The 69,696-nt window shown below is 44.2% G+C and overlaps 7 protein-coding genes and 1 non-coding gene across 10 annotated transcripts in view; 7 read left to right on the forward strand and 1 right to left on the reverse strand.

Annotated features, from left to right (window-relative positions):
• LOC123099323 (histidine-containing phosphotransfer protein 2-like) overlaps positions 1–2,285 on the forward strand; it is a 2,753-nt gene extending 468 nt beyond the window's left edge. Inside the window, exons 3-6 of one of the 2 annotated variants that reach the window (XM_044521499.1) lie at positions 6–74; positions 899–970; positions 1,353–1,425; positions 1,856–2,285. In XM_044521499.1, the coding sequence (XP_044377434.1) occupies positions 6–74; positions 899–970; positions 1,353–1,425; positions 1,856–1,894 (253 nt within the window). In that variant the 3' untranslated portion in view covers positions 1,895–2,285. The remainder of the gene's footprint in view (positions 1–5; positions 75–898; positions 971–1,352; positions 1,426–1,855) is intronic. The other variant, XM_044521500.1, reaches the window with a different exon arrangement.
• Positions 2,286–4,968: 2,683 nt separating this feature from the next.
• On the forward strand, positions 4,969–7,790 carry LOC123099326 (histidine-containing phosphotransfer protein 2-like). Its single transcript, XM_044521502.1, has 6 exons — positions 4,969–5,169; positions 5,269–5,384; positions 5,464–5,532; positions 6,555–6,626; positions 7,017–7,089; positions 7,528–7,790. Exons 1-6 carry the CDS (start codon positions 5,110–5,112, stop codon positions 7,561–7,563), a joined length of 426 nt encoding a protein of 141 aa, XP_044377437.1. The 5' UTR covers positions 4,969–5,109; the 3' UTR covers positions 7,564–7,790.
• Positions 7,791–12,142: 4,352 nt separating this feature from the next.
• On the forward strand, positions 12,143–19,382 carry LOC123099325 (histidine-containing phosphotransfer protein 2). The gene is made up of 8 exons (XM_044521501.1): positions 12,143–12,409; positions 12,542–12,678; positions 12,771–12,842; positions 16,923–16,991; positions 17,116–17,184; positions 18,062–18,133; positions 18,509–18,581; positions 19,010–19,382. The coding sequence occupies exons 1-8, from the start codon at positions 12,350–12,352 to the stop codon at positions 19,046–19,048; spliced, it is 591 nt and encodes a 196-aa protein (XP_044377436.1). The 5' UTR covers positions 12,143–12,349; the 3' UTR covers positions 19,049–19,382.
• A 5,242-nt stretch (positions 19,383–24,624) lies between these two features.
• Positions 24,625–27,834, reverse strand: LOC123099327 (uncharacterized). 2 transcript variants are annotated; one of them, XM_044521503.1, is made up of 5 exons: positions 27,291–27,834; positions 27,150–27,200; positions 26,772–26,864; positions 26,504–26,585; positions 24,625–24,846 (listed from the first exon to the last, which is right to left on the reverse strand). In XM_044521503.1, the coding sequence occupies exons 1-5, from the start codon at positions 27,372–27,374 to the stop codon at positions 24,827–24,829; spliced, it is 330 nt and encodes a 109-aa protein (XP_044377438.1). In that variant the 5' UTR covers positions 27,375–27,834; the 3' UTR covers positions 24,625–24,826. The 2 variants fall into 2 exon arrangements, with proteins under 2 accessions (XP_044377438.1, XP_044377439.1); XM_044521504.1 differs by having other exon boundaries at positions 24,633–24,846; positions 26,516–26,585.
• A 1,120-nt stretch (positions 27,835–28,954) lies between these two features.
• On the forward strand, positions 28,955–31,768 carry LOC123099329 (histidine-containing phosphotransfer protein 2-like). The gene is made up of 6 exons (XM_044521506.1): positions 28,955–29,162; positions 29,308–29,444; positions 29,547–29,615; positions 30,513–30,581; positions 30,974–31,046; positions 31,470–31,768. Exons 1-6 carry the CDS (start codon positions 29,106–29,108, stop codon positions 31,503–31,505), a joined length of 441 nt encoding a protein of 146 aa, XP_044377441.1. The 5' UTR covers positions 28,955–29,105; the 3' UTR covers positions 31,506–31,768.
• A 3,154-nt stretch (positions 31,769–34,922) lies between these two features.
• Positions 34,923–35,026, forward strand: LOC123100862 (small nucleolar RNA SNORA57). Its single transcript, XR_006448493.1, has one exon. It is a non-coding gene; the product is annotated as a small nucleolar RNA SNORA57 (small nucleolar RNA).
• Positions 35,027–57,029: 22,003 nt separating this feature from the next.
• LOC123099328 (histidine-containing phosphotransfer protein 2-like) lies at positions 57,030–60,004 on the forward strand. The gene is made up of 7 exons (XM_044521505.1): positions 57,030–57,092; positions 57,168–57,301; positions 57,399–57,473; positions 58,435–58,506; positions 58,893–58,965; positions 59,357–59,380; positions 59,882–60,004. The coding sequence occupies exons 1-7, from the start codon at positions 57,030–57,032 to the stop codon at positions 60,002–60,004; spliced, it is 564 nt and encodes a 187-aa protein (XP_044377440.1).
• Positions 60,005–63,778: 3,774 nt separating this feature from the next.
• LOC123099330 (histidine-containing phosphotransfer protein 2) lies at positions 63,779–66,828 on the forward strand. Its single transcript, XM_044521507.1, has 6 exons — positions 63,779–64,003; positions 64,101–64,207; positions 64,301–64,369; positions 65,584–65,655; positions 66,048–66,120; positions 66,524–66,828. The coding sequence occupies exons 1-6, from the start codon at positions 63,944–63,946 to the stop codon at positions 66,554–66,556; spliced, it is 414 nt and encodes a 137-aa protein (XP_044377442.1). The 5' UTR covers positions 63,779–63,943; the 3' UTR covers positions 66,557–66,828.
• Positions 66,829–69,696: the final 2,868 nt, after the last annotated feature.

The following is a 69,696-nucleotide window of genomic DNA, read 5'->3' on the forward strand; positions in this document are numbered from 1 at the left end:
TGCAGGGAGCAGCCCGAAGTGGACTTTGACGAGGTGGAAGCCCTGACACAGCAGCTCATGCGGTGCACCTCCAGGTGGTGACCATCATAAATCCTTTCTTTTATTTCCACCTGCTTAGTTTTAAATGTATGTTTATTTGCCCGCCGCATCGATGTCGTGTAATTTAGATCTGTTTAGTATACTGGGCAACAGATTCTATTTTTCAAAAGAAAAGATGTTGCTTGCATTGTCGTGTAGCCCTAATTAGAAGAATCGAGTTTAGTCGTGTTTCCTGTAATCGTTGTGTTGGCCGTACATAGAAGAGCTGAGTTTAGTCATATATCTCATGTAACGGAATTGTTGGCACTCTTGCCAATGGCAATGGTATATAGCTTGGTGAGGGCAACTTTTGTCGTTTTGTGAATGTTTCTTCTACTATTGAATCTTCTGTTTAGACAATGTCATTATTCTAAGTAGACAATGAACAAAGTATGGCTGGTATTAATGATCTGCTACTCTACATAACGCTAATGGCCATTTTTTCGTTTTCTCCACCTGAATGTTGTTGTTTCTATTCACATGTGTCAGACGGCGGGTGTGTGCGTCATGGGCGTTATTTGGCTGTCGTATAGCCAAAATTAGAAGCTGTGAATTTAGTTGTGTTTTCTATAGCAGAATTTTGGGTATTCTTGACAATGTTAGTCCGGCAAGAAATACTTTGTCATTTTGTAAATATTTCTGGTACTACTGATCTGCTATTTTACGTAACGCCAATGGTGTTTTTTCTGGTTCATCAAATAATTTGTTGAGTTGACAATCATGATATGAAATGGCTCCTTGAGAATATTATTGAGTTGACGTCTCAGTTTATAATAAGTTCCTAATTTCCTGATCCTCTTTTTTTTTTTGCATGTTTCAGTGTTGGTGCACAGCAAGTGAACCTCGCCTGCATGCACTTCAGCAATTTCTATGCCATAAAATATAAAGGAGGGTCAGAACTAAATATTTTATTACATATGTTACACAATAATTATTGCCAACATATTTTTCAATGTCTCTATGTAAACCTGCCAGCTCATCTTGACTTTTAGGTCGTTACTTACGGCTCATATCAATCTAACATTATTAAGAAGTAACCATGATTTGCTTTTCACTTCATCTGCGTTCACATTGTTGATATTACCCGGTTAATTATCTGAATATGCTAATCTTTGATGATTCTTTTGTAATTTATTGGCTCTAGACTTCTGTTTACAGCACAACTAAATTCTTATATGGCTAGAGATTTTTCTTTTTTGAAATATAGGGCATTTCATCTCAGTTTTGTTAACCTCTTCAGAATTTGACCGTGTGGTATTTTTGCATTATTTCAGGTGCCTCGTGTCATTGGCTCTTGTTAGGAATGAGTTCTTTATTGTGCGACATGAGTTGGAGGTCATGATCAAGGTAGCACCTTATGTGCCTAATGTTGGATTTGATACCAACTTCTCACTAATTTCATAACCCACAGATTTTTCATATTTATATAGAGAAAAGGGGATATCTTAAATGGTTAATCTTATTCTTTTGGCGTCTCGTTTTGGAGCACTTAGTTTGAGGTACCGGAAAGTCTCATTTTGCCGTGGAATGGTTATGCTATAATTTTGTCATCACATTTGGTAGATGTACATGGTAGCTCTAAAAAAGAGGTAGAACTTGTTTCCCAGCTTAAATTAAGCTTCATCAAATGTACAAATAAGAAACTGACCAACTTGTAGCATGGTTGATTAGTGAAACTATGTGACTTGAGCACCATTATGTGCCATAGACTTATCTTAATCTTTTTTAGGAAGGTACTTGTCTTAATAATTGACTTATTATTCATCTTTTGATGCAGCTCGAAGAGCAGATCGCGGCATGTGGTCCTAACTCTTAAGTAGCGGCAAGTGAAGGGGGAAGAGCGTGGCCCCATGCAATCCCTTGCATTGTGGTGTCCATGTGTTTCCAAGGATGGAGCGCTTTTCGAAGGGTGTCTGGAACTAGGGGGTGCGCGTAAAACTTAAATGAATATTCTCGCGTTGGAACTTTGGGCTCGTAATCCCGTGAACGAAAATTGTTGTCTTGTGTTGATGTCAGTTTGTCAAGTCCATATTCATTTTTCTGAGAGGAATCAAGTCCATATTCTAGTGTATCGTGGATGTGTTGCCGCCCCGCCTACAGGCTGTGTATAAAACCTATACCTGGTTTGTTGGTCCTCTAGTGACTATGTTTTTTTGTATGTTGTGTTCATTTTTCTCTATAAGAAAGTCTTGTTGTTGGTTGTTGTACTGAGAGTGTAGCCAATCGCCATATTTGGACATGTTAAGCATGTCTTTTCGTTCTGAAATCTTCAGCGTGGCCCTCTTGTAAGAGTACCACAGCACCACGATCAGTAGCCGGAGGAGGGCAAAACAGAGGGGATAGTCTGGGGGGTCATCTCGAGGGATCACAAAGCTATCGATTCGTGGGGCAGCGTGAAGAGCATCTCTGACTTCGGTATGTTTGCGTTGGCACGAAAAGTCTGGGCTAATTAAGTCGCCAATTTATAGCTCCAATGATGATTGATGGAACAACATACTACTCCTAGGCCACAAAGTTATTTAGACTACCCTGAATCACGAACTGGGCATTGCAATTGTTGTTACTGCTCCTGGCAATGGTGGTTCAGACTTGGTTGATCCTGGGGACTGGTTGTTTGATTGGATTTACATTGGATTATCTCTATCAAGTGCAATAGTAGCAATACCCAGGCATAGCTGCAGTACGTAAAATGCTTGTAGCATTTGGAATCAAAAGGTATCATCATCATTGAGTGGCCTGTGGACATAGTTCAGTTGTTTTTACCCTTTTCGCTATAGTGAAATACATGGTTTTCTGTAAGAACTCAATTTTTGAACTTCTAGATCATCTACCTTTTTTGGGACACTGCAGGACATCGTTGATAATCATGATATATAGTAAACTTTGATGGAGAAAGAGGCCTGGTTAAAACCAAGTGAGCTGTTGTAGCTGGTTCGTTTAAAATGGATGAAATAGGCCAGCTACTGTTATACATAATATTCTGGCCAGCTAGAGATCATTTTCATGATATATGAGTTTCACTCTGTCTTCCTACTCATTGGTGAAACGTGTCATGGGAGACCTATTTTTAGGGAAAGATAAAACAATTGCTCTTTTGTTGTGTACCATTGCATCTCATCTTAGCATTTATTCACCTGGAAAAAATTAAGATGTTATATTTGTTTACAGTGAGAGTAGAATATATTTTTTACAACCATCTTCTATCATCCATATTTCAAGTGTCATGCTTCTATAAAGTTGAATTTTTCATCTTAGTACGCCTAATCTGCAATGGTTATTTTACACTTACCACTGGAAAGATGTTTTCTTTTAATCATATTGTCTCTAGCTGATCCTCATCTCATATATATCACACCGCATGCAGTTGTCCCTCCTACAATAGTTCGTCACACATACTACAATAGTACAATGGTGGTGGGTACAGGCGCAGTGCGGCGATCCGTGGGCACACCAACTCGAGGATGAGCAGGGGCTTGAGAGTTGGGGCCGGCAGCCCAGTGGTGATTAGGGATGGCGGTGTATGGAAGTGGGCTGTGGTCGGTAGGGAACAACATGGCCCATCGTCGTCCTCTTCGTTTAGCTCAACATGAGGTCGGTCATCTGAAACAAAGGATGGGAAGACAAAATTATCTGAGGGCGATTTAGATTAGCATGGATGCACATTTACTTCTGCGGTTTGATTTTTGTACATGGAATAAATTTTGTATACCATTCTTCTATTTGTAGTTTGTAAATAACATGAATCCACTTCTTAGGCATAAACAAGTGCCACCTCAGTGGAGAAAGATAGTTCGTTCACTAATGTGGTGATGTCAGACATTTGAATTGCGTATGGAGGATCTTTCATCGCAAATGAGAAAGCTTGATAAGGACATACTTTAATCGGCATGAAAAAGATCTACAACTGTGATCTAGATTTGACATAACTAAATGTCCAAAACCAGATAAATGCATTGCTTGATTGGTTCAAGAGTTAATAACGAACACAATGGCGTATCAATTGCATATGGCCAATAATTGACATCATATTCTAGTTTCGTGGTAATGCATGACATTCAGCTGTATGTTACACACCGTGGCAATGATTCAGGAGACAACGGATCTGCCTTCTTGTCTGGGGGCCGATACACCTCGTTTCCATGATGGCAGTGGCAGATCGGCACAAACACGGCGGAGGGGATCATGGCAGAGAGCAGGCCGGGGGACTCCTCCTTGACGGTTCGTGGGGAAGTACAATGTGAAGGAGATAGGGCGCCATGGCGAAGGTGAGGTGGGTGTCATTCGGTAATAAAGGAGAGGGCTCTAGCGATAAATGTCCCACTACAGTGGGAAACAGAGCGAGAAGGGGAGGGCCCTGCAGGAAAAAACGAAGGGTGCATCGTGGGCTGGGTTTTTTGTGTTCGGACCGCGTGTCAAAGATAACATGGCTGATAGTCTGGACAATCATATTTCTCCTCCACATATGGGTTGGATTTGGGGAAGACCGAACTGTCACGGTTGAATTTTGGGAGTCCGCTGGGCGCCTGTTAGATATCTAAATACGCCCGAACGTATCAGGAAGAAATGAGAGCTTCGACCTTAGAGACGGCCTTAATTACTTATTTAATTTACTTATATGCATTCTATCCCGTAGCAACGCTTAGGCATTCTAAGTTTTACAGTGTAAAAGAAAGCTAGTAGACTGAGTTGTTCGTTGTGCAATGTACGGACTGGCCCATTTTGGGAGCGGCGTCGTTGTGCAGAGCCCATACCGCAATCTTGTTTGGACGGCCGTCTCGAGTCGACCAGAAACTGACGCTCCATGCATGAATGCATGCATCGCACGCACGCGCGCTGTCTCCAAGCTAACTAATGACGCAGTACAGCTAATACAGCATTCGCTGCCAGACGCCTACGTGAGAGACCCTCGTGAGCCCACCCAGCTATACAACCTCCGCTCCACCTCGCGTCCTCGTTCACTCCGCAGCCGAATTCCCCCTGTCTGCTCGCGTCCTCGCTCCCCCGGACCGCCGGACCTCTCCTCGCCTTGCCATGGCGGCCGCAGCACTGAGGGCCCGGCTCAACACGCACATCTCCAGAATGTACGCCGAGGTGAGCCCACTCCCCTCCAATCCAGTCGTACGTGTGGTTCTAGCTTTTGGCTTACCTGGCCGCTGGCTGACTTGGCGTGCGTGGTCGATGTCGATCCAGGGCGTGGTGGAGGAGGAGACCTTCGAGCAGCTGCGGGAGGACGGCACCGCCACCGAGGTCGCCCGCCTCTTCATCAACGAAGCCTACGAGATCCTCCACGACATCGACATCCGGATGTCCGCCCTCACGCCCTCCATCTCTCCCTCTACTCTCGGTCTCGCTACTGACTCACCTTGTCTGCTCTTGAATTCGCAGGGAGGAGCCGGAAGTGGACATCGACGAGGTGGAAGCCCTGACGCAGCAGCTCATGGAGTGCGCCTCCAGGTGATTATCATCATCAACGCATTCTCTTCCACCAGCTTATTTTTCATTGTATAATGCTTGTTGGCCCGCGATTCAGATCTGTTTGTACTGGGCAAAGGATTCTATTCGAAAAGAAAATTGTCGCTTGCACTGCGTGTGGCCGTAATTAGAAGAATCGATTTTAGTCAAGTATCCTGTTACGGAGTTATCGGTATCCCGATAAATCTTAATTTTAGGGTGATGATAAAGTGTTGTCGTTTTGCGAATATTTCTGGTATTAATGATCTTCTATCCTGTGCATCACCAATAGTGGTTTTTCTTGTTTGCCCACGACAACCGATGTTGTTTTTATTTGGGTGTGTCGGCACAGGGTGTGCACCTCATGGGGCACGACCGCACGAGGTTCGTGTCGTTTGTGGTGGCCGTCGTATAGCCATAGATAGAAGAGCTGAGTTTAATCGTATATCTCATGTCCCAGAATTGTTGGTACTCCTGCCGATCGCAATGTGGTATAGCTTGGCGAGGGGAGCTTTTGTCGCGCAGTGCCATTATTCTAGGTCGTCGATGTAAAAAATGTCGTTTTATAAGCATGGCTGTTATTAATGATCTGCTATTCTATGTATAGCCAATGCCCATTTTTTCTGTTTCGTCCTTGGAATGACGTTCTTTCTATTCAGGTGTGTCAGCAGCACGGTGTGTACGTCATGGGCGTCATTTGAATGTCGTATATCCAAAATTAGAAGACCTGAATTTAGTTGTGTTCATGTAACGGAATTGTCGGTATTCATGACAATGTCATGGTCAGGCAAGAAAAACTTTGTTGTTTTGTATACATGCTGGTAGTACTGCTACTACATATAATGACAATGATGTTTTTCTGGTTCATCAAACAGTTTATATATTGAGTTGACAATCGTGATAGGAAATGGTTCCTTGAGAATATCATTAATTATGATGTCTCAAATATGGTTATGTGTATCAACATGCCTTACTGTTTAATAAGTTTCTAATTTTCTGATCAGCGTGTGTTCTGCATGTTTCAGTGTTGGTGCACAGCAAGTGAAACTCGCCTGCATGCATTTCGGCGATTTCTATGCAATAAAATGCAAACAAGGGTCAGAACTCGATATATTTTTACATATGTTCCACAATCATTATTTCTTAACAATATTTTTCAATTTCTCAATGTAAACCTACCCGCTGTTGTTGTCTTTTATGTCACTGTATTCAGCTCATACCAATCTAACATCATATATAAGTAACCTGCTTTGCTTTCTCACTTCATCTGCAATCATGTTGATATTACTCGGTTCATTATCTGAATATGCTAATTTTTTATGATTCTCTTATAATTTGTTGGCCATTGTCTTCTGTTTATAACACAACTAAATTTCAATATGGCCAGTGTCTTTCCTAAATTGAGGGTTAGAATTTCAGAACCATTTCAAGTCAGTTCTGTTAACTTCTTTAGAATTTGACTGTGTGATCTTTTTGCATTATTTCAGGTGCCTTGTGTCATTGGATCTTGTTAGGAATTTGTACTGTATTGTGCGCAATGACGTGGAGATCATGATTCAGGTAGGACCTTATGTGCCTAATGTTGTATTTTGATACCAACTTCTCACTAGTTTCATAATCCATAGATTGGTCATATATAGTATAAGATTGAGAAAAAACAACAACCTTAAATACCTAATCTTATTCTGTCGATGTTTGGTTTTGGAGTACTTTGTTTGAGGTCTCTGAAAGTTTCATCTAGCCGTTGAATGTTTATGTCGTAATTTTGTCACCACATTTGGTAGATATATGTGGTAGCTCTTAAAAAGTAGTAGAACTTCTTTGTTTCCCCGCTTAAAAGCTTTGGCAAATACCAAATAAGAAACCGACCGATTTGTAACATTGCTGATTAGTGAAATGATGGGACTTGAGCACCATTATGTGCAATAGACTTGTCACAATCATTTTTGGGAAGGTACATATGTTAATCATTGGCCTATTATTCATCTTTTGACGCAGCTGGAGGATCAGATCGCGGCCTGTGGTCCTAAGTAATGACAAGTGAAGGGGAAAGATCGTGATCCCATGTGATCCCTTACATTATGGTGCGTATGTGTCTCTGAAGATGTGGCGGTGTTCAAAGGGTGTCTGGCATTAGAGGGCGTGCGTGAAACCAGACGAGGATTTTCGCGGCGGAACTTTGGTCTCATAACCCTGTAAACAAAACTTGTTGTCCTTTGTCGATGTTTCTTCGTGAAGTCTATATACTTGTGTGTCGTGGATGTGCTGCTGACCTGCCCACGGGTGTGTGTAAACCCCATTCTGGTTGGTTGGTTGCCAGTGACTTTCTTTTGTTGTATGTTGTGTTGGCTTCTCTCTCTAAGCAAGTCGTGTTGTTGGCTAGTGTACCAAGAGTGCTGCAAATCTCCATACTTGGATATTTTAAGCATCTCTTTTCGGTCTGTAATCTTCAGCGTGACGTGCTTATAAGAGTACGACGGTGTCGTGGGCGGCAACAGGAGGAGGGGCAAAGTAGAGGTGATAGTTTTGCCGGGCTACATGCAGGCATCACGAAGCCGGCGATCCGTGGGTTGGCACAAAACCAGATTCCAGTAGTGAAACTTATATCGATCAGAAGTGAAAAAACACAGAAGAACTGCAAACTGAATTTTCTTAAACTCTTGTAAAATGAAGTATATACCGGACTGTTCCAAATAGTCAGCTCTCCACTTCTGGAATTTTTGATTCTACATAAGTACAGTAAAGTATTGTTTAAGAAAAGAAATACTCAGCTGAAGGAAAACTATGACAGTAGAGACGGCTCTACAGACATCAGCTTCCAAATACCACTTGGCATTGGAAGGGAAATAAGGCACTTTTGAAGATCCCTGCAGAACTTTCATAAATGATAACCCTTAGTTACAATTACATTGCAAGCATCACAATAAGAAAACCATGAAGAAAGTACAAAGTGTGATTTCCAACACATCTTAGCAACTAACCACTGAGTATGTGCAAAATATATAGGTGTAGGCCAACATCATTTTTTTCTTCTCTTGGTTAATGGGTATTACCAAAACCAGGTCTAGCTCCGTGACCGGGCGTGAAGCGATCAAGGACGTATGTCGGCGGAGAAGATGGTTCATGTCGCCGGAACAAGAGGGAAAATGTCCTGGCGTTCGTCGCCAGGGGAGTCGACCGTCGCCGCGGGTGTTTGCTCGCCTGGTACAATCGTCTCCTCATATTCTTGTGATTGTTCAGAGTAAATTGCACAAAACCACCACTTTGAAGGCTAGCTTTGCGAAAAACACTAGAATACATTTTTTTTGCCACAAGTAGAAAACAGGCCTTTGGTCACAGCGCAATATTCACATTAGTCCCGGTTGCATTACGAACCGGGACTAATGTAAGCATTAGTCCCTGTTCAAATGGGCCTTTTAGTCTCGGTTTGAGACACGGACCGGGAAAAAAGGGCATCGCACCCTTTAGTCCCGGTTCGTGTCTCAAACCGGGAGTAAAGGGCCCATTTCTCAAACTCCCCCCCGGTGTATCGCCATTTCAGTTTTAAAAAAACAAAAGAAAATGATAAAAGCTTCAAAAAATAAAATCCTTCGAGATGTAGTTATATTACTACATCTACTAGTTAGGAAAATTAAAAAACTTAAATTTGGACATGTTTTGCAAAAAAGTGTCATGAAAAAGTAAAACGGCTATAACTTTTGCATACGATGTCGGAAAAAAGATAGGCTCAAATTTCAGTTTTTTTGAATGTTGTTTAAATCTGGTCAAACTACTTATTCAAGAAGTATTAGTGTTACTAAATAATTATTCAAGAATATTAGTGTTACTAAATATTTTTTTTTTGAATTTTGGTCAAAATCTGGTCAAACTGTGGTAAAACTATGGTCAAACTACTTACTCAAGAAATATTAGTGTTACTAAATAATTATTCAAGAATATTAGTGTTATTAAATAATTATTTCATTTTTTTTGAATTTTGGTCAAATCTGGTCAAACTGTGGTCAAACTACTTACTCAAGAAATATAGTGTTACTAAATAATTATTGTTTTTTAGAATAATAGTTTCAAACTCAAACAGTATAACGTGTGACTTCATGCTCAAGCTAAACTGCTGAGGGTTAATAGGATTGACATCTTAGTATTGTTAGGAAAACAACAAGTGCAGACTTGGAAACGAGGGGGAATAGAACCCGGAAGTTAAGCATGCTCAGGCTGGAGTAGTGAGAGGATGGGTGACCGTCCGGGAAGTTAGATGATTTGAAATGATGAGGGGTGATTAGAGATTAAAATAATTCAAAAATTTGAAAATCGGCAAAAAAATTCATAAAATTTCCTTTAGTCCTGCTTGGTGTTACCAACCGGGACTAAAAGTGGACCTCCAGGCAGCGGCCACGTGGAGGGCCTTTAGTCCCGGTTCGTATAAGAACCGGGACTAGGGGGGGGGGGGGGGAGGGGGCTTTAGTACCGACCCTTTAGTCCCGGTTCCAGAACCGGGACTAAAGGCCCTCTAGAAGCGGGACAAATGACCCTTTTTCTACTAGTGTGTAGAAAACACCATGTCTACGGTAATCTTTTTGCAAAAAACATTGATCGGCGGATCGGGCTTAGTTAAGTGAGTTTCTGACAAATGGGGCCGCCACTCAGGCTGACATGGCACCAATTTCTCACACCGTTACATGAAGACGTTTGCTGGATGTGGGGCCTGCTTGTCAGACTAACTAGCCTCTCTTTGGCATTCCATCGAACAGTTTGAGTGCAGTGCGCAGGCCGGCAAACAAAGGCCGGCGTCGCGAGCCTCGGCCAGGCATCGAAGGTCAAGGACGGCAACGACGGTGGCGTCGAGATGCGGCGGCCGTGCTCAAGGATGATATCCGCGGGGGAGCACTGGCGGCGGGGAGGCCTCTGCCTCAACGGAGGGCGGATGAAGGGCGGCCTCTGCCTCGGTGCAGCAACGACGATGGCGGACTCTGCCTCGACGGAGGCCTCGCGTGGCTCGCGAGGGCACAGGGATCCCATTGCCCCCTCGCAGTCCTCAACTCCTTCCCCAAGCTCGGAGCTCCTCACCCCCTCCAATTGCCGAGGTGCCGCCGCCCGTCCGCTCGGCCAAATTCCTTGCCAGCAGCCCTCCCATCCCTTTCCTTCGGCGTAACCGACTCCTCTGGATGCCCTCGAACTGTCGCCGCCCCCGAGTTTCTCCGGGGAAGCCCTGCAGGTGCCGCCCCCGCAGCTCTTAGGCCGCCGCAGCCTGGCCCATGGCGGCGACGCTGCAGGCCGTCCCATACGACCCAGTGGCCACCCCCGGACGCGGCGCGGAGCGCCTGTTCTAGAGCCGTCGCCGGTGAGCTCCCTCGGGCCCCAGTCAACACCAGTGCCGGCGGCCACAACGCTCCTCTGTCCAGCAGCGGGAGGTTGACGAGCAGCAGATTTTTTTCTTTTTTCTTTCTATGACAGGTGGACCCCACAGGGCCACACATGATGATAACGTTAGTCAAGGTCGCCGTTACCTAGGCGGTGCCACGTCAGCCTGACTAGCTGGACCAATCTGTCATAAACATGCTCAATCGAGTCAAATCTGCCGATCAGTGTTTTTTGCAAAAAAAAAATTATGCAAGACGTGATGTTTTCTAAAAAAAAATGTATTGTAGTGTTTTTCGCAAACCTAGCCTTCAAAGTAGTTGTTTTGTGCAATTTACTCTATCGTTAGTCAATACTCGGGTCCAACAATTGGTAACAGATAAGAAAAGTGGTGTGCGTCACCGGAGACAAGGAAGACGGCATTGTGTCGCCGGAGACGAAGAAGAAAGATGGCCTTGTTCGCGCGGAGATGAGGCATGCTGCGGTGTTGGCTTCAAGGACGCCGTGGCGGCGGCCATGGTGACGAAAACGACGGGAGCTGCAACAACTCTGATGACGAAAACGACGGGAGCTGCTACAATTCCAACGATGGCAAGCCGAGATTATGGGGATATTGTTGGGAATAATTTTGTCCTGGATGCGTTCCGGGTGTGTTCGTGCGTCTCGTGAGTCTGTTAGCAGGTTAGTTCGTGCATGTAGTTGTGTCAGTTGAGTAGTGGATGCTGGCCGAGTCATCCGTAGGAGCTATTATTCCAGGAGGTGGCCGTGCGTGTGTGTGTGCATGGTTCAGGTTAGTGGCCTCCGGCAGTGCGTGCGTCTGCTACTTAAGCGGCTGTAATCAGTTTGTGAGATGTGGTGTGTTACCGAGCAGTTTGAGCTGGGAATAGAAAAGGCCGTACATGCGGCATGGAGTTCGTCGCCTGAAAAAAATCCGGTGTCCTCCTCTCCATCTTCTACCTCTGTCCCTGAGCGAGCGAGCAAGAGGGAGGGAGGGCGAGCTGGTCCGGGGTTAGTCCCAACAGTCGTTACCACGGCACGGATTAAGATGGCTGACGAGTTCCAGACGCCTCTCCAAACGCCTGCAGCGCGCATTTGACAAAGTTTAGATGAATATTTGGCAAGGCGCATGGGCTGCATCCGAACACATCTTTTTTTTCGTGGAATGGACAGCTGGGCCCATAGACAGACCATCGTCGGGATTGACGCTCCCTTGCGTGCACACGTTGGGAGGTGGGACCACACAGGCTGAGAACCCGGACGAGCTTTCACCCGACGCCATCGCTTAGCCAGCGGCAGTTTCCCGTTTCCAAGCTCATCAATGGCAAACGCCTCCGCAAGAGCCTGAGCAATACAAGGGGCTCCATCACCCCTCCACTCCTCGTCCATTCCGCCGACGCCACAGCAGCGAATTCACCAGCGCGCCTTCCGACCCCGGTCCGCCTGCCTCCTCCCGGACCTCCTAGCCATGTCGGCCGCCCAGATCAGGGCCGAGATCAACGGCCTTATCGCCTCCAAGTTCGCCGAGGTGAGCACCCCCTCCCATCAACGTCCCATCTACACCCCGTGTGTTTGTGTGCTGGAATCGCTGAGCATCACCGTTTTCGATCGGTTTTGGCCGGCTGGCTAACTGACGTTTGCTCTGCCGTGGTGGATCTAGGGTACGGTGGATCAGTATTTCTTGCAGCTGTACGTGATGCGGAGGTACAAGAAGATACGCAAGGGCATGGTCGTTGAGGTCATGGAACGCTTCCTCCAAGACGCTGACAAGATCCTCACCGAAATCGCCGTCTTGCTGTTGGCACCCCTCTCCCTAATCTGGTCTCTGTCATTCTCGTCTCTTCGGGTATAAACTGATCTTGTCTGTTTCTCTGCTCTCATGTTCGCAGGAACGAGCCCCAGCTGGACTACGACAAGGTGGAGGGGATCGCGGATCAGCTCGAGGGGTGCAGCAGCAGCAGGTGATGATGACGACAAGCCCCCTTTCTCTTTTGTCCCCGCCCTTTTTTAACTCGAAGTTTGTTTCTCCGCTGCATCAATGTCGACATTCGGATGTGTTTGTCATGGGTTTCTATGTTACATGGTACGGGGATACGGGCACGGGAAACGGCATTTTCTAAAAATGGACTTACAGAGATAAGGCGAGTATATGCGTAGATGATGAATAAAATATTTCAGTGGTGCTTTACAAACAAAATTAATAATAAGTTCCAATATAAATATTATAAAATGCCAAGGCTTCAAACTTCAGATGCTTCATCTCCTATCATCTCTTGCAAAAACTGGGGCTCATGATCAAGTGCCAGATTGGCACCTTCATCTATGCACACTTTCAAGTGCCAGATCTCCACCAACATAAACCATTCTGCTTGTCCCACTCACATAATCTTTGGACTTGACAGTAGACGCAAGTTATTGTGCATAAAAACTAAATCCACAGCTCGTTCAAGAACCAAACTATTTCTTAGAGTGCTATGAATAAAAGGACGATGCTGGCTGCCCAAGTAGCTTCTCAATGCTAAATCCTCCTTTTCAAAAATAAAAAAGCTTCAAGGCTAAATCTTTTAACTCTGGAGCGTGCACACCATAAGTTCCCCACCATTGCTTTGGATCAAAATGAGCTCTATCATCTATTGCTTCTGGATCTTCAAAGGTATTCATAAAAGAGAGAAGTCAGCAAAAATGTTTCTTCACTTTCCTCGTGTCATCTGGATTTGAAAAAAAAACTGCTTAGTTCCTGTTTTCTGTAATTTCAGCGTCATTGTGGCCGCTGACACGACCAGGAACTTCCTCAATCCAGCTTGAAGTGTAATTAATACTTTGGGTTCACAGAGTGTTCCATACAATGAAGGGAAGTGTAACTCTTGGTCCAGCCAACTGTCAAAATTTTATGAACAACATCATGAAATGGTGATTTTTTTTCTTTTTTTGAATGAAACAGAAGGACGTATTTTTATTAATTTTCAAATAAACAATACAAAGTCTTTGAGCTAAAAATAAAAGAAGTAAACAGGAATAAAAAATTCAAAAGGAAGAACTAGATTACAACAAGTACAAACATTTTTCCCAGTGCTCCTTTCTTTCACCCGGACAGATAGCAACTTTCACCTTCTCTATCATGGTGTCCCATATCCCATATCATGTTGTCCTTATCATCGGGAAAATGGCTTCAGTGAAGGCAAGAATTAACTTATATTATCGCACCACTCATTAAGAATCATTTTTTTCACGGATGATCCTTTCTCTAAATCACCCTCTTTATATTTATTCCACTCATTAGAAAGAACCATTTTCTCAAGACATGACTTGATTAACATGATCCTCTTCAATATGATGAGACCTGCAAATGTTGTCTCTGCAATCGCAAGAAATTCTTGCTTCCTGAACACATTGAACATGGACAACCTCATGTTGTGATTCAAGATACAATTTTTAATATAGAAGGCATCATCTCCAGCTTCTTTTATCCATTTAAATTCAGTATTTTCACCAACAAAGTTCTTCGGATCACATATGTCCTTCATTACAAGCTTGAGGGTTTGCACGACACATGGAGTCCAGAAAATATTTTTGTAGTGCGTTTCAATCCTCAAGCCAATATATTTGCAATTCGATGTATTGTCGGCGACAACCTGGACCACATTCTTTAATATGACCTATTCAATTACTTCCTTCAACCTATCAAATATGTAATCCTTGGTTTTTACCTATCAAAATAAAGAACTAGAAACTGTCAGCAACAAACAGCGAGTATTGTACAACACAAAGAAGCAAAAGATAAGGTAAAAATTGTGTCTAATAAGCTTTACCTCTCTTTCGGTATTGATTGCTTTTAGGAACATGGGGACACCCTATGTGATAGCTATGATGTTCAAAAGAGGGTGCCGTTGAGGATCATACCATCCATCACTTGCATATTCACTCCCTTGAAGAGCCATGTCACCTTGATCGGCTCAAGCATCCTCTCAACACGGAACTTCCCCTTCTGCAGAAATGTGGTCCTCAATGCATCATATGATTGATCTGCAGATATGTGGTCCCGTAAGAGGCAGGGTTTCTTGCCAAATTGAAGGAAAGTGGTATAAAGTAGAAGTGCACAACACAATCAACATGCTTGCAAGGTGAACACCACTAGTACAATAGAACACAGTATAAGATTAATAAGATGCAAATCTCCTGTATATATAGAACATCCTTGCAATTTGGAGATCAACAATGTGTCTCTCTTCAGCAGTACACTCTTTTCCTTTCTTTTCTTCACTGATGATGGCAAACTCGGACCTTCATAAGGAGGTAGGGAGATTAATTTATTTTTTGGTGCACTATTGGCTACAGCTGCACTAGCTTCACGATCTTCCTTGCGAAGTTTCTCAAGAACAGGATAAGCAATCTTGGTGCATATCTTCACACCAGCACCTGTAGTCTTCAAAAGATGTGCTCTCACTCTTGAATTACTTACAGGGAAATCCCCATCACTAAAGTGGCAATTAAATCTTTCATCCCCTCCATATCATGTAACATGAACCCACAGGGGAAACTTAGGATTAGAATAGTGATTCTCCTCTGTATCATCGGCAGTCCCACATCCAAACCCAGCAAACATCGGACAGTTGAGCAAAAACTTTAATCCAGTACATGTTGGCCCTTGACGGATAGTTTGATCAGACATAAGCAATCCACCCAAGCAAGAGATATAGTAGTCTAGCAGAAGATGATGTCAAGATTCCTAAGTTGTACACCACTAGATGAAACAGTGGTATTGGTATACACCACCAGATGAAACATGCACGTTCCTTTACACTGCTACTTGGCTTAGCCAGCTAGCCTAGCAGCAATGGCGCTTGCGTGCAAAATGGAGATGCATGTAGATGGATGGAGACAGGGAGACTTACAGCGAGATGGTGCATCATGTCATTGTTGCCGGCGGCGCGGAGAGATCGGCAGATTGCAGCAACTGACAGATGACGGCGATAGGACTCGTATGTAGGGTTTGTTTTGACGATCAGCGACCAGACACTTATGTCAGGCAGCCCACATCGGCCTCCTGATGGGCTTCGGATCAAGTACTTGATCGTGATAACAGCCCCATACTATCCCTGTTGTATTCCCTTCATATCCCAGCCGTTTTCTCTTTATTTTTATTTTTCTTAATTTAAAAAAGGGACACATCAGGATACGTGTATCCTCGGCGTATCGGCGTGTATCCCCGTTCTGGACGCGTATCCTGCATTGATTCGGCACACATGTGCAGTATCCCTGCAACATAGATGGGTATGCCGTGTGTGGTGTTTGCGCTGTGGTGTAGTCGTAAGTTGAAGTAGTGCCCAGTTTAGTTGTGTTTTGCATAACAGAAGTACTGGTATTCATTCCGAGGGCAATGTTATGGCTCGGACAGGAATTACTTTGTCGTCTCGCGAGCATTCCTGCTATTAATGATATGCTATTCCGTTAATGGTAGTGTTTTCTGTTTTGTCCTTGTTTCTGTTCAGATGTGTCGGTGCGGTGTCATTTGCGGCTGTCGTATACACATAACTACAAGAGCTGGGGATAGTTGTGTTTCCAGTAACAGAATTGTCGGTATTCCTGCCCATGGCAATGCTATAGCTCGTCAAGGAAAACATTTGTCATTCTGCAAACATTTCTTGTATTAACGATATATGCTATATGTAACGCCAATGTTCTTTCTATTCGAATACTCGGACACATTGGTGCAGGGTGTGTACGTTATGGGGGCATGTGGCTCGTGTCATTCGCGTCGCTGTAGAGCCATAATTAGAAGAGCCAAATTTAGTTGTGTTTTGTGTAAGAGAAATATCGATATTCATGCCAATCTTATGTCTCAACAAGTGGAACTTTGTCGCTTTTTAAATATCTATGGTACTACTTATCTGCTATCGCACGCAAGTCTCAACAATTTGTTGTGTTGACAACTGTGAAGGGAATTGGCCCCTTGAGAATAGTATTATGGCATTGCAAGAATGCTTATGTGTATCAACATGCCTTTCTAATTTTCCGATCTTCCACTGTGTGGCATATACCAGTGTTGGTGCTAAGAGAGTCAACCTCTCATGCGTGGAGTACTTCCATCCTGAGGCAAAAACCGAAGAAGGGTCAGTACCCATTATGTACTATGTTGCACAATAACTATTCTCTACAGTCTCTCTCTCTCTCTCTCTCTCTCTCTGGTCTCAGGTACTGACTGGTCTTATCTGTTCTCTGCTCTGTGATTCACAGGAACCAGCCAGTGGTGGACTTCGACAAGGTGGACGCCCTCGTGCAGCAGCTCAAGGGGTGTAGCTCCAGGTGATAATGATGATGACGAACCCTCCCCTCCCCCCCCCCCCCCCCCCCCCCCCCCGCCCATTCTTAATTAATTGTATCTTTGTTTATCCGTTGCGTTGATGTCGTGCGATTCAGATGTTTTATTCAAGTGTATGCCGTTCGTTTTGTTTGCCGTGTATCCGTAGTTGTGTTTCATGTAATGCTATATTGATGATCTGCTGCTATGTGTAATGCTAATGCCAATGGTAGTTATTTCGGTTTATCCATATTTCTGATCGGATAGTCGTCTTGGCGTTGTTTGGGGCTGTCATATGCGCATAAGTAGACGAGCTGAGTTTAGTTGTGTTTTCTTAACGGAACTTTCAGTATTCCTGCCAATAGGAGTGTTGTAGCTCATCAAGGAAAACTTCGTCTTTCTGCAAACATTTCTTGTATTAATGATATGTTATTCTACGTGAAGCCAATGTTAATTCCTGGTTTCTCCACTGCATTCAAAGTTATTTCTATTTGGATACGTTAGCACAGGGTGTGTACGTCATGGCCATGCAGCTTGTATCATTCGTGCTGTCGTACAGGCATAATTAGAAGAGTCGAATTTGGTTGTGTTTCGTGCAAGGGAATTAACAATATTCGTGCCAATGTTATGTCTCGGCAAGTGAAACTTGTTTTTCAAATATCTTTGGTACTATTTATTCGCTATCACATGGAACGCCAGTGCCATTTATTTTTTTGGTTTACCAAACAATCTATTGTATTGACAACCATGAGTTCGAATGCCTCCTTGAGAATATTATTATAGCAACACAAGTATGCTTATGTGTATCGACATGTGCAATATCGTTTAATTAGTATGGTCAATTTCTAATTTCCCGATCTTGCTATTTTTTGCATATATCAGTGTTGGTGCTAACAAACTGAGCGTCTCATGCATGCACTTCCGTCGGTTCAATCATTCAAAATCCAAAGAAGGGTTAGTATGCAATATCTTATTATACATGTTGCACAATAATTATTATCCACACTCTTTATTGTTCACATTCTATATGTAAACCAGCCCTATTTTATGGCACTATATTTAGCTCATACCAATCTAATATTCCCAGAGCTAACCTGCTAGCTAGTCTTCATTTCATCTGCAACCACGTGGTGGTAGATCTCGGTTCATTTCCTAAATATACCTCTTTCATTACTCTCTTGTATCTTGTGAGCTCCAGGCTTTCGTTTATAGCATGACTAAGTCTGAGATGGCCAGATTTTTTTCTTCAAATAGAAGTTTACAATTTCTGAACAATTTTAGTTCAGTCCGCTTAGAATTTAATAGTGTTGTATATTTGCATTATCCTAGGTACCTCATTGCATTGGCTCCTATTATGAATGAGTTCTGTGATGTGCGCAACATGTTCCTCACCATACTGCAGGTAGTCCCTTGTGTCCCTATGTTTGCTTTTTTACACTAAACTTCTCACTTGTATCACAATAAATATACTGGACGTAGTTTATTGATAATTTAAAAAATTACATTGATCGTATTCTTCTTGTATTAAAAATTTATACTGAAAGGAACCCTTTGGTTTCTGGACCACATTGGAGCACTTAATTTGACGTCTCTGGAAACCCAATTTGGTTGTCAAATGTTTCTATTCTTAATGTTGTCATCACACGGCCGTAGACGTATGTGATAGCTCTAAGCAATGGAGTTTCTTTGTTTCCCACCATTGCCAAGTATAGTAATATGATATTGATCACCTTTCAACATAGCTGATTTGGTGAAACCATGTGAATTGAGCATTATCGTGCATTACAAAAATGTATTAATCATTGACGTATTCTTCTTCTTCTTATGTAGATGGAGGAACAGGTCGATGCCTTGGGCCCTAAGTACTAGTGATCGGAATAAAAAAAACATAGCCCCATATTATCCCTGGCACAGTGGGGTATATGTATCTTTCAATATATAGGCAATGTTCAACGTGCGTTGAGCTTCAGTGGGGGCATCAGGAATCACATGATGATTCTTGCTTCGGAACTCCGGGCTCCCAAACCTCCTGTGACAGAACTTGTAGTCTTGTCTGTGTCAGTTATATATACATGGGTGTCGTTGATGCCCCGCAGGCTATGCATAAAATCTATACTTGGTTGGTTTGTTGGTGACTTTTTTTGTTGTATGTTTGTGGCTCTTTTACATTCTTACAAAATGTTGCTGCCGAAACTGCATTATATCCCTAATCTTATTTTGGTGTTGATGTCAATAGGTTAGGGAGGATTAATATCGTTTATCAAGCTTATCTCGGGACAGTTGTCTCTCGGTGACTATCTTTGGAGATGGTTAGCCCCTCATTTCAAAAAGGAGAAGGCGTCCGTTATCCGAAGATTCAAAGGTTTTCTGTATTATTTGAGTCGTAGGAAAGCAACACTATTAAGAGGGTCGAGGTGTTTGAGAATGTTGGGGATCATGCAAAGCATATACACTTAACCTCGCCACTGTGTCAAGTCAACATTGAGGTAAAACCCTAGGAAGTTTTTACCAAATGATGGGATCCTCAGGTCCTGGAGTCATGGGACTGCCCCCTAGAGTCATATGTTTTGCTATTGGACACTCCAGTTCCCCATACCCTGGGATGCTTGGGTCCCAATGTCCCCTGCCCACTATGTTGCTAACCTTCTGCATGCATCAGGTCCTTGGGGTCATGGACCTCCAGGTCCCCGGAGTGGGCATGCAACCATCTAGTTAGCCCCGATCCTTGGGGTCTCTTCCCCAGGTCCTATTGCGGGATGTGGGGGTCTGCCTCAGGTGAGTCCGAGTCCCCGGGCTATTAAGTCCTGGGACCCTGAGTCCTTTGTGAGGCAATGGTCTGGTCTTCCTAGGGAGGAGGGGGTATAAGTACCCCCATTCCAGTAACTTTGAGGTGCTCCACCATACCTATATGAAATCTTGATTCCTCCCAATCCCTCTACTCGATCTCCATGATAATTTGGGGATTGAAAGAGGAACACACAATCTACATTTCCACCAAACCGATTTGTAACTCAGCAACTCGTTCATCAGCAACACTTGCTACCACTACTAGGGAAAAACTTATAGATAAAACTTTAGTAGTAGCATTGGTATGTGGGGCGCGCGCCACTGCTAATTAGTAGTAGCGCGTGTCACATACCGGCGCTACAGGTAGCAAGTTAGCAGTAGCGTTGGTCCATGACCCTCGCTACTGCTAAGCGGTCCCAGAGGGAGGATTCGTCGTGGCCCACGGGCTTGCCATAGAAGGAGCGCTGGTCAGGGGCCCACGCTCCTGCTAAACTCCTTAGCGGTAGCGCGTTCTCCTCGCCCGCGCTGCTGCTATGGCCAGCCGGGCCGAGCTGCCCGTCCCCACTTAGCAGTGGCGCTTGGCCATGACCCACTCTACAGCTAATGTGGTTAGCAGTAGTGTTGGTCCATGACCCGCACTACTGCTAAGTTAAACATTATCCGCGTGCCCGTTCGTCACTCTCCTCTGTGCCACTCTTCGCCCGCGCCCGACCGTCCTCCTCCTCCTCCCTCGTCACCGCCGTTGTTGCATTGTGCCTCTCTCGTCGCTCCATCCTCGGTAAGCCTCGTCCTCCTCCCTCCCGCTCCTCCAGCCGCCGCCCCACTTCCCTCCAACCGCTGCCCCTCCAGTCGCTGCCCTCCTCCGTCCTCCTCCTCCAGCCGCCGCCCCACCTCCATCCGCCGCCCCTCCGCCATCCTCCTCCTCCATCCTTCCTCCCCCTCCATCTAAAGGTTGCGAAAATGAATACTAAGGAAAAAACTTCTGCCACCACGCGTGCAAATGGTAGACCACCAGTAAATAAGGCACTGAAGAAGTCCTTGGCATATCAACAATGTGTTGTCAACCCAAAAGCACCTGTCTGTATCCTGGGTCAGAGAATGCTACCAGACAAAGCATAGGAGCACCTGAGGCTTGAGATGAAGATTCTACATGACAAAATTGTGGAATCAAAGCTTGCTAATAAATAAGCAGGGATCCATCGTTAACCCGCCACAGTACACTATGAAGGTGCCAAAGGGATATAATTTTTTTGAAAAATTCAGTGGGGAAAAGTATACATAGATTTCAAAGAGATCTTCTATATATTCAGATTCTATAGTATCAAAACTTGTCTAATGAGGCTATGGGTGCTTTTTCAAGCCACTGAGGTAAGAAGCAAGAAATTTTTTGATGTCTCCATAGCCGACCATTATCTCATGAACGAGGAAAACCTAAAAAATGAGGAAGGGAGGCGATGCATGAAGAGCTACCTTCTGGATTTCATGCAACAGAACAAGGTTAAAAACCTCCTCCTCGTGGCGTACCGACCCATGTACGTCCTTCTTTGGCTTACGCTTTTGCTTTTGTACCTGTCCTTCATATATTTTTTCACGTCTCAAATTTTGTAACTTTGTCATGACCGCGCGGTATGTTTATTCTCTTTTGCGCAGTAACCATTGGGTTCTCCTAGTGCTAAGACTGCAAAGGTGCAATTGTTACGTGCTGGATTCCACGAAGAGCTCGAGAAAAGGCTGGTCCCTCCTGAAGGACCTTCTCGATGATTTTCTTTTTGATTGGAATACCACGGGAGGCCACACGCTTGAGAAAAACTACAAAGGAAGTGGAAAAAAATGATTGCCTTCAGATGGAACACTCTATCATGTATGCAACAACTGCCGACTAATCTGACGTGTGGCTTCTACACCTGCATTCACATGGAAGAATTCATACAGTCCGCGAAAATGTTAAATCATCATGATAAAATCCTAAAATGAGGTCAACATGTACAAAACAATCAGCCCCAAGCTGGCTTAGTGCTCGAAGAACTACAAGTCAAGTTCGCGGCTATCATAAACAAGAAGGGCCGCTTGTCGTCCGGCCTATTCTATAATAACTCTGAAGAAGATACATCCAACCAACAAAAGAGCCTTACCTAGTGCATTGCAGCGGGCAAAACTGAAACCGTGACTAAACATATTTAGCGTCATGCACTATGTAGTTGATGACCATGTATTTTGTGTAACTCGTTTATTCTTAATGTACTTCTCATTCTTTTATTTTTAAGTGATTACCACTAGTTTTATACCTCATTTGCTCGCATTTAATTGATAATTGTCCCCTATTTGCATCATCTAACGCTGATGTGGCAGCATAATATATGTTGGAACGGCAGCGATTTCTATTCTAGCCTCGTGCGTCAATCAGTGGCGGGCACTAACAAGGGCCCGCTGCTCAAACCACACAGAGTACTGGCAGGCACGCAGCGCTGCCCGCCATAGATATGGCTGCCTGCCACTGCCACGAGAGGGACAACACATGCGGGCATATAGCGTCGCTCGCCACAGCTAGGGCCATACCAGTGGGGGGCGGGCGCCCACCACTGATGACCCCTTAGCAGTGGCAGGAGGTCAGTGGAGGTCAGGATGACCCCTTAGCTGGGCTTTAGGGACCTGCCACTACTAGGCATTCCTTCAGTAGTGGAGCCCGAACCTCTGCGGGGAAGTTGTGTACAAAGGAGGGGCGCCCTTGGTGGGTATTTATAGGTGGGAGGGGAGACACCCTGGCTTGGAGGAGGGGCTACCTCCCCCTAGGTGCGGCGGTCGAGGGAGGTGGCTCCTCCCAATAATAGCCGCACCCTCCACTTGGAGGGCAAGGCAAGGAGGGAGGGCGCCACCTACGTTGGCCCAAAGGCCCATGTGGTTGCCCCTCAAATAGGCCTAGTCTATCTTAGGCAGCCCAAGTCACCAATATATCCTCCTCGGGGCTCCCGATAAATACCAGAGCCCTCCTAAATATATATTAGGTCCTCCGACACTATTTCCACCTCTCTGGTTAACCCTATTTTCTCTGAAATGTTTTCGGTTTCCCCGAAACACTTCTGGTTCTCTCTCAAAACTATTTCCTTTGTCCTTGGAACTTTTCTAGTGACATTCTCCAGTCCTCCTAGCTAAATTCCTAATCAATATATCAAATTCATCTTAAATGTGTGACCCTGTAGGTTCAATGAAATATAGCATGAACAAAAAATCCTTTTGTTCAATGGTCAACAGCGGAACCATGGACATCCTTCTTGACCCCTATACTCACATGAATGTCGTTCGAGTGAACCTTTGGATATCATATGTTCTTCCCTTTTCTCTGCAACACTTTATGAAACCCGATGTGGGATACCGGTATCCTCTTGAGTCATTCACATGCTCACTATACCGGTCTCGTTGTTACCAATTTTCTCCTTCTTTCTCATTATCATGTTCCGGCATCCCTGTGACTGGCCAAGTGATGGTGGATGCCATCACACCGAGAGGGCCCTAAGAATATCTCTCCATCGTCGGAGGAGCAAATCCCACTCTTGAGCTATCTTGCCTCTATCACACTTTCCGGTAAACCTACAAGTTGTCGTTATGATCATCGTGTTACCAATGACGTTGGAGCAACCCTATAGTGTATCTTCCGACAAGAAATGACTCGATACCCTCATGGTCTAAGTAACTTAGCATAGTTAACTTTATATGCTATTGACTTTTCACTTGTGACGCTGACATCTCAAAGTATAACAAACAAGTTGGGTCAATTTAATATTATAGTTCTTCTAAATTCATAGTCCCAAAGTTGCTGACATCCCTGTTACTCTTGGCGTATGCCTACGATCAGGAATACATAATCATCATGCAACACTTCAGCTAGTCCTAGAGGCAAGACTATGAATCATGTTTTACCGTTTACTATTTTACATGTGCTCATGAGTTTCCCTCTAGATCATAAATTGAAGAATCATAGCAGTTATAGCATAGAAGATAAACACTTAATTCAGAACGTGGAAACAAATAATATAATTATTTTTGCCTTTAGGGAATATTTGCAACAGTCTCACACTTGCACAAGAGTCAATAATCTAGTTTGCAAGAAACTGCTTCATCAAAACAGCCTCCTTCGAAGCTTTTGAAGCTGTGATATACTTCGCCTCTCCCATATTGTAAGATGTTAGTTAGCATTAGTATAGTGTCAAAAAACGTCTTATATTATGAGACAGAGGGAGTACTCCGCTTCCATTGTAGAATCCACAGTTGTATTCTGTTTGAAGCCCTTCCGAACCACTACACCATCATTATGACTAAAAACATAGCCCGATTGAGATTGAAGTCATCTGTATCAGTCATGAAGCTAGCATCAGTGTAACCACTTATAATGAACTCTTGATCACCTCATAGACTAGAAGAAAGTCCTTAGTCTTTATGAGGTACTTTAGAATATTTTTATCTGCTTCCCAGTGAGCTACTTCAGGATCACTTTGGTATCTGTTGTATACACTCAACGCATAGGAAACATATGGTCTTATACCTAGCATGTCATACATGATAGAAACCCACTGCCTATTTTAAAATGGGGACTGTCTATTTAGTATTTGACTGTTTTTCAATTCGACAACATTCAAATTTCCTGACAAATAAATAGATGCCAACCTGTATGTTCTGTATTTCTAACAAAACAGGTCGGGTTAAACTCTGACCCGGTTTCAACTGAACCTGGAGCACTTCTACTCAAGAGAACATCAACCAAACATTGGGGGAGATCATAGGAAAATCACTCAAGAGACGATCCCCAGATCAGGGGATCAGGAGCACTTCTACTCCTACCCCAATTCTTCAACCCCTTCACCGGCTTCATCTCTTACATGGAAAATCTGAAAAAGAAAATCATCAGAGAAACTAGATTAGAAACAACAGAAACTCTGGAATGTGTGATCGCAAGCAGTTGTGAAACGTTGTAATTACAGAAACTTTGAAGTCTATAATTACAGTGGCCAAAAAGCATGGTAAATACACTACAAAACTGAGGTAGCTGAAAATCACAGTGCAAACTCTGAAAAAGCATACAGCAAATACAAACAAAATATGCACCTGATAGCATAGAAACAATAAAAAATTGACAGATATTCAGTGCTAAAGTTTCAAATGGAAACAAGGCTGCAAGTACCCAAAACTGGTGAACATACACTGTAAATTACCAAGAATTACAGTGCAAGAGTCCAAGAATTACAAATGTAAATCCCCTAGAAATTACAGTCCACATACACAGGAAATGGCACTGCAATTACCCAGGTAACTTGCAAAACTGGTGAACTAACACTGTAAAAACCTAAGAATTACAATGTAACCGCCCAAGAAAATCCCCTAGAAATTATACTATACATACACTGAAAGTAGGCAAAGAATTACAGTGTAAGTGACCAAGATTTACAGTGTATATCTCCTAGAAAATACAGATTACATACACAGTGATTACACTACAAGTACCCACTAATTTACACTACTAAAACTGATAAATATTGTGTAAGTGACGAAGATTTACAGTGTAAATCCCCTAGAAAATACAGATTAAATACATAGTAATTACACTGCAAGTGCTCACTGATTTACACTAGTAAAACTGATGAGCTTACGCTGAATTACAGTACAAGTGACGAAGATTTACAGCGTAAATCCCCTAGAAAATAAAGATTACATACACAGTAAATACAATGCAAGTACACAAAACACTAGTAAAACTAAGGGCTTACACCGAATTACAGTGTAAGTGACCAAGAGTTATAGTGTAAAGCCCCAAGTGGAAGTGCCTACATGGTAAATACCCTTGAAAAATACAGAACACTGACATAGGGAATTACACTAAAATAATGCAGGATTTGCAGTGATGAACTTGTGCCGTAAAAACCCAGCAAAATGCAGTGTAACTCCAGAGCTAGTCCACTATAATTTACGGTGATAGTTCCCATGCTATTACACTGGGAATACCCAACTATTTACAGCAAAAATAAATAAAGTACTACAGTGAAAGTACACAACAAATTTCATCTATATCTAAACAGTTTGTTGCTCAGTATTGTTAATACTGACATTTTGTTTTCAAATATGCCAGATGAGGAGCATGATGAAGACAGTAACTGAAGAGGACCTACTAAGATTATCACAGGAAGAACTCATCCCAAATGTGAGTTACACTAGTAGAAACTATAGGAAGATGTTACATAAAAAATGCTAACAAAAATATGTTCGAGGACACATTTTCATTCACCGCTCTTCTACATTCCGACATTATATACAAGGTTAAAGCAAATTCAATTACCATAGAGCTACCAATCTGAGTAAAGAACAACTATAAAAAATAAATTGCCCTATTGCTTGCAGGTACACTTTGGAGATGGGCGTACAAGCATGACTGAAGCTAATGAGGAAAAGTCCAGCACCAATGCAAATAATATCAACAGCAGAAGAATAGATAGAAATGTAAGCAACCATTGGAACTCTTATAAGACCTGAGAAAAGAAAGCAGTAGCTTACATTTTAACTTACTCTGCAGACATTGGAAGAAATGCATTGCCGTAGCAACAGCAAGCGAAGATGGCAGAGCAGAATTTAATCCCTGCTAGACAAACCTCTTTTACAGCATGAATTTGGAGCATGCAAGCACACAAAAATTCAGAAACAAGAACATATCATAGATGAAAGCTTTAAGAAAAACAAAACTCAAACAAGAGACTAAAATTGCAGGTGACCGAAGATATTGATCCCACCACATCAGCAGCTAAAACAAATTCAAGAAACATACCACAATAATGAAGGAGAATGGAAAGAACCAGATGACTCGCATGTACAAGACGGAGACAATGGATTCCTCGACGAAGAAGACATTACGAGGTTCCTACAAAAAGAAAGAAAAATAAAATAACTTATACTGAAAATGACGGAGAAAATGGACTCACATGAACAAGATGAAAAGGTCGTTGAAAAAGACTAATAACTTATACTGAAAAAAAAAAGAAAATAACTTGAGAAGTGCAAGCAAAAAAGAAATGATAATAACTAACATCAGAAGTACAGAACTACATAGTCAAAAAATACTATGGGAAATGTTTACATGCAAGGAAAAAAAATCACGGAGCATTTTACTCGGATATAACTTTAGGTACGATCAAGGAGGATTAACCACATTCCTTCTCCCAGCAGATGATAATTTCCTATTCAAGCATTTTACTTTCTGAAAAAACAAAAAGACACTGGTCAACCTAAAAAAAAAAACAAAATAACCAAAAACAAAATCAACTACTACAAAGAAAGAAAAACACACTTGATTCATATAGAACTTCAAAAGAGCTTTGTCAAAACCTCCTTCATCACCAGAAAGTTCTTGCAAAAACAGTGCTAGATACATCCATTCGAGTGTAAAATAGCAAATCCGTAAATCTAAACCTGATAATTACATATCTAAAGCATGAACATTTCACTACAAAAAAGGCGCAAAAAATACATTATAAATACATAAACTAAGCAAGACGATTACAGTATAAAAGTAGGGGTGCACTGAGAGCCATAAATTCAGGAATTACATAACTGAATCAAGAAAATACACTGTAAAAATTGGGGGGGGGGGGGGGGGGGGATACACTGCAAAGTACACATAGAAACTATGGGAATTCTTGGGGAAATTACAATGTAAACAGGACACAGTTGAGAAATAGAAGACATAAGAGAGCAGGACACATCTGTCCAGAATAAGCTACACCACCGCATCTACAACTACATCAGAGACATTTGTGGTGATTGCATCCGCGGAATCACGCACCTACATGGGGGTCACATGTACATAATCCCCCCAACTACAACAAACCGTGGACAGGAGACAGGAAAACATCCACCGCATCTACAACTACATCAGCGGCGCGGGGGGGGGGGGGGGGGGGGGGGGGGGGCACAAAGTACGCACCTCCATCTCCAGCAGGGATTCAACCATAAAAATCATGCATCTACAACTACAAACAGGTGCTCGGGGAGACACACAAATCACGCATCTCCATCACCGGCAGGGAGTCAACAAAATCATGCATCTACAACTACAAGCAGGTGCTCCGGACACACACAAATCAGGCATCTTCACCTCCAGCAGGGAGTCAACAACATCATGCATCTAAAACTACAACAGCGCGTGCGACGACAGGGACGACATGAACTCACCTGATCTGGAACCAAACACAAGCAAAAAGCACACGGCAGAGAGCGGAAGAGAGCGGGAGAGAGGAACAACCAACCGTGACACCGGGGATCGAAGAGAAAGGGAACCGCAATCAAAATCAAGCGGCGAGAATCGCCATGCACGGAGAGAAATCGCCTGCTGTGCTGCGCCGCTCGAGCTCGGCCTCAACCTTATCGAAACAGAGCGTCCAGAATGGGGAAAGTGGAAAAGACACGCACTCCCAAATTCAAACAAGACAAAAACCAAGCAGACCCGGGCCGGTGATAACGGGCGGACAAAAAACCGTGCACGACAAAAAAAGCAGACCCGGAAACGAGCCCGAACAAAAACCAAAACCAGCATGAATCTCCGGGCAAAAACGGACCGACAACAATTCGAATGACGACGAATTGCAAAACACTCAGCTATAAAATAGCAAATCCGTTAAAATATGTGCACATTGATTATATGACCATTTTTTTAATACGTTGGTTCTAATTCCATGGGTGTGTTGATTGGCTGGTGGATGGGCTATGCATGGGGCACTCTTTTCCGTCTAATACGGAAAGGAAGTGCTCCTGCCGGTTTCCCGCAAAAAAATCGGGCACTCCAGGCTGCAGAGAAGAGTACTCCACGCACAACTTTCTTTACCGGACGTACGCTAGCTAGCTGCCGCTGTCGTCGTCTCGTCAGCGTCACTCCATCTGCATGCATGCACGCACGCCGTTTCCATTGTATCAATGGCGCCACGACGAAGCAGTACACTAAAGCCAGCAGTCACTGCCAAAACGCCTCCGCGAGAGAGCTCGTGAGTCGAGCTTTATACATACGGGATCCCATTCCATCCCCCCTCAACTCCTCATCCACTCCGACGCCGCCGCCGCAGCTCCAATTTCCCCAGCGCGCGCTCCCTGCCTCCAGGACCTGCAAGCCATGGCAGCCGCGATAAGGGGCCAGATCAACGTCCTCATCGCCACCATGTTCACCACGGTGAGTCCCCCTCTGTCCTCCCATCAACGTCCCATCTACACCCCTAATCGTGGCCTGGAATTGCTGAGCATCGCCGTCTTGGACCGGTTTTGGCCTGGCTGGCTGGCTGATCTGACGTTTGCCTTGGCGTATGTGATGGATCTAGGGTCTGGTGGACGACGCTTTCTTGCAGCTGCAGAGGATGCGGGAGCAGGGCAGCGTAACCCCGGCCCACGTCGTTGAGGTCATGAACCGCTTCCTCAACGACGCCGAGAGGATCATCAACGACATCACCGGCCTGATGTCCGTATACCAGCCTCCTCTTTCCCCTCTGCTCTCGTTATTCTGGTCCCGGTCGGATACAGACTCATCTTGTCTCTTCTCTGCTCCGAGATTCGCATGCAGGATCGAGCCAGAGGTGGACTTCGACAAGGTGGACGGCCTCGTGCAGCAGCTGAAGGTGGCCTGCAGCAGGTGGAAGGCCTTTCCTCTATAGCGCCCCTATGTTTATTTCTTCGCTGCATACATGTTGTGCGATCCAGATGCGTTTCCCTTGTCAGGAGTATGCCGTTCATGCTGTTTGCCCTGTCGTGTAGCCATAAGTTCAAGTGCTGAATTTAGTTTTGTTTCGTGTAACAAAAGTATGGTATTGATGCCAACAGTGATGTTACGGCTCCACGAGGAATACTTTGTTGTCTCGCGAGCGTTCCTACTATTAATTATACGCTGTGTCTGTATTTCTATTCAGACATGCCGTGTCGTTTATGGTTGTCGTATGCTCATAAAGTAGAAGAAGAGCTGAGCCTAGTTGTGTTTCCAGTAACAAAATTGTCTGTTTTCCTACCAACGCGATGCTCTTGGTTGTCAACGACAAGCATTTCTTATAATAAGTGTATGCGCCAATGTCCTTTTCAGGGTTCTCCACTGCATCAATGTTTTTCTATATATTTCGATAGGTTAGCGCAGGGGTGTGTACGTCACGACCATGTGGCTCGTGTCGTTTGTGCTGCCGTATGGCCATAACTAGAATAGCCGAATTTACTTGTGTTTCGGGTAAGGGAGCCATCGACAATCCTGCAAATGTTATGTCTCAGCAAGTGAAACTTTGTCGTTTTGTACATATCTCTAGTACTCAGTACTACTTATGCTCTATCGCATGTAAATCCTTATTTTTCTAGTTTATCAAACCATTTATTGTGTTGACAACGGTGATAGGAAACGACTCCTTGAGAATATTTTTATGGCATCGCAAGTATGCTTATGTGTAAAAGAAAAAAAAGTATGCTTATGTGTATCAACATGCGGCAGTGGCGTTTAATAACTATGGTAAATTTCTAATTTCCTGATCTTGCTCTTTTTGACGTATATCAGTGTTGGTGCTAAGAGATTGAACCTCTGCTGCGTGCAACACTTCACTCCTGAGGCAAGAAACAAAGACGGGTCAGTAGTCAGTACATTATTATATGCGTTGCAAAAAAAATATTCTTCTCACTCTTTATTGTTCACATTATTTGATATGTATACCTGCTGGTTGATATTCTCTATTATGGCACTATATTTAGCACCTACAATCTGATATCATGAAGAACTAACATGCTTGTTCATTTCATCTGCAACCACTTGATGGTTAGAACTTGGTTCATTACATGAATATGCCTCTTTGATAATTCCGTTGTAACTTGTGAGCTCTAGACTTATGTTTACAGCATGACTTAAGTCTGAGATGGCTAGAGTTTGTTTTTTCAAACAGAGGTTTACAATTTCTTAACCATTTCAGCTCAGTTCACTTATTCTCTCCAGATTCTGACACAGGTATATTTGCATTATTCCAGGTACCTCGAGGCACTGGGTCGTGTCAGGTTTCAGTTCTACGATTTACGCAGCATGTTCAAGATCATAATGGAGGTAGTCCCTTATATCCCTATGCTGTATTTTTACTACCAACTTCTCACTAGAATCATAATACATTGATTGGTTGAGGATAAATTATTTTACATTAATTGTATTCTTTGTTGTCGTTGAAATTTATATAGAGAGGTGCTGTTTTGTTTCTCAAGCACTTTAGTTCCAGGTCTCTGCAAGTCCAATTGGGCCGTTGAATTTTGTTGTTCTTAATTTCGTCATCACATGTCGGTAGATGCATGTACGGGATAGCTCTAAGCAGTGGAGTTTCTTTGTTTCCCAGCTTAAGTTAAGCATCGCCAAGTACCAGAATATGATACCGACCACCTTGCATCATGACTAATTTGTGAAACCATGTGAATTGAGCATCATTGTGCGTCACAAACATGCCTTAATCATTGACGTGTTCTTCTTCTTTTGTTGCAGCTGGAGCAGCATCTTGCGGCATGTGGTCCTAAGTAGGAGTAAGTGAGGGGAAAAGGGCATAGCCCCAATCGATCTCTCGCATGATGGGGTGTATGTATCACCGAAGATGTGGGCAGTTTTCATTGGTTGTTTGGCTTTCGAGGGTGTGTTATGATATTAGCAGATTCTAGTGTTCGGAGTCCAGTCTCGCAGCCCTATGAAATAAACTTGTTATCATGTGTGTCGATGTGTCAACTCTATACATGTTTCTGTCTGGATGTTGGTGACTGTTGTTGTAAGTTATTCTCTCTCTCTCTCTCTCTCTCTACCATCTTGAGAGATGTTGGTGCCTCCCTTTTGAGCAAGGGAAAATAAGTGCTCAGAAATCCCGCTACTAGCTGATATAGCTAGAAGAGCGACTCACAATATTTAGACGTATTAAACATTTCTTTGCAGTCTGAAATCTTCAATGTGGCTTGCTATAAGTGAGGCGGAGGCAATAGCTGGAGAAAGAAGCAGAGGAGGGGTGAAACAGAGAAGAAGTCATGGGACAATATCCAGGAGATTACCAAATTGGAGATCAGTGTGGCAGCGTGAATCACGTTTCTGGGCTTAGGTAGGTTTGCTTTAGTATGAAACAGTCGGTGTCATCACCAATTAGATCTTTAGTGATAATAACTGGAACCTGATTCTCTAGGCCACAAAGGTATTTAAATTAGACTGGTTCACAAACTATGAAAGAAAATGCATGGCCATGTTCGTCGCTCTTTTATAGTTGCAAACCGTGCCCTCTCCTAAATCTTCATGTATCTGATGACAGCATTCGCTCTTCTACAGTTGCAACCCATACGGCCATGTTCGTCACGCTTTTATCGGCCGCCAAGGTGATTAGAAGGTGGCCTCAAATTCTCCTGGTCTCCTTGTTTTTCCATCATCTATGCCGCAAATTTTCAAAGAACTCAGCCACCGAGCACACAACTCGGCATGATGTACCCACGTTGGAATTTTTCCTTCATGAACCTTGTTCCTTCGGTTGTTCCATAGTCCCAGATGGAAATAACCTCCATTTTATTCCTCAAGGGTATCGTCAAGATATAATCCATCATCCATACTATCACACCCTTCCATTTGTTTTCCCACCAATGCTAAAGAAAATGACGCGTGAAAGCGGTAAAATTCCGAAATTCCTATGACTAGGATGCAAAAAAGAGGTTAGAGAGTGCTAAAAAATGGACTCATCAACTCCCCCAATCTTAGACTTTGCTCACCCCCTAGCAAAGATCACGACTGAGAGAACAGGGTCACCACGCTTATGAAGCATGAATTTATTTTGATCGAATGGTTACATTGAATCAAAATGATAAATGTAAAAGATAGCAACCAGCATGAACACTCATATATTTCTACCAACAAGATAATTAGAGAGGCTTCCACACCTTTAATTATCTATTACTTAATGGAGGAAGTAGTCTTATGAAGTACTTTACTAGAGATACATTCTAACAAATGGTGAATCTTTCTCAAAGTACTACTTCTCTATTTTGGAGCCCTTCCCATTTACTTTGACTTTAATACTTAGACCGATCATTTTTATTTCCCCACACAATGTTGAACAAGCTTATTTGCCCGTGACATAGCATTTACTAGTTTTTTGTGATCATCAGGCACTAGTAGAAAAAGGGCCATTTGTCCTGGTTCGTAAGGCCCATTTGTCCCGGTTTGGGAACCGGGACTAAAGGGTCGGTACTAAAACCCTATACCTTTAGTCCCGGTTCTTACACCAACCTGAACAGATGGGCCTCCACGTGGCCGGTGCGGTGAGCCAAGGCAGGGGGGCCTTTTGTCCCGGTTGGTAGCACCAACCGGGACCAATAAGCGTCCATGCGTCAGCATTTCAGGGGCTGGGGTTTTTTTTAAGGGGGGGGGGGGGTTGGGGGTTTTGTAGGGTTAATTTAGGGGTTTCATATATTGTGGTAGAAGCTAATTATAAAGAGAAGTGTCCTCTCTTATCTCCGTGCTTGGTCGACGCTACGTACTATACGTATAGAGAGGACTCGGCACGCTAGCTAGTAAGCAAATGAAGGAAACCATTAAGTACACAAGATCGTCATGAATATATACAAAGAGATGTGATCGACCTCTCTTTCTCCGAGAGATTGGTCGAACAACATGTTTTCGTACATCTATCCGACGCTACTAGCTACATATATACAATATAAGATCTCTTACAATATAATCCCCTAATTATATATGAACTTAGCTTCCACATGGTATTCTCCGGCTTTATTGATGACATGGTCAAGAAAGAATCCTGCCAATTCCTCTTGAATTGCTTTCATGCGATCTTGTGGTAGGAGTTCATTCCGCATCTGCCACGTCTAATTTGAAGAAGGGGGTTAATACATATATATGAATGAAACTCAACAGAAATGATGGTGAAATAAAATGAAATTGTGAATATTATTGCTTACCCGCATCATATTGTCTTTTAGAGTAGCCCCGCTAATTTTTGCAAGTTGCGTTGTAGATGAACTCGCACACGTAGTATCCACAGTAATCATTCCCGGGTTCCTGCCACAAGCACTTTACGAGAAATAGAGGTCAATCAAACTGATAATGAAGCATTATAAATGGCATTGATGAAAGTAGCTAAAATCAATGGGAGATGCGCGGAACTAGCTAGCTAGTAGTACTTACTTTCGGGTATGTAAATCGCAGCTCCCCCGGCAGTCCTGGAGCTTGTGCGGTGAATTTTTTCCAAACCCTGTGAGACAAAGAAAACCCTGGAGCTTAACTAGTGTGGCTCGGGCATTTCATCGAACACCTCATGTGCATAGGAGGTGAGCTAGAGCACCACAAAGCTCTCCCCTCGCCGGCCACAAAAAACAGAGCAGTATGGAGTGTTCTGCTCGCTTGCGAGGGGGTATATATAGCCACCTCATCCCGGTTCGTGCCTGGAACCGGGACTAAAGGCCCCCCTTCTGTCCTGGTTCTAGGCACGAACCGGGACCAATGGCTGTGGGCCAGGAGCAAGGATCATTGGTCCCGGTTTGTGCCTCGAACCGGGACAAATGGGTCCACACGAACCGGGACAAATGCCTCCCGAGGCCCGGCCGGCCCCCTGGGCGCACAAACCGGGACGTATGCCCCCATGGGTCCCGGTTCGTGACAAACCGGGACTAATGGGTTGGCCAGGCCCCAACCAAAGCCTTGTTTTCTACTAGTGAGGGCTAAGCATGCTTAGTGCTTGCGTGGTAGAACAATAACGATCAAGCCAAGTTGCAACTCCAAAATACATTAGGGATACCAAACTTCCACTAGTAGAAAACAGGTCTTTGGTTCGGGCCTGGCCAGCCCATTAGTCCCGGTTCTGCATGAACCAGTACCCATGGGGGGCATTCGTCCCGGTTCGTGAGCCCAGGGGGCCAGCCGGGGCCTCGTGGGCATTGGTCCCGGTTCGTCTAGACCCATTTGTCCCGGTTCTAGGCACGAACCGGGACATTGGTCCCGGTTCGTGCCTAGAACCGGGACAGAAGGGAGAGCTTTAGTCCCGGTTCCAGCCACTAACCGGGCCAAATGAGTTGCCTATATATACCCCATCGCCGCAACAGAGCACTCCAGAGTGCTCTGTTTTTTCTGGCTGGCGAGTGGAGGGCATTTGGGTGCTCTAGCTCACCTCCTATGCACATGAGGTGTTCGATGAAATGCCCGAGCCACACTAGTTAAGCTTTCTCCTCTCGAAGCTCGACCTCCGAGCTCCATTTTTCCCGAGATTTGTCTAGGTTTAGCGGTCTGTCACGTCCTGTCCCCGTCTTCACCGCCATCGATCGCCCGCGCCGATCTCGTCGCCCGCACCACCGTGGTGAGCCTCTTGTTCTTATCTTCTTTCTGAAAGAAAAAAATTCTTACTTCAGATAGATACTTGTCTGATTTTCTTACTTTTATTATTCCTTGTTATTATATAGTGTGATGGTTTTGGTATCCGCCCCTGTTGGCCCTCGTCCTGTCTATGATTCAGATGTGGTATATATTATCTTTTTATAACTATTTGGTTCATTTATTGTTTATGACAACTATGCCGACCAACGTTGTTGGGGAACGTAGTAATAATTCAAATTTTCCTATGTGTCACCAAGATCAATCTAGGAGATGCTAGCAACGAGAGAGAAGGAGTGCATCTTCATACCCTTGAAGATCGCTAAACGGAAGCATTACAAGAACGCGGTTGATGGAGTCGTACTCGCGGCGATTCAAATCATGGAAGATCCTATCCAAGTGCCGAATGGACGGCACCTCCGCGTTCAACACACGTACAGCCCGGGGACGTCTCCTCCTTCTTGATCCAGCAAGGGGAGAGGAGAAGTTGAGGGAGAACTCCAATAGCACGACGACGTGGTGGCGATGGAGCTCGTGGTTCTCCGGCAGAGCTTCGCTTAGCATTACGGAGGAGGAGGAGGAGTTGGAGGAGGAGAGGGTTGCGCCTGGGGAAGGGTGCGGCTGCCCTCTCTCTCCCTCACTATATATAGGGGGAAGGGGGAGGAGGAGGCGCCCTAGGGTTTCACTAGGGGAGGGGCGGCGGCCACAGGGGAAACCCTAGATGGGTTTGGGCGCCCCCGCCCCTAGGAAACTTGCCCCCCAAGCCGGGAGGGGTGGCTGCCCTAGGGGAGGCATCCCCACCTCTCCACGTTACGTGAGATGGGGTGGGAGGGGCGCACAGCCCCTTAGTGGGCTGATGTGCCCCCTCCCCTTGGCCCATAAGCCCCGCAACACTTGACGGGGCCTCCGAAACCCCTTTCGGACACGCTGGTCGTCACCCGGTACCCCCGGAACAATTCCGGACTCCAATACCCTTCGTCCAATATATCGATCTTCACCTCCGGACCATTCCGGAGTTCCTCGTCACACCCGAGATCTCATCCGGGACTCCGAAAAACCTTCGGTAACCACATACTATTTCCCATAACAGCTCTAGTGTCACCGAACCTTAAGTGTGTAGACCCTTCGGGTTCGGAAACCATGCAGACATGACCGAGACGTTCTCCGGCCAATAACCAATAGCGGGATCTGGATACCCTTGTTGGCTCCCACATGTTCCACGATGATCTCATCGGATGAACCACGATGACGGGGATTCAATCAATCCCGTATTCAATTCCCTTTGTCTATCAGTATTTTACTTGCCCGAGATTGGATCGTCGGTATCCCTATACCTGGTTCAATCTCGTTACCGGCAAGTCTCTTTACTCATTCCGTAACACATGATCCCGTGACTAACTCCTTAGTCACATTGAGCTCATTATGATGATGCATTACCGAGTGGGCCCAGAGATACCTCTCCGTCATATGGAGTGACAAATCCCAGTCTCGATTCGTGCCAACCCAACAGAGACTTTCGGAGATACCTGTAGTGCACCTTTATAGCCACCCAGTTACGTTCTGACGTTTGATACACCCAAAGCACTCCTACGGTATCCGGGAGTTGCACAATCTCATGGTCTAAGGAAATGATACTTGACATTAGAAAAGCTCTAGCAAACGAACTACACGATCTTGTGCTATGCTTAGGATTGGGTCTTGTCCATCACATCATTCTCCCAATGATGTGATCCCATTATCAACGACATCCAATGTCCATGGCCAGGAAACCATGACCATCTATTAATCAACGAGCTAGTCAACTAGAGGCTTACTAGGGACATGTTGTGGTCTATATATTTACACATGTATTACGCTTTCCGGTCAATACAATCATAGCATGAATAATAGACAATTATCATGAACAAGGAAATATAATAATAACCATTTTATTTTTGCCTCTAGGGCATATTTCCAACAGTCTCCCACTTGCACTAGAGTCAATAATCTAGTTCACATCACCATGTGATCAACACTCATAGTTCACATCGCCATGTGACTAATACCCAAGAGTTTACTAGAGTCAATAATCTAGTTCACATCGCCATGTGATTAACACCCAGGAGTTTACTAGAGTCAATAATCTAGTTCACATCACCATGTGATTAACACTCAATGAGTTCTAGGGTTTGATCATGTTATGCTTACGAGCGAGGTTTTAGTCAACGGGTCTGCAACATTCAGAACCGTGTGTTCTTCGCAAATCTCTATTTCATATAGTAGATGTTGCTACTATGCTCCACTCGGAGCTATTCCAAATGGTTGCTCCACTATACGTATCCGGTTTGCTACTCAGAGTCATCTGGATAGGTGTTAAAGCTTGCATCAACGTAACCCTTTACGCCGAACTCTTCATCACCTCCATAATCATGAAAACATTTCCTTATTCCCAAGGACAATTTTGACCGCTGTCCAATGATCCACTCCTGGATCATTCTTATACCCCCTTGCCAGACACGTGGCAAGGCACATCGCGGTACACAACATGGCATATCGTATAGAGCCTATGGCTAAGGCATAGGGGATGACTTTCTTCCTTTCTCTTTCTTCTGTCGTGGTCGAGCTTCAAGTCTTAACTTCACACCTTACAACTTAGGCAAGAACTCCTTCTTTGACTGATCCATCTTGAAATCCTTCAAGATCATGTCAAGGTATGTGCTCTGTGAAAGTCTTATCAAGCGTCTTGATCTATCTCTATAGATCTTGATACCCAACATGTAAGCAGTTTTACACAGGTCTACCTTTGAAAAACTTCATTCAAACAACCCTTTATGCTTTCCAAAAATTCTACATCATTTCCGATCAACAGTATGTCATCCACATATAGTTATCAAAAATGTTGTAGTGCTCCCACTCACTTTCTTGTAAATACAAGTTTCTTCCAAACTTTGTATAAACCCAAAAGCTTTGATCACCCCATCAAAGCGTATGTTCCAACTCCGAGATGCTTGCTCCAGTCCATAGAAGGATCGCTGGAGTTTGCATACCTTTTAGCATCCTTAGGATTGACAAAACCTTCAGGTTGTATCATATACAACCTTTCCTCATGGAAACCGTCAAGGAAACTTTGTTTTGACATCCATCTGCCAGATTTCGTAAATGAAAATGTAGCAACTGCTAACATAATTCTAACAGACTTTAGCATCGCCATGATTGAGAAAGTCTCATCACAGTCAACTCCTTGAACTTGTCGGAAACTTCTTTGAGACAAGTCGAGCTTCATAAATGGTGACATTACCATCAGCATCTGTCTTCTTCTTGAAGATCCATTTATTCTCAATGGCTTGCCGATCATCAGGCAAGTCCACCAAAGTCCATACTTTGTTCTCATCATGGATCCTATATCGGATCTCATGGCTTCCAGCCATTTGTTGGAATGCGGGCCCACCATCGCTTCTCCATAGCTCATAGGTTCATCGTTGTCCAACAACATGACCTTTAAGACAGGGTTACCACTCAGAAGTTATACACACCCTTGTCGACCTACGAGGTTTGATAGTAACTTGATCTGAAGCTCCGTGATCATCATCATTAGCTTTCTCTTCAACTGAGGTAGGTGCCACAGAAACATCTTTCTGTGTTGCGCTACTCTCTGGTTGAATTAAAGGTTCAACAACCTCATCGAGTTCTATCTTCCTCCCACTCAATTCTTTCGAGAGAAACTCTTTCTCGAGAAAGGACCTGTTCAAAGCGACAAACACTTTGCCCTCAAATCTGAGATAGAAGGTATACCCAATCATCTTCTTTGGGTATTCTATGAAGACACAATTGTCCTCTTTGGGTTCGAGCTTTTCTGGCTGAAGTCTTTCGACATAAGCATCATAGCCCCAAACCTTAAGAAACAACAACTCAGGTTTCTTGCCAAACCATAGTTCATACGATGTCATCTCCACGGACTTAGATGGTGCCCTATTGAAAGTGAATGTAATTGTCTCTAATGCATAACCCCAAAATGATAGCGGTAGATCGGTAAGAGACATCATAGATCGCACCATATCCAATAGGGTACGATTACGACGTTCGGACTCGCCATTACGCTATGGTGTTTCAGGTGGCGTCAACTGTGAAACGATTCCACCTTGTCGTTAGTGATTGCCAAAGTCATAACTCAGATACTCTCCCCTTGATCAAATTGTAGGAACTTGATCTTCTTGTTATGATGATTCTCAACTTCACTCTGAAATTGCTTGAACTTTTCAAACGTTTCAGACTTATTCTTCGTTAAGTAAATATACCCATATCTACTCAATTCATCGGTGAAGGTGAGAAAATAACGATATCCACTGCACGCATCAACACTCATCGGACCACACACATCAGCATGTGTGATTTCTAACAAGTCACTTGCCCATTCCATTGTTCCACAAAACGGGGTTTTAGTCATCTTGCCAATGAGGCATGGTTCGCATGTGTCAAGTGATTCAGAATCAAGTGACTTCAAAAGTCCATCGGCATGGAGGTTCTTCATGCGCTTTACACCAATATGACCTAAGCGGCAGTGCCACAAGAAAGTGGTACTATCATTATCAACTCTACATCTTTTGGCATCAATGTTATTAACATGTGTATCACTACGACCAAGATTCAATAAACCCTTCACATTGGGTGCTTGACCATAGACGGTATTATTCATGTAAACAGCATAACCATTATACTCTGACTTAAATGAATAATCGTATTGCAATAAACATGATCTAATCATGTTCATGCTCAACGCAGACACCAATGCAAACAACATTTATCTGGGTTCAACACTAGTCCCGAAGGTAGAGGGAGCGTGCGATGGTGATCATATCATCCTTGGAAACACTTCCAACACATATCGTCACCTCGCCCTTAGCTAATCTCCGTTTATTCCGTAGATTTTGTTTCGAGTTACCAATATTAGCAACTGAACCGGTATCTAATACCCATATGCTACTAGGAGTACTAGTAAGGTACACATCAATAACACATATATCAAATATACTTTTGTTGAAGTCGCCAGCCTTCTTATCTACCAAGTATTTGAGGCAGTTCCGCTACTAGTGACCGTTCCCCTAATAGAAGCACTTCGTCTCGGCTTGGGTTCTTGGGTTTCTTCACTGGAGCGGCAACTGGCTTGACATTCATGAAGTTTCCCTTCTTGCCCTTGCCCTTCTTTGAAACCAGTGGTCTTGTTAACCATCAACACTTGATGCTCCTTCTTGACTTCTACCTTTACGGCCTTAAGCATGACGAACAGCTCTGAGATCAACTTCCCTTGCATGTTATAGTTCATCACGAAACTCTAGCAGCTTGGTGATAGTGACTGGAGAACTTTTGTCAATCGCTTCTCTTATCTGGAAGATTAACTCCCACTTGATTCAAGTGATTGAAGTACCCAGACATTCTGAGCACATGCTCACTGACTGAGCTATTCTCCTCCATCTTATAGGCAAAGATCTTGTCAGAGGTCTCAAATCTCTCAACACGGGCATGAGCTGAAATACCAATTTCAGCTCTTGGAACATCTCAGATGTTCCATGGCGTTCAAAACGCTTTTGGAGCCCCGACTCTAAGCCACAAAGCATGGCACACTAAACTATCGGGTAGTCATCAGAACGTGTCTGCCAGATGTTCACAACATCCACAGACGACGCCAGAGGGGTTGGCACACCGATCGGTGCATCAAGGACAGAAGCCTTCTGTGTAGCAATGAGGACAATCCTCAGACTACGGCCCTAGTCCGCACAATTGCTTACAATATCTTTCTATTTAGTCTTTCTCTAGGAACGTATTAAAACAGGGAGCTAAAGCATGAGCTATTAATCTACAACATATTTGCAAAGACAATTTTAGACTATGTTCATGATAATTAAGTTCATCAAATTATTAATGAACTCCCACTTAGATAGACATCCCTCTAGTCATCTAAGTGATACATGATCCAAATCGACTAGGCCGTGTCCGATCATCACGTGAGACGGACTAGTCATCAACGGTGAACATCTCCATGTTGATCGCATCTACTATACGACTCATGTTCGACCTTTCGGTCTCTTGTGTTCCGAGGCCATGTCTGTACATGCTAGGCTCGTCGAGTCAACCTAAGTTTTTTGCATGTGTAAATCTAGCTTACACCCGTTGTATGCGAACGTTAGAATCTATCACACCCGATCATCATGTGGTGCTTCGAAACAACGAACCTTCGCAACGGTGCACAGTTAGGGGGAACACATTTGTTGAAATTTTAGTGAGGGATCATCTTATTTATGCTACCGTCGTTCTAAGCAAATAAGATGTAAACATGACAAACATCACATGCAAATCATAAAGTGACATGATATGGCCAATGTCATCTTGCGCCTTTGATCTCCATCTTCGAGGCGCGGCATGATCACCTTCATCACCGGCATGACACCATGATCTCCATCATCATGGTCTCCATCATCGTGTCTTCATGAAGTTGTCTCGTCAACTATTACTTCTACTACTATGGCTAACGGTTAGCAATAAAGTAAAGTAATTACATGGCACTTTCAATGACACGCAGGTCATACAATAAATTAAGACAACTCCTATGGCTCCTGCCGGTTGTCATACTCATCGACATGCAAGTCGTGATTCCTATTACAAGAACATGATCAATCTCATACATCACATATATCATTCATCACATCCTTTTGGCCATATCACATCACATAGCATACCCTGCAAAAACAAGTTAGATGTCCTCTAATTGTTGTTGCATGTTTTACGTGGCTGCTATTGGTTTCTAGTGAGAACGTTTCTTACCTACGCAAAACCACAACGGTGATATGCCAATTTCTATTTACCCTTCATAAGGACTCTTTTCATCGAACCCGATCCGACTACAGTGGGAGAGATAGACACCCGCTAGCCACCTTATGCATCAAGTGCATGTCAGTCGGTGGAACCTGTCAAACGTAAGCGTACGCGTAAGGTCGGTCCGGGACGCTTCATCCCACAATGCCGCCGAATCAAGATAAGACTAGTAACGGCAACCAAATTGACCAAATCATCGCCCACAACTACTTTGTGTTCTACTCGTGCATAGAATCTACGCATATACCTACCTCATGATGCCACTGTTGGGGAACATAGTAATAATTCAAAATTTTCCTACGTTTCACCAAGATCAATCTAGGAGATGCTAGCAACGAGAGAGAAGGAGTGCATCTTCATACCCCTGAAGATCGCTAAGCGGAAGCGTTACAAGAACGCGGTTGATAGAGTCGTACTCGCGGCGATTCAAATCGCGGAAGATCCGATCCAAGTGCCGAACGGACGGCACCTCCGCGTTTAACACACGTACAGCCCGGGGATGTCTCCTCCTTCTTGATCCAGCAAGGGGAGAGGAGAAGTTGAGGGAGAACTCCAGCAGCACAACGGCGTGGTGGCGATGGAGCTCGTGGTTCTCCGGCAGAGCTTCGCTAAGCACTACGGAGGAGGAGGAGGAGTTGGAGGAGGAGAGGGCTGCGCCTGGGGAAGGGTGCGGCTGCCCTCTCTCTCCCTCACTATATATAGGGGGAAGGGGGGAGGAGGAGGCGCCCTAGGGTTTCCCTATGGGAGGGGCGGCGGCCACAGGGGAAACCCTAGATGGGTTTGGGCGCCCCCACCCCTAGGAAACTTTCCCCCCAAGCCGGGAGGGGTGGCTTCCCTAGGGGAGGCGCCCCCACCTCTCCACGTTACGTGAGATGGGGTGGGAGGGGCGAACAGCCCCTTAGTGGGCTGATGTGCCCCTCCCCTTGGCCCATAAGGCCCCCCAACACTTGCCGGGGCCTCCGAAACCCCTTTCGGACACGCTGGTCGTCACCCGGTACCCCCGAAACAATTCCGGACTCCAATACCCTTCGTCCAATACATCGGTCTTCACCTCCGGACCATTCCGGACTTCCTCGTCATGTCCGAGATCTCATCCGGGACTCCGAACAACCTTCGGTAACCACATACTATTTCCCATAACAACTCTAGCATCACTGAACCTTAAGTGTGTAGACCCTACGGGTTCGGGAACCATGCAGACATGACCGAGACGTTCTCCGGCCAATAACCAACAGCGGGATCTGGATACCCATGTTGGCTCCCACATGTTCCACGATGATCTCGTCGGATGGACCACGATGTCGGGGATTCAATCAATCCCGTATTCAATTCCCTTTGTCCATCGGTATGTTACTTGCCCGAGATTCGATCGTCGGTATCCCTATACCTCGTTCAATCTCGTTACTGGCAAGTCTCTTTACTCGTTCTGTAACACATGATCACGTGACTAACTCCTTAGTCGCATTGAGCTCATTATGATGATGCATTACCGAGTGGGCCCAGAGATACCTCTCCGTCATACAGAGTGACAAATCCCAGTCTCGATTCATGCCAACCCAACAGACACTTTCGGAGATACCTGTAGTGCACCTTTATAGCCACCCAGTTACGTTGTGATGTTTGATACACCCAAAGCACTCCTACGGTATCCGGGAGTTGCACAATCTCATGGTCTAAGGAAATGATACTTGACATTTCAAAATCTCTAGCAAACGAACTACACGATCTTGTGCTATGCTTAGGATTGGGTCTTGTCCATCACATCATTCTCCCAATGATGTGATCCCGTTATCAACGACATCCAATGTCCATTACCAGGAAACCACGACCATCTATTGATCAACGAGCTAGTCAACTAGAGGCTTACTAGGGACATGTTGTGGTCTATGTATTCACACATGTATTACGGTTTTCGGTCAATACAATTATAGCATGAATAATAAACAATTATCATGAACAAGGAAATATAATAATAACCATTTTATTATTGCCTCTAGGGCATATTTCCACCAAACGTGACATAGATTTTATTTATCTAGGAGGTGCTTGAACCGGAAATTCCAACCGACCCTATTGTCGAGAGGTTAAATTTAGTTGAAGAAGAAAACAATTACTTGAAGGAAAAAATAAAAAAATTGAGGAGGAGAAGATGATAGTGGAGTTGCATCTTGCGGATGTCGTCAATGATCACAAGATCAAGATGGATGCAATGCGGTTGAAGATTAGAAAGATTAGAAAATATGCTATTCATACCGAGGCTTGGTATCATTATGCCGTTGGATCAATTGTTACCTTGGTTGTGATTATGATCGCATTTGTTGTCGCATTGAAAGGTTTTACATAGTTTCAATGTATGGTTTAACTAGATGCTCTGGAGAGCTATATGTTGCTCAATTTGAACTATGCATATACTTTGGTTTAAATGTGATGAGGAACTACTATTAATTTGGTCACTTATTATCCATGTGAATCTGTAATGGTTTTTGACACACATAATTATGGCTTTGAATGGTGCATTTTGAACACACAAAAAGTCTGGAGTTCAAATAAGTTCAAAAAATGAAATCCCTTTGTAACAGATGAGTTTCCGTATGAAACCCTGATACTTCAAAAAAATAAACTAATAGCTAAAAGAATGAACTAAAAATAATCAATTAAAATATTCTGTTATGATCAACTAAAACAAAACTATAATATTCTTTAATAGCAAAAAGAAAATAAACTAAAAAACTTTTATAAAACTCTAATAGCAAAAGGAATCAACTAAAAAGCTTTTATAAACCTCTAGTATTTTTTAAACTAAGATTATATAAAATTTATGCAACTAAAATTATCAAAGTATTTTCTGTTCAAAACATGAAAAGCGGAAAGAATTATCATAAAGAATTTTTTGTTAGAAACTTTAGTAGCAAAAAGAATTTTCATAAAGAATTTTTTTGATAGAAACTAAAATAACAAAATCTGTTTTTGAATATAATGATAAAACACAGTAGTATTAAATAGCAGGAAAAAGAATCACTCAAAATATATTTTTATAGTGAAGTTATTCAAAAACTAGTGATTCACACAAATTTTAAAGAATTAAAATTTAAACTATTCAAATTTGGAAACTAATGGCACTAACAGAAAGTTTGTAATTATTCTGACCTAAAAGCAAAAAGAATAAAAAAATAAAGCAAAAATCAAAAGAAAAATAAACAATTCAAAAAACAAAAAAATTACTCGAAAAAAAATAAAAAAATGCCGCCTAATGGGCCACACGGCCTGCATACGACTAGAAACCCATCTGTACATGGGCCAGGATGCAGGCCCGCAGGCCCAATAGGCCCAACAAGGCAGTGACAAGGGTAGGCAACTACTGCCTGCATATTAGAGAGGAGCTCAGCACCTGAGCCGCAACGCAGCTTATAAACACGTGCTGAGCTCTCTCAGCTAGCGAGGTGGGACTAAACTTCGTCCCACCGCACCGTGCCAGCACAAGGCCTTTGGTCCCGGTTGGTGGCACCAACCGGGACAAAAGGGAGCCATTGGTACCGGTTCGTGGCACCAACCGAGACCAATGCCACCCTTTAGTCCCGGTTGGTGCCACAAACCGGGACCAAAGGTCCCTGTTTCCCGCCCTTTGGGCTGCTGAAAAGAGACCTTTGGTCCCGATTGGTGGCACCAACCGGGACTAATGCCACCTTTAGTCCCGGTTCGTGGCACCAACCGGGACTAAAGGCTTAGCTATATAAAATGACACTTAGGAAATTTTCACCATCTCGCAGTTGCCGCCCCGACGACGCCGACGACATCGACGCCGCCAGGTTGCCCCGACGCCGCCCGCCGCCCCCGCCGTTGCCGTCGCCCGCGCCCCTAGCCCGATGTTGTCACCGCTCGCCGCGCCTGCCCCGACGCGCGCCGCCCCGGCCCGCCCCCGCCATCGCCGTCGCCCGTGCCCGTCGTCGCCGTCACCCGTGCCCTCGCCCCTCGCCCGACGCCGTCGCCGCTCACCGCCCTGCCCCGACGCGTGCCGCCCCGGCCCTGCCCCGTCGCCGTCCACACCGCCGACCCCGCGCCCCTCCTCACCTTGGTTCGGCTGGCGCCCTCCCTGTCATTTTTTCATATATATGATGATATATATGTTTGTTATCATAATTGTTTTTGTTCATATAGATGATGATTTTTTATAGAATATGATGTTTTTTTTGTATGCATGGATGTGGATGAAATATGATGTTTTTTTGTTCATAGAATATGAAGTTTTTTTTATTCATAGATTTTTTTTGTTCATGAGAGAGGCGGGGGCATCGAAGAAGTTGTACCGTTTAGGGTTAGGGTCATCGAGGAAGGAGGAAAATAAGGAAAAACAAGAAAAGAGGAAGAAGGAAGAAGGAGAAGAAGAAGGAGAAGAAGAGGAGAAAAAAATAAGAAAAGGAAGTAGAAAAAAAGAGGAGAATAAGAAGGAATAGAGGAGAAGAAAAAAAATAGAAATTTTCTATTTTTTCTTCTTCTCCTCTTTTTTTCTTCTTTTTTTTTCTTCTTCTTCTTCTCCTCCTTTTCTTCTTCTTCTCCTCTTTTTTTAGATGTATTTTTTGTATGTAAGTATGTATGAGGGATCATAGATGTATTTTTTCAGAATTTTCTATCGTGCATAGACCGACTTTAGATCACACGGGAGCACCCCCCCTATCGTTGCAAAAGTTGATAAGTGATATTAAGAAGGAAGAAGGAGAAAAGGAAGGAGAGGAAAAAAGAAAATAAGAAAAGGAAGAAAGGAGAAGAAGAGGAGAGGAAGAAGAGGAGAAATAAATAAGAAGAGGAAAAAAGAAGAAAAAGAAGAGGAGAAGAAAAAAATCCTCTTTTTTTTCTTCTTTTTTTCTTCGATCTTCTCCTCTATTCCTTTCTTCTTCTCCTCTTTTTTCTTCTTCTTCATCTTCTTATTTTTTATCGGGTATGTCGTTGTCAATATACCCCCTCCCCGATAACTTCAACATGAGGGGGCATCGATATATACCCCCTCCCCAATAAAAGAGCTTTGTCATTGAGGCCACCCCGAACCCTTGAAGCATTGCCGAGGCCACCCCAAACCCGGGAGAAGCGTCGAGGCCACTAATATGATTCCTTGTTGTGATTAGGTAGCTAGGTCTACGTTTGCCACTAATATATCCACCTGCTGTCATGTTTGTATAATAATTGCCATGTTGTAATATTTGAAGAAACAATGGAGCACGGACGAGATGAGGCAACAGAAGAGGTGTTGGGGGACATAATCTTAGCCGGAGGTGATGTCTTTTCGTATCTTAACGACAATGATGGTCTCGAAAAACAGGGTGAAGAAGCAGGCTACGGTGATCGAACAATGGAGGAGGAAAGACATGATTATGATGGCTCCGGTGACGGAATGCCGGTGCAAGAAGGAGACTGTGATGACGGCTCCGGTGACCGAACAGAGTCCGGCCAGGTATATATATTAATTAATCCTGTGCTGACTAGCTAATTGATGCATTCATTGTTTTGGTATGTACACATATTAATTAACTCTCGTCTTTCTTCTTTTTTCTAGCCCTCCGAATCGAGCACAACTTCAGTAAAGAGACGAGGCCAGAAGAAAAAGTTGCGCTCGGATGAATGGTTTGAGATCACAGCAATCGCGCGCGATGGCCAACTGATCAAACCCATCCGGACCAAGGAAGCATTTTCTACTCAGTGCGGGGTTCTTGTTAGGGACAAGATCCCGATCAGCATCCACCAATGGTTTAAGCCTAAGAAGGAAGACCCTGAGGTGTCTTATGTCGACGATATGCAGAAAGATGATCTTTGGACCGCGCTGAAGGCAAATTTCACCCTACCGCCAGAGGAGGATCCGGAGAAGCCAGTTAAAGAGCAATTGATCAAGTCTCATGCTCTTAAGAAGATGGCAGAACTATCCAGGAGGTGGAAGAATGACCTGAAAACATCGTTTGTCGACCAAGAAAAGACACCAGAATTCACAGGCCGGTATGAGAAGATTAGAGATCACTGGCCCGCATTTGTGGCCCACAAGACATCAGACAAGAGTAAGAAGATGTCAGCGACAAACAAGCAAAATGCTGCGAAGAAGCAGCTTCACCATCGCACGGGGTCAGGTGGCTACCTCAAAGCCCGACCGTTGTGGGCCAAGGCTGAGAATGACCTAGTTGATAAAGGGGTCGAACCAGAGCCATTGAACTGGCCAGACCGTTGCCGGACTTGGTTCTTCGTGGTTGGCGGAACCTTGGACCCTGTATCAGGGAAGTGCGTTTGGACGAACGAGCAACTGCGAATACCCGTCACAAAGCTTCAGGAGTATATCGATGCAGCGCAGCAAGGGACGTTTGTTCCAGACAGAGAGAACGACGAGCTCACAATGGCCCTCGGGAATCCTGAGCACCCTGGACGGACAGGAGGCACGCCAGGCTCCGTTCCGTGGAAGGATGGGTTTCCGGACGCAGGCGGTTACAAATGCCAGGAGAGGAGGAAGAAAGTGCAGCAGACCCAACTGCAGAAGCTGCACGAAAGGGTACAAGCGCTAGAGGAACGAGACGCAGTTCGCAGCAAGCGACCTGCCGAAGCTACCCCCGAAGCTACCCCGTCATCTCAGCGGAGAAGCAGCGTGGCTTCCACCGAGCTGCTTCAGCTGGAGCATGTCTTGACGGCTCCTGCTAGCTACCCTGTGGATGCTATCACGGAGTCTCAACATTGCCACCTTATGACGCAATGGCAGAACTTCAAAGTTAAGGCGGCTGTCGGCTCTGTTCGACCTCCTGAACCCGGCGCAACTTTTCACTGCCGTCCGATTCCAGAAGGATATGCTAGGGTGACGGTAGACAAAATAACGGAGGGATTTGAGGACCTCGAGCTTGACCACCCTACCGGTGAAGGGGAGACTCGGCTGGGTTCTTCTATGAAGACTCCATGCCTATGGCGGAACGAGCTCATCAACCTTCCGAACTGGACGCCTCCGCCTCCTCCTCCTGCTCTGGCGAGTCAGGGCACTCCGCCTTCTCCTCCGGCGAGTGATCAGGGCACTCAGCCTCCTTCTCCGGCGCGTGGCGGCACTCCGCCTGTGCTGGATCCTCCTTCTCCGCCTCGTCAGCAAGGGCGGAAGACACCCGCTGCCGCTCTGGCTGCTCCGGCGCATCGTAGTCCTTCACCTCCGCCTCGTAAGCAAGGAAAGAAGAAAGCCGCAGCCGCTCGTCTGCTCCGGCGTCTAGCAGTACAGCCAGAGGCGGGAGGCAATACAGATTCGGTCCATCTCTCAAGCCTCTAGAGAAGTTACCATACGAGAGGAGCGTGGAGGAAAACACGAAGATCGTGCAAGCCGAAGTGAGGGACTTCTTTGAAGGGGTGAAAGCAAAGAAACATCCACCTCCGGCGGAGAAGGTAGATCTGGTGAAAGCGAAGCGCACTATAGATGCCCTGAAGAAACCACCAAAGTCTCCGCCGAAAGGCAACTATGAGCGCATTATTGAAAGGTCATATATCTAAGCGGAGCGGTCGGGAAGTACTATCAGTGATCAAAGGTTAGCAGAATGACGAGCTGGGAAAAAATTGACCAGCTCGGCGAAGAAGCAAACCAATCGTTCCCCCCGCTCAAGGTGTCTAGCGATTTCATCGCTAATCATCCGGGGATTTTGCCCAATACCAATCTTGGAGATTACCTGCCTGACGATGTACATTATTATTTCTTGGAGGTGGACGAACACAGATACCATTACGGGAAGCCTCTCGTCAAAGATGAAGGATCTCTAACAACGATGATGCGAAGATTCCATGATTGGTACATGAAAACCTGCAGAGAGTCTGGGGGAATGAATACTTTGATGCTGAGAGTTAAAGAGGAGCATGACCTCGTTGGAATTAAACTGTTGAATGTTCCATTTGAGGAGTTCTTCCAGTTTTTCAATCAAAAGGCCCTCGATAAATTAACGGTCACTTGCTACTGTCTTTAAGTACTACTTCTGTCATTAAGTCTCTATATATAGGTCAGCTCTTTCATTGCATGTATATATAATTATCCTCACTATATTATGCAGATTGAAGATCGCCGAATTGAAGAAAAGACAAATCGGTGATATTTGGTTCATTAACACAAATCTCATAGATGCATATACGGTTGAATTTCAGGCCAAAGATACCGAGGCCAACTTGCTACGATCGTTGGTATTAAATCAAAACAAAGCTATAATACTCTTTCCTTACAACTTCAAGTGAGTGTTACTCTCTTGTGCATATTCGGTTTCCCTTATTAGTCGAGGTTATAGTAATGTAACTGATGAGTTATGCATGCGTGCGCAGGTTCCACTATATTCTCCTAGAGATTAAGCTTGAGCAGGGACTAGTAACCATCTTAGACTCGAGACGAAAAGATCCCTAGGAGTATGCAGACATGACTGCAATGCTTGAGAAGTAAGTTAAATCGATCATTATCGCACCATATCGGCAACTTTGTTCATTTCCTGATATCAAGTAATTGTTTTCTTCGTCTGGCAGGGTTTGGAAAAAAATCACCTTAAAAGCTCCGGGACTGCTGAAGAAGCTGCAATTTAAACACCCAAAAGTAAGTACTACTAGCATGTTCCGCGCATCTCCTAATGATTCAAGCACTAGTTTCATCAATACCATTTAGCATGCTTGCTTATCAGTTTGATTGACATCTATTTCTTGTAAAGTGGTTGTGGCAGGAAGCCGGGAATAATTACTATGGATACTACGTTTGCGAGTGCATCCGCCAAACGACCTGTGAGCGGGGCTACTCTAACAAACAATATTAAGTGAGTAAGCAATAATATTCACAATTTTATTTTATTACCATCATTTGTGTTGAGTTTCATTCATTTATATATATGTATTGACCCCCTTCTTCAAATTAGACGTTTCGGATGCGGGATGAACTCCTAGCACCAGATTGCATGCGAGCAATTCAAGAGGAATTGGCGGTATTCTTTCTTGACCACGTGATCGATAAAGACGAAGAATACCATGTGGACCCTGAGTTCATATATAATTAGGGGATTATATTGTAAGAGATCTTATATTGTATGTATGTAGCCAGTAGCGTCGGATTGATATACGAAAACTTGTTGTTCGACCAATCTCTCGGAGAAGGAGAGGTCGATATCACTTCTCTCTGTATGCATATGTTCATGACGATCTTCTGTTTCCTTCATTTTTGCTTACTAACTAGCGTGTCGAGTCCTCTCTATACGTATAGTACGTAGCGTCGACCAAGCACGGAGATAAGAGAGGACACTTCTCTCTATTAATTAGCTAGCTAACACAATATATGAAACACCTAAATTAACCCCCCAAAACCCCCTAAACCACCCCCTTTCAAAAAAAACCTCAGCTCCTGCCAGCTGCTGACGCGTGGATGCCTATTGGTCCCGGTTGGTACCACCAACTGGGACCAAAGGCCCTCCTGCCTGGGCTCGCCGCACCGGCCACGTGGAGGCCCATCTGTCCCGGTTCGTGTAACCACCGGGACTAAAGGCCTAGGGCTTTAGTAACGACCCTTTAGTCCCGGTTCAACAACCGGGACAAAATGGGCCTTGCGAACCGGGACAAATGGCCCTTTTTCTACTAGTGTTCTACTCCCTCCGTCCCACAATTCTTGTCTTAAATTTGTCTAGATACATATGTATCTAGTATTAAAACGTGACTTGATACATCTATATTTAGCCAAATCTTAGACAAGAATTTTAGGACGGAGGGAGTAATTTTTAGAACTAATCTTTTGTCATCATGTTTGTTTCTTCAGAGTAGTTTAGCAACTAATAACCTAACCCATAAGATTGATAGCCTGCACTCACTAATAGACAATAGAGGTGGTGTGGGAGACCCTATAGTCATCAGAGAGTGACAAATACATTAGCATTCATCGTAATTCATACATATGATAGATATATCATAACTCGCAATACCATCGTCCATCATAAAAAAATTGTTCCTCTTCAGTTAGGTGAATCTTTCCTTTCTTCAAAGGTTATTATGCATGAAAACTAATTGAACTTGTGGAAACAAAAACATAAAAAAGAAGTAAATGATACAGGATTTACAAATCACCTTGAGCTTAAACACTATGATGACGAGATCACATAATACCTTCAAATTATTGGTACCAAAGGATTTCTTCTCTGAAGTATGGGGTCGCGCGGGCAAGGGCGTGGTGAGGCGACTCGTTGGTCTTCTCGAGATCAGTGTGTTGGCGCTTGTTTGAGCGTACGATCTCCTCCGGGTCAGCGTTGATAACGAAGCAAACATTGAGGGTGGACATGGTGTCATCCGCAATGTTTGTGATCATCAGGGCTAAGCATGCTTAGTGCTTGCGGGGTAGAACAATAACGATCAAGCCAAGTTGCAACTCAAAAATAAATTAGGGATACCTAACTTGTAATTTTTAGAAGTATTCTTTTGTCACCATGTTTGTTTCTTCATAGTAGTTTAGCAACTAATAACCTAACCCATAAGATTGTTAGCCCACACTCACTAATAGACAATAGCGGTGGTGTGGAAGACCCTGCAGTCATCAGAGAGTGACAAATACATTAGCATTCATCCTAATTCATACATATGATAGATATATCATAACGTCGCAATACCATCATCCATCATAAAAAAAATTGTTCCTCTTCAGTTAGGTGAATCTTTCCTTTCTTCAAAGGTTATTATGCATGAAAACTAATTGAACTTGTGTAAACAAAAACATAAAAAAGAGGTAAATGATACAGGGTTTACAAATCACCTTGAGCTTAAACACTATGATGACGAGATCACATAATACCTTCAAATTATTTGTACCAAAGGATTTCTTCTCTGAAGTATGGGGTCGTGCGGGCAAGGGCATGGTGAGGCGACTCGTTGGTCTTCTCGAGATCAGTGTGTTGGCGCTTGTTTGAGTGTACAATCTCCTCCAGGTCAGCGTTGATAATGAAGCAGACATTGAGGGTGGACATGGTGTCATCCGCAATTTTCTTCTCGAACCACCTGATACGCTTATGCAAGAGATCACCATGAAGAAAGTGATGCATTAGTATGTACCTCATGTTGGTAAATGCATTCCTCGATGCCAGAGGGTGCAGCCTTGGCGTGAAGTTGGCATCGGTGAGGTACTTCTTATCCCATCCTCCAGGCAGCTTGACGGATATGAGGGTGCCAATTGTGAACTTCTTCACAATATTGTGCCTCGGAGGATCTCTTAATAAGTTCCCTCCAACGGCTCATGGATGCTACACGAGCAATGCTAGACTCACGGGCAGTTTATGGGGATTAACGGCCTCCTTAGAATAGATTGACTGAGATTTGTTTAAGTGAGGAGGGCACACCAATGAAAATCGCGTGGGGGGGGGGGGGGGGGGATTAGAGAAGGGCACGCAGACAGGTCTGTAAAACTCCGTTGTTTATTTCCGTGTGTGTAGTATTATCGGATGGTACACCCATCGCTGATTGTTGGGGGTTCCTTACGAGCAGGTACATGGTTATTGTTGTTATTGTATTTGACGGATTCAATTTGCTCCTTACTAATGTTCTCTACCTTATATTCCTCCTCATCTTCTTCCATCACCCTCTCAACAGGGTCCTCCTCTTCGAACAAATTGTCTTCGTGCTTTTCGCACCAAGATCGATTGCGCTTGATCCCGGGATGGAGATGCATCTTCTAGTTTAAAGTCCCTCTCATGAAAGGACATGAACCATGCGGTGAGCTGTGACCAGCGGCTAGGTGATCCTATTATTGATGAGAGGATGTTGCCATTCATCGCATGAATATGACACAGCCTCGATGGACATCCCTTCACTTGCAAACTTGATACGCATCTGGGAATAGATTGGTTTGTCAATATGCAAAACGAGAGGCCTCCAAGGGGTATATTATGAGGCGTGGGTTCTGGATATCGCGATATTAGGGTTATGGAGGAAGATTAGGAGACAATCCACCAACTTCTGGAATTATGACTAGTGCTCGTATCTTAATACTTGTTGCCGCTTCATCTATCGAGAGGAGAAGCTGGTGCCCGGTACGTGCATGGCTGGTTGTACTCATGCTTGTATTGTGGCTTGACCTGCGATAAAAATTGTTTTTAAAACAATGAAGCATTGAGCCACGAAACAGAGAAGACGGTCGCTGGGACAAGCCGTACGAGCATCGCCGCATGTCCCATTGGTTGTACCTATTTTGCGTTAGCAGACCGCAGTTCCAAAGAGGAAGAAGGGTTGTGGCATGAGCATAGCTGCTCGTACCACCCTGTAAAACCAAATTCTCAATCCGGAAAAATATGTACAGTACGGTTAGACGATACATAAATTCATAGGAGGCGATAAAATACAACTGGTGGATAGTTTATGTCCTTCCTCTACTTCGAAGCAGGGTGGTTTTTTACCCCCGACTAACTTACATGGATTGAGACTATCAGGGTAACTATTTAAATCCAAGTCATGTACCTTGCGTGAACCTCTCTTTTGAGTAGCAGATAGTAGATACTCAATAGGCCGGTTAGTGTTGCTCATCACAGTTGCATCTTTCTGGTAAGGGTTACAATTGTTCCAAAAGGGATGCAAATTCTTTGTGTTCCCACATGAAGACCTTCACTATCATAGTTCCTTCTGCCTCTGAAAATCAAATTCCTGCTATTGCAAAATCCCTTGAACTAATTGGGGCTTTGCGTTCTTCTTGGTTAAGATACTTTTCAAGGCTGACTGATTAACATTAACTTTGACCTTATGTCAGCGATTTGGGCCTAAAATTTTCACAAGCGAATACCACAATATAAAACTCTTTATCTGTGATATCATATTTCTTTTGAGCATCACTAAGAGTGCAACTTTCATTGAATCTCTTACCCTTGTTTTCTCCCGAGTGACACTTATAGCATACTCACCAGCTTCACAAGTAATTTCTTAGGACCGAACTAATGGTCAAAGCCTTGACAGGATGCCATTGCTAGCCTAGCTGCCATCATCTGCATGCACGCGCGCAGTAGCCCAGCTGAGGCAGTATAGTATATCCTACACTCGCTGCCCAACGCCTATGTCAAAAACCCTTGTGAATCAATCTATATAAGGGGTTCCATCCATCTCCACGCCTCGTCCACCGTGGTGTCGCCATAGTTCCAAGTTCAGTTCCGTACAGGTCCATCATGCAGATGAACTACCGAAGCTTCTCGCCAGGGCGGCCTCCACGCTGAGAGCCCAGATCAAGGTCCTCGTCACCTCCATGTATGTCACCGTGACCACAGCTCATTTGTTCCTTTGATAAGTGCAAAGAAATATACTCCTACCCAATGATTTGTTGGACAAGGTGGTACTTCCACTATTCCATAACTCGTAACTTTTTTCTGCAAAATCATTAATATGGAGCTTGCCATTGATTTTGCAAAAGAATCTAGGATAAATATACTCATATTACGGTCACCTTGCCAAAAAAAATATTTAATATTTAATAATATGGTAATCTTAGCGAGCATTACCAATCGTGGCATGAGAAATGCCTCACGTAAATCTGAAAATTGATCTAGCATTATGCACGTGACGAAATCGTGTTTTTCCCAGTAGATATTCTTTATTTTGTTTTTTTAGCACAAACAACACCCATGTGTATTTAAGTTTTTATTTTTCAATGACCGGTGGGGCCCACACTAAGGGCGGAATGACCGGAAGAGCACGTCTGGGGTAGTATTTTTTTCTTGGAACCAATGTGGTTAGTTGGGTGTCACAGAAGCAGAAAGTTGTGGCTATTTCTTCATGTGAAGCCGAGTATGTCGCAGCTTGTGCAGGAGCATTTTCAAGGAGTTTGGTTGGCAAGACTCCTTGGAGATTTGACAAATCAAGAGATTAGCCAGTTTGAGCTGAAGGTTGATAATAAATCTGGTATAGCCTTGAGTAAAAACCCTGTTTGTCATGACAGGAGTAAGCACATAGATATCAAGTATCATTATATACAGAACTGTGTTGAGGAAGGCAAGATCAAGATCAACCACGTTAGGACGGAGGATCAGCTCGCGGATATTTTGACAAAATCTCTGGGAAAAATCAAGTTCCAGGAGATGAGGAGAAGGATTGGAGTTCAGTCCGTGAAGTAATGCACTTCGTGCTTAGGGGGGTGAATGTTAGGATTTGTCCATGTCAAAGTGTAAACCGGACTGTCGGTTTATAAGGCAGTCTCGGACGGTCCGGTATTCAATTAGGATTCAATCCTTCGTGTGTGTTTAAACCTGGCTAGCAGGGTCGCGTCTTGTTGGGCAAGATCAGTAGGCCGTGTTGGGCGCGAACTCTCCGTAAAACTCTATATAAGTCGAAGCAATAAAATGAGGAAGGTTAAGCTGTTGTAATAAGATTTATGGGCGTACAATTGTTCTGTTTTTCTCCTGTTTGTGGTCTTGTTCGTCAGGTGCAGGGGCCATCTGATCAATCGATCCATGGCTATCCTTACACCATGTGTATTTAAATTTTTAAATTTTCAATGACCAGTGGGGCCCGCGCTAAGGGCAGAATGAGTGGTTGAAAAAAAGAAAAGCCATCTGGGGCGTGCTGCTGCCTGGCTCCCGCTGTCGTCTTCAGCTTGTAGCATCCATCCATGCATCCGCCCAAATGTAAGTGCATGCATGCACCGATGCACGCCATCTCCAAGCTCTTCACTAATATGGCTGCCAGCCAGTACACTAATCGAGCACTAGAACATTCGCTGCCAGCCAGTAGAGTAATCGAATTCGAAGCACACTTGCTGCCAGCCAGTGGAGTAAATGAGCAATCGAGAACCCTAAGCTGTCAAAAGGCTCCGTCAGAGAGACTCCTCTCCTGTCCTCGTCCACTCCGCCACCGCAGCAGCAGTGCTTTCTCGCCTACTCTCGACGACCCAACATCGCCATGGAGGCCATCACCGAGCTCAGGGCCCAGCTCCACGCCCACCTCTCCTCCATGTACGCCACGGTGAGTCCTTTCCCTCACCTATATAGCCACGCCGTGCTCTCTGCTCTGACAGTCTCATTGCCGTGATCGATCTAGGGTGCCGTGGACGCCTATTTCCAGCAGCTGCAGGAGCTGGACGAGGGCAGTGCAGGCACGGGCTACGTCGCCGAAGTCCTCAACATCTTCCTCAATGACGGCGACAGGATCCTCAGGGACATCGACGGCCTGCTGTCCGTGTCCCCTCCCCTACGCCACGCCCGTGGCCTTGTTGTCTCGCCTCGTCTCGGATACTGACTCACTTGCTGTGCTCTGCTTTGCCATCCGCAGGAACAAGCCCCTGCACGAGGTGGAATTCTCTAAGGTGGACGCCCTGGTGCAGCAGCTCAAGGGGAGCAGCTCCACGTATGATGATGACTAGCCCTTCCTTTTCTATATATCCCCGTCCATTTCCGGCAGCATCGATTCAGATGTGTTTGTCACGGGCATGCCCATCATGTCGGTTGCAGTGTCGTGTCGCGATAATTAGAAGAAACGAGCTCAGTTCTGTTTCTTGTACTAACGGAAGTACCGATATGCATGCCAACAGTAATGCTATTAACTTTGTAATATTTATTAATCATGTGCTATTCAGCGACAGCGTAACGCCAATGAAGGTTTTTTCTAGCGTGTCCATGTTTCTATTCGGATTGCAGATGTGTGTCGTTCTCGACTATCGTATGCACATAAGTAGAAGAGCTGAGTTTAGTTGTGTTTTCAGTTACCTAATTGTCGGTATTCCTGTGTATGGCAATGCTTAGGTCGTCAAACATAATTTTGCCGTCTTGCGACCATTTCTAGTATTACTAAATCTGCCATTCGCCAACGACAATATTCTAGGCCAGCAATAAAAATTTGTCGTTATAGAAACATTAATTTATGGTATTTACGGTCGGCTACTCTACATATATATATTATGCCAAGTGCCGTTTTTAGTTTATTCACTGCTTCAGCATTATTTCTACTCGGATGTGTCGGTGCAGGGAGCATACGTCATGGAATGCGGCTCGTGTTGTTTAGCCATAAGAGCTGAATTTAGTTGTGTTTTCTATAATGGAAGTACCGATGTCCATTCCAATGTCATGGCTCGGGCAGGAAAACTTTGTCGTTTTGTAAATATCTCTAGCAGTACTGATGCCGTAAGGCCAATGTTTCTTCTTCTGATTCTTCAAACAATTTATTGTGTTGACAGTCATGATAGAAAATGGCCCCTTGAGAATATTATTGTGACAACCCATTTTATGTGTATCAACATACTATAGCGTTTAATAAGATTCAAAACATAATATTCTAGTTTTCTGACATTGCTCTTTTTGGCACGTATCAGTGTTGGTGCTAAGAAAGTGAATCTCGCTTGCATGGACTTCCAAAAGTTCTACGTGGCAAAAAACAAGAAAGGGTTAGTATCTCATTATATATGTTGCACAATAATGATTTTGTACTATATGTGTTGGTCAAATCATGTATGCAAGCCTGCCAGCTTATTTCGTCTTCTATGACACTAGTTTTAGCTCATACTAATATGACATTCTTAAGAACTAACCTACTTTTTCACTTTGTCTTGAATCAGCTGATTGATACAACTCAGTTCTATATTTGAATACATGTCTCTTTGATTATTCTCTTGTAACTTGTTGGCTCTAGACCTCTGTTTATAGCGCAACTAAGTTTTGAGATAGCTAGTTTTTTTTTTTCCAAACAGAGGGTTTCAATTGCTCTACCATTTAAATTTAGTTCGATCGGCCTCTTCAGAATTGACAGTGTGGTACTTTTGCATTGTTTCAGATGCCTCATGGCATTGGCTCTTCTTAAGGGTGATTTCTGTGACGTGCGCAGCAAGCTCCAGACTTTGATGCAGGTAGCACTTTATGTAATAATGTACCTATGTAGGCTTTGGACTTCCAGTTTCACGCTATTATGATAAAATTTGGATTGATCGTATATTATTCAACATAAAAAAGAAGAACCATGATATTATTCTTGTTTCTGCTGAAATTTATCTGGCAATATATTGTTTGGTTTTTGGAGCACTTAGGTTCTGGTCTTTGAAGGTCCCATTTGGCCGTCGAATATTGTTTTGTTAATCTTATCATAACGTTTTGGCCGTCTAACTCGGTTCCTTATGTTCCCAGATTAAGTTTAAAAAGTTAATATCTGCCAAGTACAAGAATAAGATACAGACTACCTTGCAAAATGGCTGATTTGTGAAACCATGTCGTAATCATTACTTTATTCTTCTTTTGATGCAGCTGGAGCAGCAGATCGCGTCCTTGGTTAGTATGTGGTAGTAATCAACGGAAAAAGAGCATAACCTCGTGAGATTCCAGGCACAATGGTGTGTGTGTATCTCGGAAGTGGTTGTGTTGTGTTGAACTTTGGTCGAGCACACAGAGTCACATGGCGATTCTTGCTTCGGAAGTTGGGGCTCACGAACACCCCATGAATGGAACTTGTTGTCTTTTCTATCGAATTGTGTGTCTGTCAACTGTATATATCTTTGTGTCATGAATGGCCCATAGGTCGTGTGTAAACTCTATACCTAGCTTGTTGTTTGGTTGGTGGGTGGTGACTTTGTTATGTTATGTGTTGCTGGTTCTTTTTATCATCTTATGAAACGTCGGTGCCTCCCGTTTGGGTCCGGAGTGGGTCCTCGTATTGAGCTCTTAATTCTCATTTCTTGGCCGGTATACCGAGATGTGTTATTCGTCGGCCTCCTCCCCCACCAGAACCTCGCAGCATCACTGCTGCAGCAAACTGTCTAATCTGCCGCGCAGAGGAGGGAGAAGATATGTTGGGGCGGGGCGCTGAAAGGTGATGCAGGACACCATCTAGCAGGCAAACCCAAAGTCCATCTTGGAGGTATTGGATGGATTTTCTTGGAAGTAGCAATCCAATAAAGAGACTCTGCTGAAGCAAACTGAGAAGGGCTTGGAAATGTCGGAGAAAAATGTTTTGCTCAGAGGTGCCAAAACTAATAGGGGTGATGTCAAAATAAACATAGTTCGGCGGTTCCAAAAAAGAGTCGTGTACAGTTCGGAAGCTGTAGGAACATGGTTCGCTCATCGTGGCCTACTCACTCCTAAAAGGTCGTAGAACTGGGTGAAAAAACTCAGAGTAATTCGGAACTGAAACAATTTTTTTTTGAGTAGCTAGAGTGAAATACTTGAGAATTTTGAGTACCACATATACTTTCCTTTTCTCCTCTTGATAGTATGACTATTCTACACTCTGTGTGAATCTTGGAATCACTAAAAGCCTATAAAACTGTATTTTAAGAACTTGAGGCACACAACCACTTGAAGAAATAGATGTACGGGTCACCATTGATTTTTCCACCAAAGTTTATGGAGTAATTTCCTAAGATAAACTCATAAAATGTTCATTCTCTCAATTGGTTTGTCCTTAATCACAAAAACCTATATTGGGGGCATATAAGTTGTGCTTTCAATGTTTTAGTTTAGCGACGAGTTTGAAGTATTATTGTTAACTTTATGTCATATCTGTGTCGTTTTAGAACCAGCATGTTCATTTTTTATTTTAATTCGAACTCCAAACATTATGTGTGCCATTCTGTAATGCATGATCTAAAATGTTCTGTATGGAAATAGAACTTATTTGCAGTGGAGGAGCACAGTACAAATAAAGATAGAATGAGTTTTAGCCTTTTAGGTATATATAACAAAATTGTAGGCTATCTGGTGGAGTAGATAAAAAAACCTCTCATCTTCGCTCTCTTATTGCTAAAACTGATTTTAGGTCACCAAATATACATGTTCTATTGCAATGCTCTTAAGCTACATTCCGTGCACCTGCAAAACACAAAGTCTGGCTACTTATGGCATACGCCACAAGAAAATATATCAAGTGATGTGAATAGTAAATGCATTCACTTATCTCTTTTCTTCTCACATGGCTCATGAGTGCTCGTAATTTGATTAATATTTTAGGCGCACTAAATACACGACAAAATATGCATATATTTTTAATATAACAAGAGATGGATGCAACATGGCATACTCGCACAACTAGCTAAGAAAAATCTGCAATCGAGACATACATTTTTCTAAAAATGGTGATGCACACGACCATTCGAGACATTCATCCTTTGAAGAAAATCATAGAATTGATATATGATATATTTTAAGGCTTTGATGGTTACTACCCGAATCAATCCATTGGAGTGGCACATGTATAATATGGATGCCACCACCACTCCATGTGTCAGAAGTACCGCTAAAAAAGCAAGAAGAAATCTTGAAAGAAGAAAAGAATTACAAAGATTGTGTAACATTGCTTTTTACTGTACCATCAGGATAGTCACCTAAAAAAGTCAAATGACACTCGCACTCTTTCCTTGCTTCTCTTAATCCTTCCTTTCACACCAACCATCATCCTACATAAAAACGTAAATTAGTTAATTAATGGAACACATCGATCATTCGATAAATGTAAACACCAAGTTAAATAGAAAATGTTAGGTTCCACAATATCGTGTGATTACATGAAGAAAGGGGCATTTCAAGATGCAGTGCTATATCGCAAGAAACAAGAGAGCGCAAGTGCACAATTTAAAAAATGGCACAATAGTGCTCTGTGTAGCAAAAAATACGAAATACCAAAATAAATAATAAATGATTTAAACAATTAATTTCATGATTGGATTATTTAAGAATTGTGTCACTAGAAAAATGGTCAGTTGTGGAATCCCCACCCATCTTATACAACATCTTGATGCTAGAGGGAGATTCAAACCGCCACCAATATTGTGTCATCATACAAATCAAATCATCACAGATTGATGCCGGCAATTTATAAATAATCATCACATACGTATGGATAGTTTGTGCCAGTCATAATATCTTCATCTTGCCAAACTAAACATATTCTTGCATATTAGGTCTCAAAGTTAGAGAATACTGGGTATAAAATATGTTGTGGTCATATTTAATATAGTAATTTTAGCGAATTTCACCAACTGCGACATAACAGAAATGCCTTACATCGACACAAGAGAATGTGAATACAGTAGTACAAAGGTGTACACGGTTCCATGCGCACCCACATGAATTATAAAATTGGGAAAATACAGGAGATATTTAAAAAATCCAGGAATTTAAATTGGGGTATCAAACTTGGTCGACCATTCTACTCTCATATGAAGTTTTGCTGAGGAATGACAAACCGTGGTATCCTTAGTGAAGAGAATACAATTGGAACCATACCATCCATTCAGAAAGTGTGTTTTATAGGAAAATACTTGAGATGAACCGACTGATCACATTACGGGCGTAAGCCGCGTCCTTCGCTTGCCACGCGTCCCAGTGAGGCCCACACACCGCATCCCACGTGTATGGTGTTGTAGCCAGTGGTCGCATCTACCATGGTTGCTTCAATCCAGCGTTGCTAGCGGCCAATGTTCCATGGGCCGGGCTCGCTCGCCGATGCCGCAACCTGCAGAGCCTCGCCGATGTTGCAACCACAGAGCTCGTCGGCGTCGTAGCCGTGGCCGATCTTGCAACTAGAGAGCTCGTCGAGGATGCAACAGTGGTCGGTGCCGCAACGGGTGGTCACAGAAGCTGAAGTGCTCATGCTTCAAGGCTGCTCGCTGGGACCGCCGGGTGCTTCAAGGTTGCGACGGAGCACGGTCAGCGTGCTGCAGGCCAGGGATCCCATGTCAAGTGGGGAGACAGGAGCTGCGATGCAGCATGGTGTGCAGCCACCGCCGTGCTTGCAAGCTGGCCTAGCACGGCTGCTAGCCGGACTCAAGTGGGTGCTGCGTTGCGGCATGCTCGAGCGTGGTGAGCTCGCTAGTGTTTTGCTACAAGCCGGCCAGGCGTGGCTGGTCGCGGGAGTCAATTTGCATCATGCTATTTCGCGGCAAGCTGGCCGGCGCAGCTGCTGCAAGCGAGTGCTGTATCGGCCAGCGAGCTGATGCCCCCGCCGGAGCTACACCAGGGCGTGGGCTTTGCAACTTATGCGGTTGTTGTTGGGATTGGAGCGATGCCATGGTCAACTCAACAGGACGATCAAATGGCCCTTATTAGGGTGAATCGACGGATGAGGCGGCTCACCTCTTCAGACGATCAGCCGGCTGGCGCCTAGCAATTGCTTTTTTTATAACATGGTTTCATCATTCTTTACCAAGAATAGCACGGATGTCATTTCTTCGTGAAACTTCATACGCGAGTATATCGGTCGGCTACGTATTTTACAAAAAAAAACAGATTTTTTTCCTTCCATGTATGATTTTCAAATTTACTATTCACAGGGGTTCCGGTGGAACCATCTTCCAAATTAAAGTCCACGTGAGATGTGAATACCAGTAAATTTTCAACAAATACATTTAGCATTTCGCATGTAAAAAATACTCATTAGCAATATACATATGTGCACTATTTAGTGATGGGCTATGCAATTGGAAAAGCAACGCTTCCTTCCATCAATGACCAGTGGGGCCTTGGCTAAGGGCCGTTCAAAGACATCTGCTTGCCTCCTGGCTGCTTGTCAACCTGTAGCTAGCTGGCCCGGGGCATCCATCGATCCGTCCACCAAAATGTAGCTGCATGCACGCCATCATCAACTTGAAGCTTTTCATTAAGAACGGCCAGCCAGTAGAGCACTCCCTGCCAAAAGGCTCCGTGAGAGAGCCACCGTTACGTGCGTGCACTCCTCTCCAATCTCTTCATTGATAGCGGCCAGCCCAGTAGAGTTTAACGAGCACTCCCTGCCAAAAGGCTCCGTGAAAGAGCCTCCGTGACCTGCCAGCACTCCTCTCCTGTCCTCGTCAACTCTGCCAGCAGCTTCGAATTCCGTCCCCCGGACCTCCTCGCTTCGCCATGCCGGCCGCCGCACTCAGGCAGCAACTCAACGACCACGTCGGCCACATGTACGCCACGGTGAGTCGTGCCTCCCCTCAATTCGATAGCGGCCGTGTGGTTCCGGGCTGGAATTCGGTCCATCTTCTGTCTTGCTGACTTGGCGTGATGGATCCAGGGAATTCTGGACGAATATTACCAACAGCTGCAGTTGACGCAGGACGAGGTCATCAACATCTTCTTCCACGACGCCGACAGGATGCTCAATGACATCACCAGTCTTCTGTCCGTACCACCGCGCACAAGCCCCTCTGCTCTCCTTATCCCGATCGTCTTGGGTATTGATTTCGTCTCCTCTGCTTAATTTCTGATTCCCAGGAACCTGCCCATCGTCGACTTCGAAATGGTGGGCGAACTGGTGCACCAGCTCAAGGCGTGCAACTGCAGGTGATTTGTTTCCCCACTGCATCGATTCTGATGTGTTTGTCATGGGCATTACCCTTTGGTAGGTGATGTTTGCGCTACTGCGTAGCCATAAGTACAAGTGTCCAACGGCAATGTTATTTTGGCTCGACGAGAAATTAAAACTCTGTCGTCTTGCGAGCCTTCCTGGTATTAGCTAGTGATATGCTATTCAGCGTAACGGCAATGACGGTTTTCTCATCTATCCACAAATCTATTAGGATGTGTCGGTGCTGTGTCATTTGTGGTTGTCGTATACGCATAAATAGAAGAGCTAGGTTTAGTATAACGGAATTGTTGGCATCCTGGCAAAGGAAAAATGCTAAAACTCGTTAAGGAAATAATTGTTGGCTACCTAACGGGAGTACTCGGCAATGTTATGGCTCCACGAGAAATTAAAACTTTGTCGTCTTGCGACCCATCCTGTTATTACTAGTGATATGCTATTCAGGAACGGCGATGGCGGTTTTTCTCGTCTGTCCACATTTCTATTCGGACGTGTCGGTGTTGTGTCGTTTGCGGTTGTCGTATACGCATAAATAGAAGAGCTGAGTTTAGTTGCGTTTCATATTTCATCTAACGGAATTGTCGGCATTCCTGCCAATGGCAACTCTAAAACTCGTCTAGGAAAACTTTGTCGTCTTGTGGAAATTTCTTGTACTATTGGATGATATTCGACAATTGCAGTACTCTAGGTCAGCAATAAAAGCTGCCATTCAGAAAATATTACTATGTATTAATGATCTCCTGCTCTATGTAACGTCAATGGCTGTTTTTTTAGCTTCTCTCCACTACATATATTGATGTTGTCTCTTTTTGGATCCGTCGGCGTGGGTGTGTATACGTTGTGGGCATGTGCCTTGTGCGGTTTGTGCTGCCGTTTAGCAATAGTTCGAAGAGACGAGTTTAGTCGTGTTTTGTGCAAATGGAAATGCCGATATTCATCCTGTTTGGCTAGGGAAACTTTATCGTTTTATAAATATCTCTAGCACTACTAACTGTTATAGCACATAAGGCCAACAATGTTATTTTCATTTCTGGTTTATCAAACAATATATTGTGGTAATAACCATGACGAATGACTCCTCCAATATTATTATGACACCGCAATTATGCTTATGTGAATCAACATTCCTTGGCAGTGGTTAAGTTTGAGAAAATTTTAGTTTCTTGATCTTGCTCTTTTTGGCATGTATCAGTGTTGGTGCTACGAAAGTTAACCTTGCCTGCGAGCACTTTCGCCAGTTCTACGGGGCAAAAAGCAAAGAAGGGTTAGTTCTTGATACCTTATTATATATGTTGCACAATAATTATTCTCTACTCCATGTGCTTATCAAATCCCCTCTGTGAAACCTGCCAGCTTATTTTGTCTTTAATGACACTATTTCTGGCTCATATTATTCTAATATTCATAAGAAATAACCTGCTTGTTCACTTCATCTCCAATCAGGTGATAGATATAATTCACTTCTTTATCTCAATATATGCCTCTTTGATAATTCTCCTGCAACTTGTTACTCTAGACTTCTGTTTATACCGCAACTAAGTTTTGAGATGGCTAGAGTTCTTTCTCAAACAACGGGTTACAATTTCCAAAGCATTTCAATTCAGTTTGCTTCACCCCTTCAGAATGTGACAGTGTGGTGTGTTTGCATTATTTCAGGTGTCTCATGGCATTGAATCTTCTTAGGAATGAGTTCTATGATCTGCGCGGCAGGCTACGGACCATTATGCAGGTAGCATCTTATGTGCCTATGTTGGATTTTGACTTTCAACTTCTCACAAGTATCGCAAATACATAGACTGGTCGTATATTGTTGAAGATAAAAAAACAATAATAACCTTGATCTTATTCTTGTTACTGTTGAAATTGGAATAGCAATATGTTTTTGTTTTTCTGGAGCACTTAGTTCGGGTTTTTTTTATAGTCCCATTTGCTCGTTGAATGTTTCTGTCTTAATTTTCTCACAATGTTTCGTTAGATGTATACGGTAGCTCCAAAAAAAGCAGTTGTATCTCCTTGTTTCCCAGCTTAACTTAACCTTTGCCATGTACCTAAAAAAGATTCCGACATAACTTAAGCAGCATTGTACTTCGTAGACCTGTCATAATCATTAATCTACTCTTCTTTTGATGTAGTTGGAGCAGCAGATATGCAGCCTTGGGTCCTAAGTAGTAGTAATTGAAACCAAAAGAGCATAGCCCCGTGTGATCTGGAATGATGCGGGGGATGTATCTCTCAAGATGTAGGCAGCATTCAGTGGTTGCTGGGCTTTGGAGGGGGCGCGTGGAATCACATGACGATTCTTGCTTCAACACTCCGGGCTCGCGGCCACTCTGCAAATGGAACTTGTTGTCTTGTGTGTCGATGTCTTTGTCTACCAAAACTGTATACTTGTGTGTCATGGATGGCGTGCTGGCTGTGCGTAAACTCTATATTTGGTTCGTTGCTTTTTGGCTTGGTTTTCTTGTATGTTGTTTGCTGTTTTTAACTACCTTCTTGTGAAATGTTGTTTCCTCCCATTTGGGTGAGGGGAGAGATTTGTTGGTTCTTGAACCAAGCGAAAATCTTGTTGTTGGCTGGTATACTGAGAGGTGTTGCTTCCTGGCCGCCGCTACCACAATCAGAATCTCACAGCATCGCCGCAACAGCAAACTGACCGTTTGTCCGCGAGAGGAGAACATGAGATATGTTGGGGAGGGCCACTGAAAGGTGATGCGGGACAACATCTAGGGGGTCATGAAGCTTGCAGTCCAGCGGCGAGGCAGTTGCTTAATAAACATAAACCCTTAAGATCCTTAATACATATATAATATTAGGTGGGTCTATTCTGCTAACACCCTTAAGAACCTTATTTTGCACACAAATCCCTCATTCTGCTAACACCCCCACCTCCACGCCATCGCCCCTCCCCTCCTCGCCTCCTACAGCAGGAGGGCCGGGAGCACTGCCGCCCTTCCCCTCTCCGCCTCCTACCGCGGGAGCGGCCGGGAGAGCCGCCGGCCCTCCTCGCCTCCTTCAGTGGGAGCGGCCAGCAGCGATATCGCCCCTCTCCTCCCTGCTTTTTCTGCGGCAACGACATGGGAGCACCGATGGCCCACCTTTCCAAGCCTTCTTCTGCGCCAGCGGCCTCGGAGCACCGTCGCCCCACCCCTCCAGGCCTTCTTCTGTGGCAGCGGCCTCGAAGCGCCGCTGCCTTGAAGGAAATATGCCCTAGAGGTAATAATAAAGTTGTTATTTTATATTTCCTCATTCATGATAGATGTTTATTATTCATGCTAGAATTGTATTGATCGGAAACCAAAATACATGTGGGAATACATAGACAAACACTGTGTCCCTAGTGAGCCTCTACTTGACTAGCTCGTTAATCAAAGATGGTTAAGGTTTCCTAACCATGGACATGAGTTGTCATTTGATAATGGGATCACATCATTAGGAGAATGATGTTCTGGACAAGACCCATCCGTTAGCTTAGCATAATGATCGTTCAGTTTTATTGCTATTGCTTTCTTCATGTTAAATACATATTCCTGCGACTATGAGATTATGCAACTCCTGGATACCGGAGGAATGCCTTGTGTGCTATTAAATGTCACAACATAACTGGGTGGTTATAAATATGCTCTACAAGTATCTTCGAAGGTGTTTGTTGACTTGGCATAGATCGAGATTAGATTTGTCACTCCGAGTATCAGAGAGGTATCTCTGGGCCCTCTGGGTAATACACATCATAAGCTTGCAAGCAAATGACTAAGGAGTTAGTCGCGAGGTGATGTATTACAGAACGAGTAAAGAGACTTGTCAGTAACAAGATTGAACTAGGTATACAGATACCGACGATCGAATGTCGGGCAAGTAACATACCGATAGACAAAGGGAATAACGTATGTTTTCATAACAGTTCGACCGATAAAGATCTTCATAGAATATGTAGGAGCCAATATGAGCATCCAGGTTCCGCTATTGGTTATTGACCGGAGAGGTGTCTCGGTCATGTCTACATAGTTCTCGAACCCGTAGGGTCCACACGCTTAACGTTCATTGATGATATAGTGTTATATGAGTTATATGATTTGCTGACCGAATGTTGTTCGGAGTCCCGGATGAGATCACGGACATGACGAGCAGTCTCAAAATAGGCGAGAGGTAAAGATTTATATATAGGATGATGGTATTTGGACACCAGAAGTGTTTCGGGATGTACCGGGAAGGAATCGGGTCACCGGAAGGGGTTTCGGGCACCCCCTCCCCCCCGGCAAGTTATGGGCTTAATGGGCCAAAGGGAGGGACAGACCAGCCCACTAGGGGGCTGGTGCTCCCCTCCACTTGTTTGGACAGCCCTAGGGAAGGAAAAGGGGGAGGGCTAGACCCTCCTGCCTTTCCCTCTCATGGGAGAAGGAAAGGGAGGGGTGCCACCCTCCCCTGCCTTTCCCGGAACTCCAAACAAGGAAAGAAGGGGCACGACTTGGAGGGACCCCAAGTAGGATTCCTCCTACTTGGGCGGATCCTTTGGCTGCTCCTCCCTCCCTCCCACCTATATATATGTGGGAGGGGGTGCCTAGCACACACCAGACAATTGCCTAACCATGTGCGGCGCCCCCTCCACCGTTAACACCCCCGGTCATATTATCATAGTGCTTAGGCGAAGCCCTGCGGAGATCACTTCACCATCACCGTCACCATGCCGTCGTGCTGATGAAACTCATCTACTACCTCGACCTCTTGCTGGATGAAGAAGGCAAGGGACGTCACCGAGCTGAACGTGTGCAGAACACGGAGGTGTCATGCGTTCGATACGTGATCGGTTGAAGCGCGAAGAAGTTCAACTACATCTGCCGCGTTGTGAAACGCTTCCGCTTATGGTCTACGAGGGTACGTAGACACACTACCCCCCTCGTTGCTATGCATCTGCATGGATAGATCATTGCGTGTGCATAGAAATTTTTTGTTTTCCATGCAACGATTCCCACCAGTGGTATCAGAGATAGGTCTATGCGTAGATGATATGCAAGAGTAGAACACAAAGAGTTGTGGGCGGTGATAGTCATACTGCTTACCACCGACGTCTTATTTTGATTCGGCGGTATTGTGGGATGATGCAGCCCGGAGCAACCTTACATGTCCATACACATGAGACCGGTTCCACCGACTGACATGCAACTAGTTTTGCATAAAGGTGGTTGGCGGGTGTCTGTTTCTTCTACTTTAGTTGAATTGAATTTAACTGTTGCCGGTCTTTGAAGAAGCTTAAAATAGCAAACTTGACGAAACACCGTTGTGGTTTTTGCCATAGGTAAGAACGGTTCTT

The sequence above is a fragment of the Triticum aestivum genome, chromosome 4D (genome assembly GCF_018294505.1).
Source record: "Triticum aestivum cultivar Chinese Spring chromosome 4D, IWGSC CS RefSeq v2.1, whole genome shotgun sequence".
Taxonomy (NCBI): Eukaryota; Viridiplantae; Streptophyta; class Magnoliopsida; order Poales; family Poaceae; genus Triticum; species Triticum aestivum.

Coding starts and splice junctions, on each gene's coding strand:
- LOC123099326 (XM_044521502.1), top strand. CDS start 5,110: ATGGCGGCCGCAGCACTGAGGGCCCGGCTCAACACGCACATCTCCAGA. Junction 5,170..5,268: donor TCTCCAGAATGTACGCCGAG/GTGAGCCCACTC, acceptor ATGTCGATCCAG/GGCGTGGTGGAGGAGGAGAC. Junction 6,627..7,016: donor GCAATAAAATGCAAACAAGG/GTCAGAACTCGA, acceptor GCATTATTTCAG/GTGCCTTGTGTCATTGGATC.
- LOC123099325 (XM_044521501.1), top strand. CDS start 12,350: ATGTCGGCCGCCCAGATCAGGGCCGAGATCAACGGCCTTATCGCCTCC. Junction 12,410..12,541: donor TCGCCTCCAAGTTCGCCGAG/GTGAGCACCCCC, acceptor TGGTGGATCTAG/GGTACGGTGGATCAGTATTT. Junction 16,992..17,115: donor GAGGCAAAAACCGAAGAAGG/GTCAGTACCCAT, acceptor TGTGATTCACAG/GAACCAGCCAGTGGTGGACT.
- LOC123099327 (XM_044521503.1), bottom strand. CDS start 27,374: ATGTATCTAGCACTGTTTTTGCAAGAACTTTCTGGTGATGAAGGAGGT. Junction 27,201..27,290: donor TGAAGTTCTATATGAATCAA/GTGTGTTTTTCT, acceptor TTGTTTTTTCAG/AAAGTAAAATGCTTGAATAG. Junction 24,847..26,503: donor TCTGCAGAGTAAGTTAAAAT/GTAAGCTACTGC, acceptor TTTCTTTTTCAG/ATTTTCCATGTAAGAGATGA.
- LOC123099329 (XM_044521506.1), top strand. CDS start 29,106: ATGGCAGCCGCGATAAGGGGCCAGATCAACGTCCTCATCGCCACCATG. Junction 29,163..29,307: donor TCGCCACCATGTTCACCACG/GTGAGTCCCCCT, acceptor TGATGGATCTAG/GGTCTGGTGGACGACGCTTT. Junction 29,445..29,546: donor AACGACATCACCGGCCTGAT/GTCCGTATACCA, acceptor ATTCGCATGCAG/GATCGAGCCAGAGGTGGACT.
- LOC123099328 (XM_044521505.1), top strand. CDS start 57,030: ATGGAGGCCATCACCGAGCTCAGGGCCCAGCTCCACGCCCACCTCTCC. Junction 57,093..57,167: donor TCTCCTCCATGTACGCCACG/GTGAGTCCTTTC, acceptor TGATCGATCTAG/GGTGCCGTGGACGCCTATTT. Junction 57,302..57,398: donor AGGGACATCGACGGCCTGCT/GTCCGTGTCCCC, acceptor TGCCATCCGCAG/GAACAAGCCCCTGCACGAGG.
- LOC123099330 (XM_044521507.1), top strand. CDS start 63,944: ATGCCGGCCGCCGCACTCAGGCAGCAACTCAACGACCACGTCGGCCAC. Junction 64,370..65,583: donor CTCAAGGCGTGCAACTGCAG/GTGATTTGTTTC, acceptor GGCATGTATCAG/TGTTGGTGCTACGAAAGTTA. Junction 65,656..66,047: donor GGGGCAAAAAGCAAAGAAGG/GTTAGTTCTTGA, acceptor GCATTATTTCAG/GTGTCTCATGGCATTGAATC.